Source organism: Phocoena phocoena, chromosome 2 (genome assembly GCF_963924675.1).
Source record: "Phocoena phocoena chromosome 2, mPhoPho1.1, whole genome shotgun sequence".
NCBI lineage: Eukaryota > Metazoa > Chordata > Mammalia > Artiodactyla > Phocoenidae > Phocoena > Phocoena phocoena.
The window spans coordinates 102529669-102601757 of record NC_089220.1 but is presented as its reverse complement, the minus strand read 5'-3'; the positions used below and the strand labels follow the sequence as shown (position 1 = coordinate 102601757).

Here is a 72089-nt window from a genome sequence, read left to right as displayed (position 1 = left end):
GCCTGGTCAATTGCAAATGTCATGGGATAGCCTGTTCTCCAAAAAAAAAAAAAAAAAAAAAAAATTATTGGCCATCTTGGGACAGATGGCAGGACCCTGTAGAATGACACAGGGAATTTCTTAGGTTGGCACTGAACCTCCTTTAGCCATCTCTGAGTGAAAGTGAATTCTCTCCATAGCTCTAACCCTAACCAGGTCTCTGCTCAGGCTGTAGGGCTCTCTCATAGCCCTCTGCCCTGGGGCTGCTTCTCTGCCCCTCTGTACTTTCAGCAGATACTCCTTCAGACACCCGGGCCCCTTTTCCCCCACATTTGCCAGCTAAGCCCCCAAACTATAAAGTCTCCACACCACATCCATGGAGAGAAAACCATGTCTGGTTTCTGGAGAAATACCCAACTCCTCTCCTGTTTGGTTGGCTTATTCCTTCCTAGGTTTGTTCTCTCCCACCTAGATGCAATGCTCAGGAAGGCGAGAAGACCCTTCCCGATCTCAATCTAGCGTTTGTGCCTTAAGTGACGGGGCTCTTAAATACACAGACTCTCCAGCACCCAGGCAGTGCGGCCATGGTCGACTGAACAGCCAGAAGGAGGCTCACTGACTGAGATGGACTTGTCTCCTGCTTTTAGTTCCTTCATCCAGAGCAGGGCTTTTCAAGTTGTGGTCTGTGGACTGAGTCAGACACACCTGAGGGATGGGGGATAAAACTCCACGACTACTAAAGCAGATTTTCTATGGGGTGGATCTTGAAAAAAACACATTTAGAATAAGCGCCTCAAGGATTCCTACCTACACTAAATGATGAAACCCAGACATCTAGAGGTGTTGTTATTAATGTATTGTTAATCGACATACATGTATTCACAGGGCTCCTTACAAATGTATATTTTTTATCCAAGGGCACACATCCTGTAATCAGTAGTGAGGATACAAACACAGACCTTCCAGCTCCGTGCCTTTTGCTCCTTCCCCAGTGTATCAGCTGCCTCGCTTTTGTCTGTGGAAGCCTCGGGGCCAAAGCCTGAAGCACAGCCACCTGCTTGACACCAGAGAGCCTTGTCACTTTCCTAGAAGACGAGGAGCCTCTGTATCTCACTCCATCTCTGTGTCTCTCCCTGTCCCTTCCAAGATATAGAATGTACACGAAGCAGCTGCAGGATAAATATCCACATAACCCAGATATTAGCTAATTTATGTCAACCTTCCTTCACCACCTCATCCCCTAGCAAGCAGAAGGGATTGCATGCAAGTTTAAATAACTATAGACCCAACTCAGCCTTTTGCACCAAATCATATTAGAAGTCACTAGCTCACCTCTGATTGGCTGTCTTTGATAGGGTGTCTACCTTGGTCCAATCAGCTGTGACCAGGGGCATAAGCCATCTGGGCAAAAGATTGTGTGCAGAACCATTTCATTTAAAGAGTTGTGGGCAGTCACCAAAACCGACATTTCTAGAATAATTTAGAAGGTGGCCAAGTCACAGAAGGACTCCTGAATGTAAAGTTTATGATAATGAGTGTTCCATACATTTAGTGTTATTTGGTGATGCTTCAAACAGAAACAACACCATCCACTCTTAAATTTCAATGCGTGTTCAGTAATAATCATTCATTCAACAATACTTATTAACTACCTATTAGCTACTGGTCTATTTTCTAGGCATTACAATAAATTTATATTTTAAGAGGGATTCAGGGCTGTAATGGGGAGGGGGATCACCATGTAAAGAAAGAACTTCTTACCACCAACAAGTATTTTCAATCTGAGAATAATGAACACCCACAAGGCTTTATTCAAAGGCCCAAGGCCAAGCTACCTACAACTACCTACAACTGGCAGTAGAAAACTACTATAAGGACGTGTTATGAAAACACCTGAGAAAGGTAGAAGGAGGAGTGAGAAAAGGGAAGAGGGATTTTTTCTTCAGGCTGAAACTAATGAGTTTTACACACTGATGCTATAATGGTAACTCTTTCTCATGCTCCTTTCTCCCCCTCTGCAGCTTTACAGGTCTGTGAGATGCAGGCCTAAGTGGATCTGTGCAAAGGAAGGCTCTGACATAGGAATTCCTTTCCAGAAGCTTGAGGGATCTAATAGGTGGTAGTAGGAAATGCATTAGACTTGGTGTCAAAGAATGTGGGTGCTCAGCCTTGCTTCGCTGGTTATATGACCTTGACCAAACTCCCCTGAGATTTAGTTTCCCTATTCGTAAGATTTAAAAGATAATTTCTTATTCATTGTGTTGTTGTCTAAATTAAATGAGATATACGATTTTAAAGTGTCTGGCACATAGTAGGTGTTCAATTAAAATCAGTAACTTTGGTTTCTTTATCTAAGAATGAGAATAATAATAGTAACGCAGGGGTGTTATGAGGGCTAAAGTGTTTTGTAAATTACAAAGTCCTATACGTGTATCAGGTCATCATTATTTAAGAAATTTGAAAGTTGGGGTGGTGGTGGTGGGGTGTCGGGGGTTTTTTTGTTGCTTCTTAAAAATCTACCTTATTGCTCCATCTAATGATAGACTTCATAGCTCTATAGTTTCTATAGTTGAAAAAGAGCCAAAATGAGGTTAAGCTGAAATGATTTCTTCTTCCTGAGTCTTAAAAAGCCAGAGAAATTTACCGTCTGGCTTTCAGAATGCCTGTTTAAGACAGGTCTGCCATAAAACTTATTTTTCACAGTGTCCAGAAATAACAGGTAAACGAGATAATGTGCAAAATGTCACTTTCCATAGAGCATGTGCTCAGTGAATGACTAGTGCAGTGGTCCCCAATGTTTTTACCTTCCTTTTGGAATTCTACCCCAAGCACAGACCCTTTAGAAAGATTTGTTTTTTAAACATGCATTAATTAAACAGTTAATTCATTTTACTTTTCATTCATCAAAGACCTTAGCCCATCTGGAACTATTTATTGGAATTTCTAACTAGTCTGGGGCAGGAAGCTGCCCTACAAGGAGCTGTGATAATGGGAGACAACATAAGGAAACCTGAAACAGTAGTTAATCCATACATCTTTTCATGGTTAGCATCTGCCTTCTCTTAGACATTTTGAGATATTTGGGGAAACGTGACCATGCCTTTAAGTAGATCACAGTCTAGGAGGTGGATATTCAGGTATATGTAATGGGATAATACTTTGAAATAAACTAATTGACTAATTGTGTCATTTGCATACCTCGCCTTCCACCTGTCCCCTATTCTATGGAAGTATCTGTTTGCTGAAGAGGCGACTGGGATGGTGACAGCAGGAATGCCAAGAGAAAGTCGTCCACATTCAGTTTTGAAACCCAGAATAGCTGTCTTCAACACCTAGACAGATCTCAAAAGCCAGGCTTTGTCACAAGAGAAAGAACCTTCTAAATTTCTTTTCCTAGTAGGAGCAACAGCTATGGACTTGGTCATAAACCAAACCTGCCTCCATGGTGCAGAAAGAACCCCCTTCTACCATCAGGGGCTTGGAATGAGGACAAGGCAGGATGGGAGGCCATTCCAGACAGGAAGCACAAATAGGACACCCAGCCTGCTCTTTCATCCAGTGGGGTATGAGGAGGAGAGAGGACAGCTGACAAACATGCCCTCCCTTTTCTCCCTCTTGGGGTGAAACCCAGAGGTGGAAAACTGGTCCAAATGTTCAGATGGGTTTGAGGATGCTGAGAACATGGTGCAGAGAGTGGACAAGCTGAGGTCTTACTTAAGAAACTCAGTGTGTGGCCCTGTCCATCCTGCTTTGGGCAGCAGCACAGCAGCTGTTGGACATATGAGTTCCAGGCCAGATTCTAGAGTGCGCGCCTGAGGGTCTGAGAGCTGCTGATAGACCAGCAGGGGCCTGGGGCAGGGGTAAAGGGGCTGCTCTGTCCAGACTTCTTGGCAGATACAGAGATCAGTGCCTAGCACAACGTGGGGCACACTCAAAAAATCTTAGCTAATAGAGGTGCTGTTGGCTTATCAGAAAGCACAAACCTGGAAATTCCAAATGTCGGTGCAAATAATCAATCAACAATCTATAATAGGAACAGAAGACAGCTGCGTTCAGCCAAACGGAGGATTATAGCCCGGGGGCGTAGCTTTCTTTCCAAGAAAGCAAGCCCTCTGGAGAAGCGTGATTTTCAGCACAGTTTTGTATCTTGTCAGAATCAAAGAACATCAAATATGACAGAGGTACATTCCATCAAGGTTTCAAACGAGGCAGATTACCACATACACAGCGAGTCAGCATGACCTCGGTATCGGGGAAGGGAAGCTTATCTTCGAAGGAGTACTAGCTGGGGACTATGGAGGGGTGGGGAGAGGCATTTATCCCTATCTTCACAGTGGACATACTTTACTTTGGGATAATGCATTCTTCTCTTAATGGTTAAAGCAGATGTACAATGCATGATAAACAGGCCATAAGACAGGCCATTCTCATTAACATGAATTCAAGCCAGATCACGTATAAGCCAGGATGACTTACCCATACCTCAATATGTGAACATTCCTTCCGTCACAAAGATCTACACGGCACTGGAGGAAAAGCACGTGTGTGATGGGGCAGAGCAAGTGATAATCCCGGATGCAGTTTACTCGTTATGTCAGCCGGGGTCCATTCGGAAAGACAGAAACCTCCGTAGGTATTTCACACAGGGAATTTACTACAGAGAATTGGTCATCCAGGGTATGGAAACTGAGAAGCCCAATAGGGGACAATGAGGCATCCAGAGATCATAAAAGCAGGGGGAGAAAAGCTGCTAACTGTTTAGCCAGAAGGACAACATATTAGCAGCTCCATGGATATGGAATGTCTGAATTATAAATAGGGTTATTTTATAAAAATAAGAAGATGTAGGTAAATCCTTCCCCCAGGTAGCTGCCTGGCTCCTCCCTTATCTCCATCAGGCCTTAACATCTCGGCAAGGCCTTCCCTGGCCATCCTCTTGCGACTGGCACTGCCCTTCCCCCAGCCCCTGCTTTATTTTCTTCCAAAGCACTTACCATCAACTGACAGGCTTGACATTTACTTGCCTGTTGATTTTCTCTCCCTACCCCCACCTCACACTAGACTTGAAACTCTATAAAGGCAGCCAGGGGCTTCCTTGGTGGCGCAGTGGATACGAATCCGCCTGCCAATGCAGGGGACACGGGTTCGAGCCCTGGTCCGGGAAGATCCCACATGCCGCGAAGCAACTAAGCCCACGTGCCACAACTACTGAAGCTCACACGTCTAGAGCCCGTGCTCTGCAACAAGAGAAGCCACCGCAATGAGACACCCACGCACGCAACGAAGAGTAGCCCCCGCTCACCACTATTAGAGAGAAGTCCGCGCTCAGCAACAAAGACCCAACGTAGCCAAAAATTATAAAGGCAGACATTTTGGTCTGTTTTGTTCATTGCCACGTCCCAGCCAGTGCAGAGTTGGTGGCGAGTCACTATTATGGTTACAGCTTGTCTATCATACTGTCACGCGTCCTCACCTGCAAAGCCCACTTTTAATTTCTCTGGTTTCCTGTTCTAGAAAATGAGAGTGGAGTTCAAGGATCTCCAAGGGCTCTTCCACAGAGGCATTCCTTCGTTCTGGGTTCTTCCTATTGAAACATATTCCCTATATGTGGAATCTAAAAAATAAAACAAATTAGTGAATATAACAAAGCAGAAACAGACTCACAGATTTAGAGAACAAACTAGTGGTTATGGGGGCAGGGGAGAGGGGCAGGATTCGGGTGGGGGATTAAGAAGTACAAACTATTATGTATAAAATAAATAAACTACAAGGATATATTGTACAGCATGGGGAATATAGCCAATATTTTATAACTATAAATGGAGTATAATCTTTAAAAATTGTGAATTACTATATTGTACACCTGAAACTACTATAATATTGTAAATCAACTGTACCACAATTTTTTAAAAAAGATTCCCTAGAAGTTTCTATTCCCTCCACATAGGGGCAGCAAAGGACAGTGAATCCCAAGGGCTGGCCAAGTGGCGCGGCAGAGCTCTCTCTATGATGACAGCAGCGAGTGACGAGACCATGCAAGCATTTTCACTCCTCTCCATCCCGCTCCCCTGCCATCCTCCTCTGAGTCTCAGAAAGGTCAGAGCTTTGTTTTCTTTGTGTCCCAACCTACCACCAAGAAACACTGGGTCACAAGTTTGAAAATTAAACAAAGCATGACAATTAGGGATAAAAACAGACCAGAAACCACCTAAAGCAATCAGACATGCCTGAGATAAGCTAATAACAATAATTGAGAACTGGATTTAGCTCCAAATTTCTAGATCTCTGGGCAGGACCGAGATTAGAATGAGGTGAGTGAGCTCTCATCTCAAATGCTAAGTATAAAGAGAAGAGCAGCCAAAACCCTCAGCCGTCAAAATAAATAGGTTTTTTTTTGCGGTACGCAAGCCTCTCACTGTTGTGGCCTCTCCCGTTGCGGAGCACAGGCTCCTGGCGCGCAGGCTCAGCGGCCATGGCTCACGGGCTCAGTCGCTCCACGGCATGCGGGATCCTCCCGGACCGGGGCACGAACCAGTGTCCCCTGCATCGGCAGGCGGACTCCCAACCACTGCGCCACCAGGGAAGCCCAATAAATAGTATTTTTGTGCAATATTTCTAAAAATCTAAATTAACAACCAAAAAAAATCTCATGATGCACAAATGTCAAAAATTTAAATAAAATTACATAAAACATGTATATAGGGCACACATTTTTCTTTTTGCCTCAGGTCCAGAATAGCTCCACACAGCATGGTTTGTGGAGGTTTGGTATTTTGTTCATTGTGCATTTTGTGGCATTCATTTTGATTTTTAAAAAGTACTGCATTGACATACTATTTATCTTAATTACAGAGTATTTGGTGTCCCTTTATATTTTCCACTTGGGCTCACTCTAATCCAGGCCTGCTGGATCCGTCTCCCTAGGCGGCATCAGAATCACTCAAGTCATACATACGCTACCAAACGTAAAATAGATAGCTAGTGGGAAGCAGCCGCACAGCACAGGGTGATCAGCTCGGTGCTTTGTGACTACCTAGAGGGGTGGGGTAGGGAGGGTGGGAGGGAGGGAGACACAAGAGGGAGGAGATATGGGAACATATGTATATGTATAACTGATTCACTTTGTTATAAAGCAGAAACTAACACACCATTGTAAAGCAATTATACTCCAATAAAGATGTTAAAAAAAAAAGAATCACTCAAGTCCCCTGGCTGGCAACCCCTTGCTGGGCATCCTCCACGCCTGGGATGTCCTGGTGAGAATCTGCAGCTGGCCCTTGGTTCACACACCTTGGCCCCTCCCCTTGGGCCTGGCACCAGCCTTCGGATCCTTCTCAACTCAGTCCAGGCAGCAATATCTACTGATCAGGACTGGCAGATGAGACAAAACCTTATAAGGACCTGGGAAATCATCTCTATTAGGGACAACTGACATAACATTGTAGGGGTGAGGCTGGAGGAAAGTTCCGGGTCCAAAGCTCGTTCTAGGCTGACCGACGAAGGTACAGAGTTGTGGACAGAGCTGTCAGTTGAAAAGGTGAGGAAATTATTGCTGTAGATCAGAGCTGTCTAACAGAACTTTCTGTGACAATAGAAATGTTCTACATCTGCACAGGACAATACTGTAGCCACTAACCACATGTGGCTGTTGGGCATGTGAAATATGGCTAGTGCAACTGAATTTTAAAATTTGTTTAATTTGGATTAATTTAAATTTAAACGGTCGACGTGACCAGTGGCCATTGTATTATAGTGCAGCTCTGGCTCAGCGATTCTCAAATTCCACTTGCACTGGAATCGTCTGCAGGACTTGTTAAAGTAGGTTGCTGAGCCCACCTCAGAGTTTCTGATCCAGTGGGTCTAGGGTGGGGCCCAAGAGTTTATATTTCTAACAACTTCCCAGGTGATGCCAATGTTGCTGGTCTGGGAACACGCTGAGACCACTGATCCAGAGAGGATTCTGATTCCCATCAGCTTTGGGATTATTAAACCAATCACGTTATGTCTTGGTGTTGGCTTATCTTGGAGCAAAATGTCAGCCTGGGCTTTAGAGAAGGATAGATATGGATTCACATCCCTGCTCCTCCACTGATTAGCTGTATGACCTTCCATAATCTGCTCCCTCACAAAATGGAAATAATAGTACATACCAAATAGGGTAATTACAAAGATTAAATGTGATAAGGTATATATGTCATTTGATACGTTTTTGAGGTCATTTCCTGCTCAGAAAGTGTATTAAACAGGATTATATATGTGGACACTCTAATGTAACATAACATCAGGCATTTCCACAAAAAAGTTCTGTCAAGATTCCCCAGTGCTGGTGTGTTAATTATTGTATATAACAAATTACCCCCCAATGTAGTGACTTCAAACAACACGCATTTTATTACCTCACAGTTTCTGTGGGTCAAAAATGTGCATGTGGCTTAGCTGGGTATTTCTGGCTCACTGTCTCTCATGAGATTGTAGTAAAACTGCCAGGGCTGCAGTCTCAACTAAAGTCTTGGCTCGGGTGGGTGCAACTCCAAATAAAAGAAATAAACGTATTCTCCTCTTTCACGTTAGTCACACTCTTTATATTAACAATACCAATTATAATAACAAACACCAACATTTACAAAAGCAACAAATACCCACCATATGTAAAAACCCCTATCTCATATGCTTTTTTTTTTTTTTTTTTTGCGGTACGCGGGCCTCTCACTGTTGTGGCCTCTCCCATTGCGGAGCACAGGCTCAGCGGCCATGGCTCACGGGCCCAGCCGCTCCGCGGCATGTGGGATCTTCCCGGACCGGGGCATGATCCCGTGTCCCCTGCATCGGCAGGCGGACTCTCAACCACTGCGCCACCAGGGAAGCCCTCATATGCTTTTGTTGCTAGCTTAATTCTAACAATAATATTCGTTCATACAGGCCAAGAAATAATGATCTCAAACTGACGATGAATTACCATCCAAACCCTTAAATTATCACTTAGCTTCAAAACAGACTATTTCTCAATAATATTTGTACCAGTAGCATTATTTATAAGATGGTTTATTATAGAATTTTCAATATGATATATACACTCAGATTCTAATGTTAACCGATTCTTTAAATATTTACTCCTCTTTCTTATCACAATATTAATTCTTGTCACTGTTAACAACTTTTTTTCAACTTTTTATTGGATGAGCAGATGCAAATACAGCTGCTCTCCAAGCAATTCTATGTAACCTTATCGGAGACATTGGATTTATTAGAGTAATAGCATGATTTCTATTCAACTCAAATGCATGAGATCTGCAACAAATCTTCATACTCGACGTGGGCCACTCAAACCTACCTCTAATAGGACTCGCGTTAGCTGAAACTGGAAAATCCGCCCAATTTGGTCTTCACCCACGACTTCCCTCAGCAACAGAGGGGAGGGCCCTACCCCCGTTTCAGCCTTACTCCACTCAAGCGCAACGGTTGTAGCAGGTATTTTCCTACTTATCCGCTTTTACCCTTTAACAGAAAATAATAAATTCATCCAAACAGTAGCATTATGCTTAGGGGCTATTACTACACTATTTGCAGCAATATGCGCCCTTACCCAAGATGATATTAAAAAAAAACTGTCGGGGCTTCCCTGGTGGCGAAGTGGTTGAGAGTCCGCCTTCTGATGCAGGGGACACGGGTTCGTGCCCCGGTCCGGGAGGATCCCACATGCCGCGGAGCGGCTGGGCCCGCGAGCCATGGCCGCTGAGCCTGCACGTCTGGAGCCTGTGCTCCGCAACGGGAGAGGCCACAACAGTGAGAGGCCCGGCGTACCGCAAAAAAACCCCAAAAACAAACAAAAAACTGTCGCTTTTTCTCCTTCAAGCCAGTTAGGCCTTATAATGGCAACAATCGGTATTAACCAGCGTTATCTAGCATTCCTCCACATCTGCACACATACCTTTTTTAAGGCCATATTGTTTAGGTGCTCTATTATTCACAGCCTAAATGATGAACAAGACACTTGAAAAACAGAAGGCCTATTTAAAGCAGTACCTTCTACTGTAACAGCCCTCATTATTGGAAGCCTAGCACTGACAGGGATACCATTCCTCACTGGATTTTATTCTAAAGACCAAATTCTCAAAACCACTAACTTATCTTATACCAACGCCTGAGGCCCGCAAATAATTCTTAATTGCCACGTCCCTCCCAGCTGTTTATAGTACTTGCATTATTTCCTTCGCACTGCTAGGACAACCCCGCTTTCCCACCTTAACTTTAATCAATGAAAATAACCCACTCCTAATTAAATCCACTTCTTTGGTTCTTTTTTTCTACATTATTATTGTGGTAAGCTATATTTTATATAAATATACTATTTTAACCACTTTTAAGTGCGCAGTTCTGTGGCATTCAGTACATTGCTGTGCAAACCGTCACCACCATCCATCTCCAGAACTTTTACACCTTCCCCACTTGAAACTCCCTGTGGGTTAGATATTAACTCCCTCTTCCCCACAGCACCCCTCAGCCCCTGGCAACTATCATGCCCTGTCCCTATGAATTTGACTTCTCTACGTACCTCGAACAAGTGGGATCATAGAATATTTGTCCTTTTGTGACTGGTTTATCGCACTTAGCATAATGTCCACGTAGTAGCATGTGTCAGAAGTGCCTTCCTCTTTATGGCTGAATAGCATTCCACTGTACGCATACACAATGTTTTGCGTATCTATTCAACCGTCAGTGGACACTCGGGCTGCTTCCACCTTTTGACTGTTGTAAACAATGCTGCTATGAACACAGGTATACAACTGTCCAAGTTCCTGCTTTCATTTCTTTGGGGTGAGGGGATTCACTTCAGTTCACTCACACGATGGCTGGAAAGTGTCGGTTCATTTCAGGCTATTGGACTGAAGGCCTCAGTTCCTGACTACACCACACGGCCCTGTCCACGAGGCTACTTACAACAGGACAGCTTGCCTCCACAGCACAAGGGGTAAGACGGGGGTCGGGGGGAATCCTTTTATAACCTAATCTCAGGAGTGACAAGCCACCACGTCTGCCATATTCTATTCACGAGAAGTGCGTTAACAAGTCCAGGCCATACTCCAGGGGAGGGGATCGCACAAGGGGTGAATGCCAGCAGGTAGGGATCATTGGGAGACATGTTCCATACTGCCTACCACAGCCAGTATTTTGACTCTAATAGGTGGATCTGCAGTGCAAGTACCTATATAAAAGGATACCTAGAAAAGTCCTTTAACTCTGGATTTATACGGATGACAAAAAATGTTTTTGACATTAACTGGACCCAAAACTCAGCATGAGAAACACAACCTTCTGCACATTATCCTACGTGTAATTCTACGGTACTGCCGCTATTCGAAGGGATACTGAATTCACCTGGCAGTTTTTCCTTAGCACAGCGCTGACGATTGTCTGCTTCTGATGCACACCTTTTGTCATCCAGCCCAGCCACACACCGAGTCTTCCAGTCTACATATAAAAAAGCCTCAAATGCAAGCCAGCCATTTGGGTTCAGCCCCCATGGTTCTGCATCTCAATTCCCAACTTGAGCTCCAGGCTCTGCATCCTCAACCTCCGTATCTATCTTTACCCTTCCTGATGTGGAGGCTGTCCTTCCCCAGCTCTGATCCCACCCATCACAACCCTCTCAATGCTCCTGGAGAAGCCACACCTGCTCCACAGATGAGACCAACTAGCTTGAGGATCTACCCAGCCCTTCCTCTCATTCAGGGATTATCTCCATGCTGGTCCCATCTGCTTATTTCTTCATACGGGCTCTACTGCTCTTCTCTGTCTCAGGCTGGGCTATCACTTTCTTCGGAGGTTAATCACTGCCCATACACAGTCCCCGCAGATACTGGGACACTTTGGACCGAAACATGGACACCCATATATTTTCTGCCCTCCCCAGGCCCCATTTTTCACCATCTGATACCTAATACGTATTGCATAAATTACTTCAGTATTTTGAAAACGATGAACCAGCTCCCTCTTTTAAATTATTTTAATCTCTATTCTGCAGATAAGAAAAATGAGACTCAGAGAGGTTAAGAACTACCCAAGGTCACACAGCAGTGACAGAAAAACTCCACAGAGTTACCATTGAGTTTCCAGGATGTCCTGAGTGGTTTGTGATTTTTTTTTTTTTTTCAGGCTGAAAGCCTAGTGGGATGACCACAATTCAGAGGGCGCTGTCTTTCTATTCTGCTCTGTACTCACCCAACACAACCCATCTCCCAATGCACAGAGCCACAGTCCACTACCTCGGACAGCCAAGGACAGGGGATGAAACGCCTATGATCCTACAGTCCTGTGGCATCAACTACCTCACCTACACTGATACAACCAGAGGAAGACATCTGACCCAAGCAAAGCTAATAAGATTGCCTCTCTTTGATATCTGGAATTGGGGCATTAAAATGCACAGCGACTCAGATGGCAGAACCGTAAGGTCCTGCAGAGATGGGGCTGGAGTCAGTGGCCTGGCAAGTCCGAGTTATGTGGGAAGCGAGGCTGGGGACTTCCCTGCTGGTCCAGTGGTTAGGACTCTGTGCTCCCAATGCAGGGGACTCGGGTTTGATCCCTGGTCGGGGAACTAAGATCCCGCATGCAGCATGGTGTGGCCAAAAAAAAAAAAAAGTTAGGCAAGGCTGTATCTTTAGAGGTAGGGTAGGGTAGGGTAGGTGCCCAGACTGTGGAAGTAAGCTGCCAGGTTTGGTCATGTCTCCCACTTACCCGCTGCAGGATTTGGGGCAAGCTGCTTCACCTTTACATGACTCAGTTTTCTCATCTGTAAAATGGGGAAACAAACAGTATTTAACTCAACTCGTTGTTGTTATAATGAAATGAGTGAACATCCACCAAGGTCGTAGCGTGGGCACACAGCACACGCTAGGAACTGCTAGCTGTGGTTATTCCAGAGCCGAGAAGACACCCGTAGCTGGAGACCCAAGGATGGAGCAGCTCCCCGTGACCTTCCACTTACCAGCAGGTCTGCCAGGACTCAGAGCACTTTATTTCAACCACCAAAAGGTTTCCCCAGAAAAGTAAGAGGAGATTTCCTATGGTATTTTACCTAATTAAATTTCACCTCACACTAAAAGTCTAAAAGTTTAAAAATCATACGCCACACTGATTTGGAAGTTTTATTCTTTTTATTGCAAATTTCTGATAAAGGAAACTACAGGGAAGCTGATTCTCATTTAAACTTTGGTGATAAGAGGACGTTGGAGCTCGGGGCTCACAACACGTGAGTCACCCAGGGGCCTCTGACGTGGGCGGCCGCCTGCATCCCCTCCCAGAGGTTCTGACTTAGTTGGTCTGGGGGTGCAGTCCGGGCGTTGGTAGCTTTTTGAACCGCCCAGGTGATTCCAACTTGCAGCCAGGGTGGAGAACCCCCGCCAGAACTCGTGACGCGGTGGTGGCAGCATTAGAAGCATCACCCACTCACGTCTCCCCTTGACCTGAGTCCAGCTGGTGTCCTCTGTCCCCCTCTTCCCAGGTGTGACACGTGCTGACTCTTCCTCCTCGGGGCCCGCAGAGGAGAGAGACGCTGGAGGGGCCATGGCTCTCGGTGCTGTGGTTTGTGCTGAAGCCAGGAGAATTGTACTAAACACGGCTACTCTATCACAAAAAGAAACTCACTTTCTGATTGTGGAAGAGCATTAACCTTTTTGTTGTTTCATTAAGTGGACATAGTCTTCCTATATAGAGATGCAAAGATTCGTGACAAAATAAGGAAATATATGTTGGAGGACATATTCCTTATGTGACTTCTCAGGTCCAAATTTAAAAAAAAATTTGTCAAGCCATTGAGGGTAAACTATTATGTACTTCAGCAGCATAATTTATATGGGTGAACAGTAACAGCCAGTTAGAGATTTCAGTTATGATTTCTTCTAAAATAGAAAATGCTTTAGTTTTCCTGAGTCCTAGGCAAACAAAAAAAAAGTTTTTCCATTTTTCAAAGGATCCCTGTTTTCTTTTTCCTGGCCACCCTCATAGTTTAGAACGGCGTGTGTCTCACTATTAGCTTTTACAGACATAGGTGAACGAATAGCACTGGCGCCCATTTTCAATGCCTAATCAAATATGGCGACCGAAAATAAAACACCCATCCTCTACGAAGTTGCTCAAAATGAACGTTTCTTAACATTGTTATAAATGCCATTATCAATTTGATTCTCTGGCCATACAAAAGTATGAATATCTGTTCCGTTACTGGTAGTGAATGATTAACATCTTAACAGTGATAAAATTCTTAAGAGCATTTAAAAAATACATAGGATCCCATTTTTACATCATAATTCTGACGTATTGTCGTGCCTTCTATTTTGTCCGCAAAACTTTTATAGGGTACAGTGCACTGACGTGATAAAACCAAGGCACAAGAATATAGTTACAATAAGTGTATATAAACCTTAGCACTTTGTGTCAATTTTGGAAAAATTTAGAGAGGAGATCAAAGAGCCTGAAAAATGTTCACATCCCATTACGATTAATGAACAACTAATTGTGTAATAAACAGGCTATTAACCGCCATTCCGTTATTGAATATATGGCTATCACTATACAGGCGGTGGATAATTGAAAAAAGTTTTCAATATTAAAACCTGGTATAACTAGGTGGTCGATGTAGATAATTGTGCCTTGCATTATCTAGATAATTGTCTTAAGTTTCCATTTTAATTTGTAATCTATATGGCAGTTATCAATTTTTAAACTATTTTCACTGCATAAATGGTAGGGTTTTTTCCAAATGTTAAATCCTCTCCCCCTACAAAAGACAGATTTACAAGAAAATACCAATATAAGAAATGCACAGACAACAATAATAAAATCCAAATATGGACTCAAGGGTTGAATTCTAATCTATCAGGACATTCTCTTAATTTAGGGTGAGGAACAACACATTCCTGTGATAATTCATTATCTTCTTAATTTAAAAAAAATCACCACGACATTTTTCAAGAGTAAAGTCTTGGCTAGAGCATCAAGCATCGAAGGAAAATTGTTAAGTCTTTTCTCATTCATAAAACGAAAGGGATAAAAGCCTTTCAAAATCCAGGGAGGGCAGGATATTCCATTGAATTTAGAGAAGTGGAATAAAGTGGTAAAAACTGTACGTAATACTTTTAAAGAGAGTGTTTTCAAGACTCCAGGTAAACATTTAGAACCATGAAAACACATTTCTCGGCCCATGCACACCATGAATAGAACAACTCTGAATGCAGGTACAGCCTGGCTACAGAGGTATCCAGTTCCCGGCCCCACTGGCAAAACCACCTTTGAGGTCCATGTCCCAAGTCCCTTCACATTGGAGCTTCCGGCTTCTGCATCTGTTGGATTTGCTTCTGTAGCTGGTCCTTGTCCAGCTTCATCTTGGCTTCGAGAACTTGCCTGAGGGATCCTATGCTTTCATAGATGGCTGTAAACCCTTTAAGAAGAGGTAAATTTCATAGGAGTCAATATTAAAAAACAAGCCTGTATCAAATCTACAGCAGATAGTAATAATTGATCTGGGCAAAAGATATCAATAGATACTAAAACTACTGGAATAATAGTTTGATGGGAAACAGAATAGTTACCTAGTTTCAGAGTATCTCCCTACAGATAGATACAAAGGGAAAAAGGAAATATTACAGTGGAGAAATCTGACAGACACCACTTTAACCAAGAGATCAAAGCTAACTTCACCAACACTGGGAGGAACCAACATCATGTATCCTCGATAAGAAAACCCTGGGAAGGACACATCACTTCTGTGGCATTTCTGTTCAAAATGTACACCCTGAATCTAATTAAAAGGAAGCAAACAGATCCAAACTGTGGGACACTCCACAAAATGCTGGCTTGTGCTCTTTAATGATGACAGCATTACTGTGGAACTGACCTAGATTAAAGGAGACTAAATAAAGAAACATGATAACTAAATATGATATGTGATTCTGGATTAGAACCTGGATTGGGGAAGGTCTGCTGTAAAGGAAACAATGGTGAAACTTGAAAATTGAGTATTGAAAAATGTTTCATCAGGGCTTCCCTGGTGGCGCAGTGGTTGAGAATCTGCCTGCCGATGCAGGGGACACGGGTTCGAGCCCTGCTCTGGGAAGATTCCACATGCCGCGGAGCAACTAGCCCCGTGAGCCACAACTACTGAGCCTGCGCGTCTGGAGCCTCTGCTCCGCAACAAGAGAGGCCGCGATAGTGAGAGGCCCGCGCACCGCAATGAGGAGTGGCCCCTGCTTGCCGCAACTAGAGAAAGCCCTCACACAGAAACAAAGACCCAACCCAGCAAAAATAAATAAATAAAATTTTTTTTAAAAAGGCAAAATTCCTTAAAAAAAAAAAAAAAGAAAAATGTTTCATCAATATTACACTGTACCATAGTTACTTAAGAGAATGTCCTTGTTCTTAGGGTATATACATTGAAATAATATAGGGGTAAAAAGGTACTCTGGCTTCTGCAACTTACTCCCAAAAGATTTAGGAAAAAAAATTATATTCATACACACACTCACACATTAAGCAAATTTCAAAAGTGTTAACAACTGGTGAATCTAAGTGAAAGATGTATAGGTTTTGGACTAGTCTTAATGGTTTTACTAAATTTGAAATTATTTCAGAATAAAAAGCTAAAAATAGAAAAAATTCCCAAGCAAAAGGTAATTTTGTATTATTCTATATTCGTATTGCTTTTTTAAAAATTAATTAATTAATTTATTTTTGGCTTCTTTGGGTCTTCGTTGCTGCGCATGGGCTTTCGCTAGTTGCGGTGAGCAGGGGCTACTGTTCGTTGCGGTGCACAGGCTTCTCATTGCAATGGCTTCTCTTGTTGCAGAGCATTGGCTCTAGGTGCACGGGCTTCAGTTGTTGTGGCTCACGGGCTCAGTAGTTGTGGCTCACGGGCTCTAGAGTGCAGGCTCAGTAGTTGTGGCGCACGGGCTTAGTTGCTCCACGGCATGTGGGATCTTCCTGGACCAGGGATCGAACCCATCCATGTCCCCTGCATTGGCAGGTGGATTCTTAACCACTGCTCCACCAGGGAAGTCCCCTATTGGTTTTTAAAGTAAGTGTCAAAAACATCTTGTCTTCATTAGCATATTTGGAGTTTTCTCTCAGAAAATTTTCTTTATGTAACAATTCATGAAAAAGAAGTATAAAAACTCCATATTAAAAATAATTTTGTTGGAAATTCCCTGGTGGTCCAGTGGTTAGGACTCAGTACTTTCGCTGCCGAGGGCCTGGGTTCAATCCTGGTCAGGGAACTAAAGATCCCGCAAGCCACATGGTGCAGCCAAAATAATATTAATAATAAAAAATGAGTGAGTTTTAAAAAAAATAATGTCCTTACTGAATGAAAAGATACAACATATTACTAAATAAAAGAGTAGGTTACAATTCAGCATGTATTGCATGAGCCTGTATTTGGAAAAGCATATATATATATCCTGTATGTATAGAAAGATAATATATGTATAAAAGAACTCTGGGTAATAGGAGGGTTTTTTTTTTTTGTGCTTTATGATTTTCCACTAAGAAGTTTGTTTTCGTAACAAGAAAAAGTCAATATTTTTAATTTTTAAAAGGCTCATATGCATTTCTTATTAGGTACTAACTATTCACAACCTCAGTGATATGTTGGATAGCTGATAATAAATCCACTCAGCAAATGATGCAAAGTTAACCATCAATAAAATATTCATATACCATATTCTACCCAAAAGACCAAAAGACCAAGGAGGAAAATTCATTTTTCTCTTCACAAGTTCTAAAAGTCATAAATTGAATGGCAGCTTCTCCTTAAATAAAATAGTAACCTTGTGGTGGTTACAACAAAATTATCCTTGGGATAACTAGCTACTTTTATTTCCATGTGGCCAAAATAGAACAATTCCATGAAGAAAATTCACAGAACCAGAAAACTGGAAGGAATCAGGAGATAATATAGTTCCCCTTCCCACACTACCCAACTGTCTTCTCTTTCCTGACCATGGTCAACAAGTCTTCACTTAAATACTTTCAGTAAAGAGCTCTGAGGCTCACAAAGCACCCGTGTCTCTCTAGGACCGTTAACTGTAGACACTTCTGCTTCATACTGAGTTAAAGTCTGTCTTCAGGTAACTTCCAGTTATTGGTCCCAGTTCTGTATTCCTGAGTTCAGAGGATAAATCGAATCCCTCCTTTACCTGGCAGCACTTCAGAACTTAAAATCATCTCTAACACTGTCTTCTAAACAAGTGTGGAGGAATGGGCCCTGTGGACTTTTGAGCAGAGGAAAATCATTCATCGCCATGGTGGGATATTGCCAGCAGTATAAAATAAGCCTTCAAAGGCCCCTCAAAGATATATGCTTTATACATATACATATAAAATTGCTTTTAACAGAGAAGAAAACAATGCATTTTAGTTTTAATAGTATTTAATCTTAAAGAATAAAAATATCCTCTTTAATTTCGTTAAGATTTCATTTTGTCTTACTCCCTATATATTCTCTAGTTCTTTGTTGCTAGATTATATAATGGATCAAATAAGCATGGGAGACACATTTAGTAAATATAGAATAAAGAAAGTATTTAAGCCTAAAAAAAAAGATATATGCTTATTTCTGAGGCATATTGACCTTGGCTTTGATCAGAAAAGAATCTGCAGATGGCACTAAAGAAAATGTACATCAGTTGCAAGCTAAGCGATTTTAGGTCTGTTTGCCTGTCTCTCGAGGTCTATCTTCACGTCCTTGGCTATGAAGCAACATTTTCGTTTAATATACCACAGCTACTTAGAAAATCACCTAAGGACACTTCATCAGCCAGGTTGGTGGTAGTTGTAGGGTAATATTAATTCATTGGCTTTTAGATCAAATAGAAAATGACCCAGAGAACTGTTTTCTTTCTGGCCTACCCGCATCAACTTCTGCTTTCATTTCCTTCATGTCCTCGGTCATCTGTAACTCAAGCTTGCTGATTCGCCCATGCACCTTCTCCTCTTCTTGTTTTGTCCTCTGCACCTCCAGATTCTTCTTTTGACTCTCTTCTATTCTGTCCAGTCTGGCTGACATCTGGCTGAGCTTCCTCTCCATGTCCCTTTCACTGGCTCCCTGAGATCCACGATAAGAATGGCACTTGATTACTCCAAAGAGTCCGATGCATTTGCATCAGTCATAATACCATTTAAGAACAATCTGCAGGGAACAGAATTGCAAAGGTTGCTTGGTGCTCACCCCAGTATCCATTCTCCCCCTCTTCCATAACAGAGCCCTGATTTTCAGCTGGCTATAAGGTCACCCAGAGTAAAGACTACCTCTTCTATTGTCTCCTGAGTTTGCTGTGGCCCTATGACTGAGTTCTGGCTAATGAGATATAAGTACAAACGTATGTGGCAACTTCCAGGAAAAGTTAAAAAATAGCTGAGGCATATCCTTGCCTCTTCTTTCTTTCTTCTGTTCTTGGAACTAAGAGGTGATGGCTGGAGCTCTAGCAGCCATCTTGAACTATGAGTACAAGGGTCACTCTCTAGGACTGGCAGAGAGGTAAACCAGAAAGATCATGGGTCACTGAGGACTGACAAGCTACCACATTAGCCCTGTGATTCCTACACCCAGACTTCTTTTACGTGAAAGATAGATAAGCTTCTATCATATTAAAGTCACCATTATCCTGGAGTTTATTGTTAGTTATTAAGCCTATCTAGATGTAAAAATAGTGCTCCAAAGACCTAGAAGCCTACAAATGTATTATTATGAATCTAAGTAAATCAGGAGATCTGATAAAAATATGGAGACATGTAAAGAAATATTTGAAACAGAATATTTTCTTTCCTTTCCTCTCCACTATGCTTGGTTCTTATGAGAATCTGGGTCTGCAGGCAAGCCTTAGAGGCCAAGACTACAAACATCAAGCTGTAAGGGGGCTACAGCATAACAAAACTCTCTTGACGTGTTCAGTGCACAGTCTGCAGTTCAACACCTCAGCATCGAGAGACAGCAGAGCCAGAGATGCAATCTACACCAGTCACTTATGCTCCATCAAAGTCCAAGGGGAGGAAGCAGTGAAAGAAAAGAGAAGGGAGAGGGAGATGGTCAGGCTAGATAACCAAACCAAAAAACAACTGCTTGCCAAGTACTGATATTGAATACTATATATGCAAGGCTTCCTTGATATGATTTTTGAGTAGTTCTGCAAACCTTAGTTCTGCAGAAGAGTGGGGTAAAATGAGAAGGAACATGGAAAAGAAAACTGGATTCTGTGTAGATCTTGCACTGTGACACCTCATACTGGGTTTATAGTTTGATGGAGGGGCCTGGAGGGAGAAATCTAGTCAACACTGTTTCTACCAGATCGCAGAATTAAAACAAACTAAATGAAGTATGTAATTGTAAATGCAGCTGGACAATTTGGTTCATTAAGGTCTGGATTTGGCTTCATCTTAGCTGAAAGCACTGAAAATTTCTACTTAGTCTTTGTTAACCAAAACAAGTCAAAGTGCTCTGTCTCTCTATAACAAACACAAAGAGTCAATATGAACCATGGAAAGAGACTCTAAGGCAAGAAACAACTGTAACAGCTTAATGTGGTGCTAAATAAGTCAATGATAAGTTACGAGGTATTATTCAAACATTGCAGGTCCCACCGAATAACTTTACTATGTTTATGGCTGAACATCAACACCTACACTGTTTTCCTTAACAACAAAGGAAAGCTGATCGATTTTCTGTAAAAGTTCTTTTTCCATCCGTTCTTGTTCCTGTTGCAACCAATTCCGTGCAGATAAAATCTGGTTACTGAGTTCCTCAATTGTACCTTTAAATCTAAAATAAGGAAGTTAGCAAGTTAGTCATAAAACCATTTTAATATGACATCAAACAGTCTCAGTCTCTGACTATCAAATCTCTCAGAAATATATCAGCTTTAAATTCAGCTCACTCAGAATTACATGCTTACCTTTTTCTTAGAATTGCACTTAGCGCTACATTGGGAAGGGAGGAGAGAAGGAGGATATAACAGAAAAGCACCTAATAATACTCCCACCCGTGCAGAGCTGACAGTGTGGACACCAAGGTGTCACACAGTGACAGAGAGCCATGCTACGTACTAATCTTTGCAGTTCAGAGGGTCCAGGGTGCTCTTGGCTCAAAGGACACGGTAGCCTGGCTCCCCTCCAGGCTCCCCTCTTGCTCTGGACTCTTCCTGCTTCTCCCTCTTATCTCCCAGGACTGGAGCCTGGCTCCCTATCTCTCTAATGTCCTCCAAATTGCTCTTGCCCCATACAGATATATTTCTTAATTTAAACCAAACAGAAGATTAAAAAAAAACAACCCCTAACTTCTATTCCTATATAACTCTCCCTTTCCACATACCTTAAAATAACACCCCACACTTGCTGCCTCCCCTTTTATTTTTATTATGAAAGTAATAAAAGTACACAAGGATATATGTGACTTACTAATAATAATAAAATGAACACCCACTGTGGTAGAAGCCCCCAATTCTCTGCAGTATCTGTTCTCCTCTTCTTCCCTATTAAGAAACCCTCAAATGTGAACTGGATCCACAGCTACCTAGTCAAAACTACACTTCTCAGCCTCCCTGGCAGCTATGTGTGGCCCTATGGCTAAGCCAGGCAATGGGACACATGAGGAAGTGATAAGTAAACTTCCTGGTCATATCATCAAAAACAAAGCTTCTCAGCCTTACCTGGGCAGGAAGCCAAGCCAGCAGTCCTGCCCAACTATGGAGCCCCACCTAAACTGGGAGACTGACCATGGAGCACAGCAGCTTTACTGAATTCATTTATTCTAATAGTTCTTTGATGGAGTCCTTAGAGTTTTCTCTATAAGATGATATCATCTGCAAGCAGGGATAATTTTGCTTCTTCTTTTCTGATTTGAATGCCTTTCATTTCTTTTTCTTGCCTAATTGCTCTGGCCAAGAGTTCCAGCACTATGGTGAACAGAACTGGTGAGAGTGGGCATCCTTGTCTTGTTTCTGATCTTAGAGAAAAAGCTTTCAAAATTTCATCGTTGAGTATTAGATTAGCTGTGGGCTTGTCATGTGTGGACTTTATTATGTTGAGATACATTCTATCTGTACCCAAATTGTTGAGAGTCTTTATTATGATGTTGAATTTTGTCAAATGCTTTTTCCACATCTATTGAGATGCTCGAATGATTTTTATCCTTCATTCTGTTAATGTGATGTATCACACTGATTGATTTGTGTGCATTGAAACATCCTTGCATCCCAGGGGTAAATCCCAGTTGATCATGGTGTATGATTCTTTTAATGTGCTGTTGAATTGGTTTCTTAGCATTTTGAGATTTTTTGCATCTATGTTCATCAGGGATATTGGCCAGTAATTTTCTTTTCTTGTAATGTCTACCTGGTTTTGGTATCAGAGTACTGCTGGTCTCATAAAATGAGTTTGGAAGGGTTCTCTCCAACTTTTTGGAAGAGTTTGAGGATGACTGGCATTAATTCTTCTTTAAATGTTTGTTAGAATTCACTCACGAAGCTATCTGGTCCTGGAGTTTTCTTTGTCGAGAGGCTTTTGATTACTGATTTAATCTCCTTTCTCATCATTGGTCTGTTCAGATTTTCTGTTTCTTCATGATTCCGGCTTAGTAGGTTGTTTCAGGAATTTATTCATGTCTTCTAAGTTATCCAATTTGTTGGCATACGACCGTGCATAGTAGTCTCTTATGATCCTCTGTATTTCTGTGTTACCAGTTAGAGTATCTCCTCTTTCGTTTATAATGTTATTTATTTGAGTCCTCTTTCTTTCTGTCTGGGTTAGTCTAGCTAAAGTTTTGTCTATTTGGCTTAACAATTAGTTTTATTGATTTTTCCCCCAGTTGTTTTTCTGTTATTTCCTACTCTCTATTTCATTTATTTCGGGCCTAATCTTTATCATTTCCTTCCTTCTGCTATCTTTGGGCTTAGTTTATTCTTCTTTTTCTAATTCCTTGAGGTATAAAGGTAGGTTGTTTATTCAAGGTCTTTCTTTTTTCTTCATAGAACTGCCTTTGTGGCATCCCATAAGTTTTGGTATGTTGTGTTTCCATTTTCATTTGTTTCAAGATTTTTCGAATTTCCCTTTTGATCTTCTTTGACCCACTGGTTGTTCAGGGGTGTGTTCTTTAATTTTCACATATGTGTGAATTTTCCGAATTTACTCTTGTCATTTATTTTTAGTTTCATACCATTTTGGTTTGAAAAGGTACTTAACATGATTTCACTCTTCTTTAGTTTGTTAAGACTTGTTTTGTCACCTAACATATGATTTATCCTGAGAATGTTCTGTGTGCACTTAAGAAGAATGTATATTCTGCAGCTGTTGGATGGAGTGCTCTATATATGTCTGTTAGGTCTCTAGTTGGGCAGGGCTGAGGTGTGAGTGGTGGGGGACTGCTGGCTGGGCTCTACGGTCAGGTGATCCTACTGGCTGGGCTCCCAGGGAAGGCAGGGCTGCTAGCTGGGTCGCACAGCTGGACTCTGCAGTTCCCTCTGGTCCGGTGGGGTCATTGTGTCCCCTAGCATAGTGCTGGTGCTGGTTGATGACTCCATGATGGGGCCTGAGGCTCCACAACTGGGCAGGCTGCTGGTTGTGCACCCCTGATGAGTAAGGTCACTGGCCGGGATCCCTGGTCAGGCAGGGCCACCAGCTGTACCCTGCAGTCAGGTGGAGCTGCAGGCTGTGCTCTGTGGTTGAGTGGGGTTGCTCTCTGGGCTCCCTAGTCAGGTAAGGTCACTGGGTATGTTCTGCTTTTAGGAGGGGTTGTTGGTTGGGTTCCTTGCTTGGGCAAAGCCAAAGGCTCTGCTCGGCAATCAAGTGGGGCCATGGGCTGGGCTCCACTTCTAGGGTTATAAGCTGGACTCCAAGGCCATCTGGGTCACTGTTCAGGCTCCCTGGTCAGGTGAGGCAAGAAGTTACATTTTATTTTCAATGATTATATTTTCTAGAAGCTCAATTTGGCTGTTGGTCAATTCTGTTGGGTTTTTTTCTGGCCACACCATGTCACTTGTGGGATTTTAGTTCCCCGACCAGGGCTTGAACCCAGGCCCTCAGCAGTGAGAGCACAGAGCCCTAACCACTGGACAGCCAGGGAATTCCCCTGACTGTTCATTTTTGGTTAAGCTTTTATTCCTTGGTTGTACCTTCAAAATGTGTATGTGTGTGAATACCCACACATACACATACATACATATATACACACACTCACTTTATCTAAGAATTCCTATATATGCAGTATTTAGAAGTCTGATTCTGCTTATTGTTGTTTCTTCTCACTCTATGACTTATGTGATTTTTTTTTCCTTGTGTTGGCCTACAATTTCTGATGTGGGCCATTTTTAAAGTCTTTACCGAATTTGGCAATATTGCTTCTGTTTTACGTTTTGGTTTTTTGGCCGCGAGACATGTGGGATCTTAGCTCCCCTGGCCTACAATTTCTGACTGTACATTCATGTTCCTTAGAATTTCATGTCTGTGGGAAGACTGAGTATTTGCATTTGTTTCTGCCAGGCATCTCGGGCCACTACCAAATCAAGATCATTCTAAGATAAATTACTTATTCTGGTTTCTTCAAGGTGCCTGGGTAACGTGAATTCTAACTCTAAATCCGCGTAAAAGTTGTACTGTGGTCCTGAATTTTCAAGGAATGCCTTTTACCCTTCTACCCAGAATCAAGATTTCGACAGGAAAGTTTCCTTATGATGTCTCTGTGGAATATTTTTTTTTTTCTCCTAGTTCATCCAACCAGGGTTTTACCTTTTGGGTCTCTAATCTGTCCTTCTACCTTACACAGGCCCCAGGCTTGGTCCCCTTACCTCTGTGAACAGCCTTTGTGTCTAGACTTCTGGACTTTAAATTGTAGGAAGAAAAAGAAAGATGTTCATGACTGCTAATAATATCTACTAAGGAAGAAAAAATACTTAAGATGTTTATTTTCTTCCTGTGCGATGGAAGGAAGGGGATGGGAGATCTTTCTGTACTTGGCAAGACTGCAGAATCTATGAGAAAGAGTGACATGACTCAGTAATGATATAAATACAGATAATTAGAGGAAAGGAAACATGGTTTTCATAAGAGAATTCCTGTTAAATCAGCCATAACCCTAAAATGGCATTAAGCATGGAGAGAATGAGATACAAGAACCAGGAGAATAATAAATTTAAAACTTCCACAAGCCTCTAACAAAGTTCCATACTGAAGTCATCTTTAAAAAAATATGATAAGTCAAATACACAAACAAACACACACATACACATCTATGGTCACTACTGGCTCTGCTTTGGCAGGAAAATGCCAAGCTCATGAAGAATCAAGACAGGGAAAAGTGTGTGGTTCTGTGATTGAGCAGAAGAGCAGGAGATGAGTTTCAGTGGGGGCAAGTCCAGTTTAAAGTGTCACTAAAACACAATGCAAGGTACAACACATTAGACGGTTCTTAACTAGACAGCTCAGCAGCCCCTAGGTGCAGACCTCTCTCACCTAGACGCCTGCAACACTGCCCCCCGCAGCCGACGTCCCCATCTCTGCTTCAGCCCCTGTGATCCATCTTCCAACTGCAATCAAGGCCATTTAAAAAAAATAACATATACATCTGACTATAATCACCCTATCTGCTTAAAATCCTCCAACGGCTCCTTATTGCTCCAGGGAAAGAAAGAAGATGTCCTGAACACGGTCGACAGGGCCCTGCATGCTGGCCCACCTCCTCTCCAGCCTCATTCCCCACCAGCACGCTCTGTTCAGCCCCCTCTGCACCCTGCAGTTTCCCTCATGTCACATTCCTCCCGCGACGGGCTATTCCATTTCCTGTGTCTTCACCTCACTCTTTTCCTCGTGAATGCCATTCGTGCTTCAGCTCTCACTCCCAACATCGCCTCCTCCGGAAGGTCCCACAACCAGGCTTCTGTTACTCATTCTCACAGCACCAGCCTGTTAGCTTCCCACGGCTACTGTGACACGTCACCACACACTTGGTGGCTTAAAACAACACAGTCATTCCTTTTTGGTTCTGAAGGCCAGAAGTCTGAAATCAGTTTTCACTGGAGCAGAGGTGGTCCCTTCTGGAGGCTCTGAGGGGAGAACAGTTTCCTCGCCTTTTTAAGCCCCTAGTGGCCGCCTGTCTTCCATGGCTCACGGTCCCCTCCCCCACCTTCATAGCACATCACGCTCCAATCTCCGCTTCTGTTGTCACATGGCCTTCTCTCCTGATTCTAACCCTCCTGCCTCCCTCTTATAGAGACTCTAGGGACTATTACATCGGGTTTACATAGATAACACTGTATCATCTACTCATCTTAAGATCTTTAATCTAATCACATTTGCAAAGTCCCTGTTTGCCATATAATAGTCACACGGATTAGGACGTGGCGATATTTGGAGGAACCATTATTCAGCGTACCACAACCACGTATCTTTCCTTCAAAGCGCTTATCACCATTAGTGACAATATAGCATGCACCATATTTAGTGTGCTATATTTAGGTCATTATTCGATTAATACTCATCAGCTCCCTAGACTATCAACTCTGCAAGGATAAGAACAGAGCCCGTTTTTCTTCATTACTGGATCCTCAGCACCTAGGCCATATTCAAGAAATATATGTTGGATAAACAGATAGGTTGTTATCCAATCACTAAAAACAATAATTAGGAAGGTAAAGTGGCAACAGGCTACAAGGAAATTTTCCCATGAACTTCCATTATGGTTTTCACTTTGCTTGTGCAATAAATAAAAACCAAAAGGGAAAAAATTATAGCATTGAGTAAGCTCATGAAGAACTTCAACCAAAACAGATGTTTCTAAGTTGATTACTCACTTATTATCCAAAAGCTGAAGCTGGTGGTTACTGTCTCTGTGGGACATCTTCAGTTTGGTGCTTTGCTCGGATATCGACAAGTCCACTCTGTTCAAAAGCTGAGAAATCTGGAAAAGAAACTTCGCTTGTAAATGTCCTATCAAACCTTTTCAGAGGTAATTAGTGAGCTGTATTCTCGTCAATGGCATTAAATTCAATCTAATTTCATAAATTCATTTAGGAGATCACCTCATCTCTCCACTTCCATTTTCTTTTATACACACCCATCAGAAATCAACACCAGGGGCTTCCCTGGTGGCGCAGCGGTTGAGAGTCCGCCTGCCGATGCAGGGCATACGGGTTCGTGCCCCGGTCCGGGAAGATCCCACATGCCACAGAGCGGCTGGGCCCGTGAGCCATGGCCGCTGAGTCTGCGTGTCCGGAGCCTGTGCTCCGCAGCGGGAGAGGCCACAACAGTGAGAGGTCCACATACCGAAAATAAATAAATAAATAAATCAAGACCAAAGGAGTTCCCTGGTGGTCTAGTGGTTAGGATTCTGGGCTTTCACTGCCGTGGCCCAGTTTCATTCTATGGTCAGGGAACTGAAATCCCACAAGCTGCGTGGCACAGCCAAAAAAAAAAAAAAAAAAAAAAAAATCAGACCAGTAGCACTGCCAAAATATCATGCACTGAGCACTTAACTACAGGTCTCTGATGAGCAAGCCCAGCTTCTGCCCGGGAGCACTACTTCCCCCTGCTGGCATAAAATGTAAGTCATTTTTACCTTGGAATTTCTACCATTAGTGTGGTTGCTAATCACAGAATGGAATTCTTATCACTTACAAATTCCATCAAGGTCCCAGATTTACCTCCATATCAAGTTAAGTTACCAGAATATATACTTTTTAAACTATAACCCCTCTCACTCCTTTGTCCCACTACCTATCCATTTCCCTTGTCTTTTTATTAAAATGTATTGAATGATATAAAACTAGCCCTTTACGAAATGCCTTTATTTTCTGCAAAAATTCTGATGTTCAATGTTCCTTAATTCGAGATTCACAGAATAAGTGTTCATCAGATCCGAAACAAAGAAAAATTATGTCTCTTTTTATGGATTTCTATATGTTTTTTACTCGGTTTGGCTACTAGAAAGCTTAGTACTTCCTTAGCATCTATTTTCTGATCTAATAATTCTGTCCTCACATTTCTTTAGAGAAAATCATTGGACTTATTTCATTTTATTCTTTTTTTCAAGGTTTTATAATAACTATTTTTTACATAAGTAGCTTTAGATCCTTATCAGAGGTAGCTAGCACACAAGTATGTTTAACCCAGTAAATTGACTAGATACCCCATTTTACTGAACAGTCTCTCTTTACATGAAGAACAGCAAGTAAGGCCGACACTGTAGGGAAAGTCCTAGAAGATAGGCCCCATTATGGCAAAGGGGAGAAGCCAAAAAACAAACTGAAATGCCAAGAGCTTTGCTTTGAGAAATCAATCTGTGAATTGCAAGGTGGAATACTCTGAAATTTATTAGCCAGCCTACTCTCTAGCTTTGTTTTAATCTTTTCCCACATACAAACTATGTGATGCGGTAGTCCATAAGTGTCATGAATAAAGTATCTATTTCCTGAGCCCCAACTGGGACGAGTGCCCTGTAAAACAATGCTTTGATCACTTACCTGTGTAAGAGGTAGTTTTGGAGATATAATTTAGAAGTTTGGGAACATGTTAATTGTTTGAAGGAGGGGAAAGAATCTTTAAAATTAGGACTGTACTGAAAAATCTTGGCATTTTGGTCACATACTCACAAAGGGCCACTCCAGTGAAACAGGAGGAGGAAGAAGAAAAGGGATGCTTAGGCTGGGTGCCCTACCTAGTTTCTCAGGCAGGAAATAATCAACACCATGTTATTCTTGGATAAGAACAAATACTCACTTTCAAAAAGGTACCTGAAACAGGTCATACCTGTCCCTCTGCATCTTTGATTTTCGTTTCCAAGATCAGCTTGGCAGCCTGCTGCTCTTTGTTCAAGTGCTGGAGCCCCTCGTAGGTCGTTTTGTGCTCAGCAGAGAGCCTGGCTATGCTGGCGTCACATCTATCCGGGCGAACGACAAAGATAATTCTTATCAAAGTCTTCAAACACGCGCTAAAGCATCCTTACACGCTATAAAGTGCGCGACCGCACTCAAAGAAACTGCACTATGAATCATGCCTTGTAAGAGTTCTGAATGAATTCGGAGAGCTGCTCTCACTACGGTTTTTAAGTTAAACCACAGGGATGTTGCTTAATAAGACTAGAGATGTAACCATCAAAGCAACAAAGTCTTTACAAGGCTCACGAGTACAAAACTGAATATGCCGTGAGAGCCCAATTACAAAAAGCTTACACAGTGAGCCAGATGTGGTCTGTCGCTCTGTAGTACCACTCCCGCCCTCTCAGGTTCGGGGCCTCTTTGGATTTTGGAGGCAACTTCTACCACATTTGAAAGTACTATTCCTAACCTTTTACAAACCACCTGTAAGGCTATATGCTTTAAGTGTGGTCCAGGGCAGAAGGCTCTACAGCTGGTCCCAGATGCTCTGCCCTTGAGCCTTACAACTTGGCAGTTCCAAAGGTGCCCAAAGTATTTGAGGCAGATAAGCTGGGTTATGAAGCCTCTGTCAAACACTAACGGCAGAGTCACAGAATGACCCCCTAGGAATCGAGAGCAAAGTCAGGCCCTGTTCCAACACAATCATTCCTGCTTCGAGAAGGAGCAGCCAGCTTGCTACTGGGCTCCAGTAGAGACTGCATGCCTAAGCAGGGGTCACTGAGTGACCATGCAATCTGGGCAGCCCATCATGAACACCAAGCCATAGAAGTGGGCATACGGGCAGCACTCCGTCTTGGAGGGAAAGGGATATACAGACGTCAGGCTTAACAGTCCTAAAGGCGTAAGTAAATTACAGGAGCCCAGACTCCTGTGGCCTCTACTCTTCCTACTGCCAGTGTCCTTCAACTCACATGTATGGCCTGGGATCAGATGAGCTTAAAATACAAATGTTTAAAGTACTCAACAATCAAAGACAGATTCACATCCATCAAGAGAACTCTAAACTATTTTTAAAAAGCAGAGATGAAAAACGAATAAGGGGTTAAGAGAAAAAAATGAGAAATCCTAGAAATAAGCTAAACAGTTTTCTTAATAGAGCTGACAAACATGACTGGACATGATTGAAGATAAAATCAGTGAATTAGAAGATAGTAGCAAGGAGCTCACTCAGAATGCAGCAAAGACAGACAGAGATTCAAAACATGAAAAAATAGTTAAGAAAGATGGAGAACAAATAAAGAGATGCCAACATAAGTCAAAGAGAGGTTGAGAAGTCCCAAAAGAAAAAATGGAGAGAATGGCAAAAAAGCAATATTTGAGGTGTGAGTGCTGACAACTTTCTAAAACTGAAAAAAGACATGTGTTTTAAAGTATTCAATGAATACAAAGTGGCATAAGTAAAAATAAACAGAGCATGGTGAAATTCAGATAACCCATGATAAAGATAAAGATTTTAAAAGCTACCAGAGACTAAAGACAAAATGACTTTTTTGACTGACTGTAAGATTGACAGCACACAATTGATATCAGAAGACAGTAGATATCAGAAGACAATGAATATCATAAGATGTTGGAGAAACAGCTTCTAAGGATTGAGCGGAAACAACCTGTCATGCAAAAATAAGTACAAAATAAAGACAGTTTTAGACATACAAAGATTAAGAAACGTATCACCCACACAGCCATACTGAAAAAGTCATTAAATAATAGACTTCAGTAAGAGGAAAAGAACACCCAGAGAGAAGGAGTAGGATGTAAGAAACAACAGTGAGCAAACCAAGAAAATTTTTGGAAAATTTACTGTTTTGTAGACTCTGAAGAAAGTAAGCTACCAGTTCAATTATTCCAAACTTCTTGAGTCCTTACTTGGTACTGAATCACATTTTCTGTAAGTTGAACAACTTGTTTAGCTTAATCATTTGGCTAAAATGCTATAGTCCTTTTTGGAAGTAACAGAAAGAAAAAGTATTAGGATAAAAAAATGTTTAATATTGACTAAAATATTTTTTAATATTTTAAAACACAATCTGACAAAACTGCATATATGCACTTTCTAAATTTCAATGTTCATAATAAAATAGACACAAAGCAACAATTATGTCACTATCCTTCTATACTGGAAATCTTTTTTAACGTTTAAAGCTCAATGCTGGCATTTGTACAATCATGCTATTATCGCACACTGTAGGTGGAAAAGTATATTTTATAATCTTTCTTGAGGGCAACTTGGCAGTATATACCCCAAATCTTGAAACATGAATATATTTCTATGTACCTTTCAATCTAGGAATTAACCCCAAAGAAACAAAAGTGTGAGCAAAGAAAAATCAAACTAATTAAATTCTGTATAAATTCCTTGAACAATTTCCTGTTTTAGGATAAAACGAAAATCCTTTAAAACGCTCAGAAAGAGTTGGTCCCAACCCACTTACCTCCCTGCATCATCTCCTATATTCTGTCCCCTTTTTTTCCTCTGCCCTCAGCCACACTGATTACACTTCAGGGCTTTGAACTTATGTCACTCCTTCCCACTTCAAGGCCTTGATGCAGGCTGTTCTCTCCGTCTGCAGTGTTCTTCCCTGACCTTTTCACCTGCTTAGTTACTATTCATCCCTCAAGCTAAGCACACAAGTCACTTCCTTATGGAAGCCTTCCTGGAGCCACAAGAGTAGATCAGGTACAGCAAGTACACACTTTCAGGATGCCCCATATTTCTCTTTTACTGAACTTCTTATAATAAACACTTATTATTATTACTATTGATTATCATTAATCTCTTAATCCTTGTTTCATGACACGTTCTCATCATTAGTCCATGCATGGCTCACTTCATTCAGTTAATTATTATAATTATTATTATTATTTTTTGCTGTATGCGGGCCTCTCACCGTTGTGGCCTCTCCCGTCGCGGAGCACAGGCTCCGGACGCACAGGCCCAGCGGCCATGGCTCACGGGCCCAGCCACTCCGCGGCACGTGGGATCTTCCCGGACCGGGGCACGAACCCGTGTCCCCTGCATCGGCAGGCGGACTCTCAACCACTGCGCCACCAGGGAAGCCCCAGTTAATTACTTTTTAATAACTGCTCCTATTCTGAATCCTGTCATCATTCCCTTGTTCTCCCTTTAAGACTATATTACACACATACACACACATATGCATGTGTGTGTACATATACATATATACATACATATATATATTTCTTGAAAGTATGTTATGTGTGGCTTAGTTGAATTCAACTTTTAAAAAGCCATTATATCATATGTAATATTTTGATACTTACTGTTTTCACTTATTGCTAAGATTCAACTATATTGTTACACGCCACCGTAGTTCTTCATTTTAACTACAGAATAACATTCTGTTTGTTACAATTTATTTGTCCACAGTCCCACTGCTGGGCACGTTGGGTTATTTTGGGATTTTGCTCTTGTGAACAATGCTGCTATGAACATGCTCTCCTGTGGTACAAGCACAACCATGTATCTCAGGCAGAATTTGATGGATCACAGACTATGTGTATGTTCAACATGGGGAGGTAATATCAGACCCCACTAATTTATACTCCTACTAGCAATGGGTAAGAGATCTTAGGCACCTACACCCTCTCTAATGCTTGGCATTGTCAGATATTTCAGATGCCAATCAGCTGGGTGTAAAAAAGCATATATTGTTATGTTTTTAAATTTTCATTTCAACATTAACCAGTGTTGTTGAATCTCTTCACAGGTTTATCGGCCATATCTGTTTCTTCTTTGGTAAGATATCAGTTCATGTCTCTTACTCACTGTTATACTGGGTTGTTTGCATTATTCTTATTAACTTGTATGAGGTCTTTATACATTCTTGACACTAACCTTTTACCATCCAATATCTTCCTCAATTTGTAACTTCTTACCTTCTTCTTTAAGAATGATGAGCAACGTTTTAAATTTTAAAATAATCAAATCCATCAATGCCTTTTATATCAAGAGGAAATCCTCCGCTACCTAAAGGTCTAAAACAGGGGTCCCCCAACCCCCGGGCCACAGACCAGTACTGGTCCATGGCCTGTTAGGAACCGGGCCGCACAGCAGGAGGTGAGCGGTGGGGCTGAGCGAGTGAAGCTTCATCTGTATTTACAGCCGCTCCGCATTGCTCGCATTACCGCCTGAGCTCCGCCTCCTGTCAGATCAGCGGTGGCATTAGATTCTCATAGGAGCGCGAACCCTACTGTGAACTGCGCATGTGAGGGATCTAGGCTTCGCGCTCCTTATGAGAATCTAATGCCGCTGCTGATCTGACAGGAGGCGGAGCTGAGGCGGTGATGCTAGCGCGGGGGAGTGGCTGCAAATACAGATTATCATTAGCAGACAGGTTTGACTGCGCAGAGACCATAATAAATCAACTGCTTGTAGACTCATATCAAAACCCTATTACTTGAGGTGGATAGACCTAGAGTCTGTCATACAGAGTGAAGTAAGTCAGAAAGACAGAGACAAATACCGTATGCTAACACATATATATGGAATTTAAGAAAAAAAAAATGTCACGAAGAACCTAGGGGTAAGACAGGAATAAAGACACAGACCTACTAGAGAATGGACTTGAGGATATGGGGAGGGGGAAGGGTGAGCTGTGACAAAGCAAGAGAGAAGCATGGACATATATACACTACTAAACGTAAGGTAGATAGCTAGTGGGAAGCAGCCGCATAGCACTGGGAGATCAGCTCGGTGCTTTGTGACCGCCTGGAGGGGTGGGATAGGCAGGGTGGGAGGGAGGGAGACGCAAGAGGGAAGAGATATGGAAACATATGTATATATATAACTGATTCATTTTGTTGTAAAGCAGAAACTAACACATCATTGTAAAGCAATTATACTCCTATAAAGATGTTTTTAAAAAAAACCCTATTACTGGCTTCCCTGGTGGCACAGCAGTTAGGAGTCCACCTGCCAATGCAGGTGACACGGGTTCGAGCCGTGGTCCGGGGAGATCCTACATGCCCCAGAGTAACTAAGCCCGTGTGGAGCAACTAAGCCCGTGGGCCACAACTACTGAGCCCGCGGGCCTAGAGCCTGTGCTCCGCAACATGAGAAGCCACAGCAATGAGAAGCCCACGCACCCCAAATAAAGAGTAGCCCCCACTCGCTGCAACTAGAGAGAGCCTTTGTGCATCAACGAAGACCCAACCCAGCCAAAAATAAATAAATAAATATATTTATGAAAAAAATAAAAACCCTATTACTGAATGGTAAGTGACAATTAAGCTGCATCTGGTGGCAGGCTTTAAGTCAGAATCCAACACTTATTTTAGTCCACGCGTGGCCCGCCCATTATTTTATTTACCACTTCCATCCACGCCTCTTTCCCACACTGTGCACTTATCTCAGTCACAGTTTTGGTAAGCCCACAAGCTAACCCTAGCCAAAACGAGTAATAAACAAACGCTGCTGGAGAGCTTCTCTGAAAAGACCCAATGATGAGACAGCAGAAGCCTCTAAGACTGCCAACAAAAAGAAAGCTGCATTTAAAAGAAAATACCAAGAGTCCTACTTAAATTATGGGTTCATCACAACAGGTGATTCACATTCTCCAAGCCCGCTTTGTATAATATGTGGCAACCGGCTACCCAACAAAGGCACGAAACCTTCAAAACTGCTTCTCCACGCGGAGACCAAGCACCCTGCATTAAAAGACAAGGCTTTAGAGTTTTTCAAAAGAAAAAAACATGAACACGAAGAACAGAAGCAAGTATTGAAGGCCACCACTTCATCAAATGTGTCTGCACTGAGAGCATGAAATGTGTCTGCATTGCTAAAGCTAAGAAGCCCTTTACTGTTGGTGAACAGTTGATCCTGTCTGCTGCTAAGGACGTTTGTCGTGAACTTTTAGGAGAGGCTGCAGTTCAAAAGGTGGCATGTGTTCCTCTTTCGGCTAGCACCATAACTAGATGAATTGATGAAACAGCAGAAGATACTAAGGCACAACTGTTAGAGAGGATTAATGAGTCACCATGGTATGCAATCCAGGTTGACGAGTCTACCAAAGTTGACAACAAGGCAACAATGCTTGTTTTTGTGCGATACATCTTTCAGGAGGATGTGCATGAGGATATGTCATGTGCACTTTTGTTGCCAACCAACACCACAGCTGCAGAACTATTAGGGTCTTTGAATGATTACATATCAGGAAAACTGAATTGGTCATTTTGTGTCAGTATATACACAGACAGAGCGGCTGCCATGACTGGACAGCTTTCTGGTTTCACTACTCAGGTCAAAGAGGTCACTTCTGAATGTGAGTCTACACACTGTGTCACCCATAGAGAAATGATGGCTACCCGAAAAATGTCACCTGAACTTAACAACGTTTTGCAGGACGTGATTAACATTATCAGCCACATTAAAGTACATGCCCTTAACTCACGTCTGTTCGCGCAGCTCCGTGAGGAGATGGACGTAGAGCACAGACGTCTTCTCTTATACACAGAAGTGAGATGGCTTTCTAAAGGTAGGTCACTGGCCAGAGTTTCTGAGTTACGAGAGCCGCTCCAGAGATTTTAGAAAAACAGTCACCAGTGGCAGCACATTTCAGTGACACAGAATGGGTCACAAAACTCGCTTACTTGTGGGCTTCCCTGGTGGCGCAGTGGTTGAGAGTCCGCCTGCCGATGCAGGAGACACGGGTTCATGCCCCGGTCCGGGAAGATCCCACATGCCGCGGAGCGGCTGGTCCCGTGAGCCATGGCCGCTGAGCCTGCGCGTCCGGAGCCTGTGCTCCGCAACGGGAGAGGCCACAGCAGTGAGGCCTGCGTACCGCAAAAAAAAAAACCCACAAAAAACAAAAAAAACTTGCTTACTTGCGAGAAATATTCAACCTGCTCAGCGAACTCAATCTGTCACTTCAGGAGAGAACCACAACTGTGTTCAAGTTGGCAGATAAGGTGGCTGCATTCAAAGCCAAACTGGAATTATGGGGGCGATGAGTAAACGTTAGGATTTTTGACATGTTTCAAACATTAGCAGAGATTTTGAAAGAGACTGAGCCAGAGCCTTCTTTCTCCCAGCTGGTGCATGATCACCTATCTCAGCTTTCAGAAGAGTTTGAGCATTACCTCTCAAGCACAAAAGACCCCCAAACAGGGAAGGAATGGATCCGCGACCCATTTGTGAATAAGCCAGGTGAAGCGACTTTGTCCATGCTAGAAGAGGATCAACTTCTTGAGACTGCAAGTGACGGTGGCCTTAAAAGTATGTCTGAGACAACTTCATATGATCTGGATTAAGGTGAAAGCGGAACAGCCTGAGATTGCCACAAAAGTACTGAAAAGCCTGCTTCCATTTCCAACATCCTGCAGTTTTCTGCAGTGACAGCAACCGAAACAAGATTACGGAGGAGACTAGACATAAGCAACACACTTCGGGTGTCACTGTCTCCCGTCATCCCCAGATGGGACCATCTAGTTGCCGGAAAACAAACTCAGGGCTCCCACTGATTCCGCATTACGGTGAGTTGTATAATTATTTCATTATACATTACAATGTAATAATCATAGAAATGAAGCACAATAAATGTAATGTGCTTGAATCATCCCCAAACCGCATCCCCTCTGCCCCGGTCCGTGGAAAAACTGTCTTCCACAAAACTGGTTCCTGGTGCCAGAAAGGCTGGGGACTGCTGGCCTAAAATATATCCATCTATATATTTCTATTAAAAGTTTTAATTCTTATGTTTAGCATTTAAGTCCTTTACTCATCTGGAGTGGATTTTGTATCTGGTGTGAGGCAGGAAACAAAGGATCTTTTTTGATAAGGATAATAAAATTTCTAGCTCCACTTACAGAACAATCCCTCCTTTCTCCACTGATCTGCTGTGCCATCTATCACATATACCAAAGTCCCAGACATGTGTGGTTCAATTTCTGGACTTTCTATCCTATTCCATTGTTCAGTTTCTCTATCCCTAAGCCAACAACATACCATCTTAATTACTGTAGTTTCATAACAAGTCTTGCTATCATCTGGTAGGGCAATTCTCCCCTCCTTGGTCATCTTCAGAAGTGTCCCGGATATTTTTTACTCTTAACCCTGACATATAAACATTAGGATCATCTTATCAAGTTTCTCTGTAAAACTCTGAATTCTAATTGGAATTCCATTGATTCTAAAGATGAATTTGTGAAAACTGATACTTTTAAAGATATTAAGATTTCCTACCCTTGAATATAATACCCATTTCTATTTACTAATGTTTTCTTATTATTTCTTTTTCTTTAATAAATTTATTTATATTTTTGGCTGCGTTGGGTCTTCGTTGCTGCACACAGGCTTTCTCTAGCTGCGGCGCGCAGGGGCTACTCTTCATTGCGGTGTGCGGGCTTCTCACTGTGGTGGCTTCTCTTGTTGCGGAGCACGGGCTCTAGGCGCGTGGGCTTCAGTAGTTATGCCACGCAGGTTCAGTAGCTGTGGCGCACGGGTTTAGTTGCTCCACAGCATGTGGGATCTTCCCAGACCAGGGATCGAACCTGTGTCCCCTGCATTGTCAGGCAGATTCTCAACCACTGTGCCACCAGGGAAGCCCCTCTTATTATTTCTTAATCAAATTTTAAAAAATTTTCAAGAAGTCTTGAATAATTTTTGTTAGATCTATGCCTAGTTATTACGCATTCTCTGATTTTATTTTAAATGGTATCTTCATTTTAAGCATGTTTTCTAGTTGTTTGCTATTGGTTTACAGTAAAGAAACTGACCTTTGTACATTAATATATATAGCCACCTTGCTAAATTTACATTAACAGATTAAGAGAGAAAAATTATCTGATGATTTGAACAGATGCAAAAAACATTTGAGAAAACTCAATGCAAATTATAAAGATTCTTAGTAAATTTGGAATGTAAGAAAACATACTGAATCTGATAAATCCATGTTTGATTATCATCCAAAAATGGAAAACCTCTGGAGGTATTCTCATTAAAGCTGAAAACCAGAGAAAGATGCCCACTACCACAATTTCTACTTAACTGTATTGAACATTTTAGCCTGTACAAGATGACAAGAAGAAGAGACTAAGGATATGAGGATCAGAAAAGAAGAAATTAAATTGTCATTACTTGTAGATGATATCATTTCTACAGAACCCCCCCCAAATCTACAAATCAGAATCATAAGTGAAATAAAATAATTATTTTGCAATAATTCATTTAATGTCTCTCTCTCCTGCTAGAAAGAATATAAGCTGCATTTAAGGAAGAAGGACAACTGCTTTTCTCATCACTAAAACCCTAGTGCCTAGCACAGTGCCTTGCATGTAGTAGGGGCTCAATAAATATTTGCAAATGAATGACTTTAAGGAATAGTACTACATACCATGCACTGTACAAGATACATGACCTATATTAGTTCATTTACTCCTCACAAATCATCCCCACTCCACAAATGCTGGTTAAAAACACCACCAGGGCTTCCCTGGTGGCGCAGTGGTTGAGGGTCCGCCTGCCGGTGCAGGGGACGCGGGTTCGTGCCCCGGTCTGGGAGGATCCCGCGTGCCGCGGAGCGGCTGGGCCCGTGGGCCGTGGCCGCTGGGCCTGCGCGTCCAGAGCCTGTGCTCCGCGATGGGAGAGGCCACGGCAGTGAGAAGCCCGCGTACTGCAAAAAAAAAAAAAAAAAAAAAACACCACCAAATACCCTTCTTTTAAATTTTGAGTTCACAATTTTTAAGCAAAACATTATTTAAATCGTATTTGGGGAAATCTGAGGTTTTAACATACTATAGAAAGGCATTATTTTCCAATCCAAATAGAAGATTATTGGCTAGAAACTGTCAGGTATCACTCCATCAGACCAGTTCACCATCTTTACACAGCTGTTCAAGGGACTATGTTTGAAGAAGTTACTTGAAAAGTCTCAGAATGATCCCGAAGCTCATGGCTCACACGTTTGCACTAGCTATAGCTTGGCTTTTATATTTTGTCTCACTTGGAAACACAAATACTACTACATAAATTTCCATTAATACAGGAGTGGCTAAATACGTTCAAACATGGTACATACATATAGCAGAATACTCTCTATCCAATTAAAAAGTACGTCACATTTGTGTGCACACAAGAAGGAGGCCCACAGTATATTGTTACGTCGAAACAAGTGGCAGAATAGCATGTAGAATACCTTGTAAAATTAAAATCCCACTGTTAGGTAATTATTACACTGCAAATCATTACATTACCGTAGTGATAAATTATCTTATAATTATGTATGAGAAGAGTCTAAAAGGACAGATACCAAACTGTTAACATTAATTACCTCTAAGAAGTAAAACAGAGCTAGGAGCTGGTGAGCCTCCATTCTTCTACTTCATGTATTTCATAGTATTTCTGACTGTTTATCACAAGCATATACCATTTCTGTTCCTTCATAAGTACAAGGGCAGGGTAGGCAGGGGATGCAGGGAGGGACACGGGGTGTGATACCAAAGCCTCCCGTCAGGAAATATACACAGTGAAATCAACTGTGGTTTTCTTAGGTTAATAACAATGTATTCTCAAATGTTTCAGGAAAAAATTTCGTTTAAAAAGAATAATAGAGTAAGTTACTTGTAATAATGATAGAGTAAGTAAAATGCTAACACTTGGTAAATCTTGCAAGTTTTCTATGAGTTTAAAATTATTTCAAATATATATATAAGAAAAAAGGATAAGCAATATTACTCTCTCAGCTAGTAGTGAATCAAAGACATCATTCTTCTCTTTTCTAGAAACACACTCATAAAAGGCAGACTTGGGGCTCGAATATAGCTGCGTATGTGACTCAGGCGCTTTAGTTAGACAAGAATTTGCAATGAATCTGACCAGTTGTCCTGTTTCATCCTGAAGTTATATTATAGATGAACCAATAATGCACTCATTGCAAATTTTCCCTTTTCGGATCTTTGGGCAGCTGTTATCTCCCAGGTACAGTTCTTGGTTGTGGCCGTCGGGTGGCAGAATGACTCTATCACTTGGCTATCTGATCAATGATGGCAGGGAGGTGGTCAGAAGTCCAGAACAGAGACCCGAAGGTCTAGCAACAGACATGATTTGGGCACCATGCTTAGGCAGATCTTCTCTTACAGCTCATGAGATGGTGGCGTATGGCATAGAAAAGGCAATGACACTTACATAATGCCTTACTTTATCTCTTCACCTCGGCATTTTATAATCTTGCAACCTTATATAGGTGAATACAGTACAATAAGACATTTTGACAGAGAGACCACATTCACATAACATTCGTTATAGTAAATTGCTATAATTTTCTATTTTATTATTAATTATTGTTAATCTCTTACTTACTTTATAAATTAAACTTTACCATAGGGATGTACGTATAGGAAAAATCATAGTATATATAGGGTTCAGTGCTATCCTTGGTTTCAGGCATCCACTGGGAGTCTTGGAATGTATTCCCTTGGGACTACTGTATCATAATCTAAGCCTCCAACATGGGTGTTATCCATGGCCTAACAAAATATTGGCATTATCAAGAAGTTCCATGATATAGAAGCACATCTTACAACTATATCAACTTAAATTCCTAGGTGCCCGTCCCTGCATAACCACTGACAGAGTGCTTTGGGTTTTGGGGGTTTCTTTGTTTTGCTTTCTGCTAGTTATTAAATTGTAGTGAATGACATTCGTAGGAAATATCTCTAGTTCCAGCTTGATCTCTTTCAATCAACAGCAATAAAGCTAATGTAAATTGAAAAAAAAATGGCAATGACACTTAAAACATTAAGTTGCTCATCTTCCATATAATAATAATAATTATATATATAATTATTGTATGTATACATCATTAAGCCCTTAAGTGCTGGCAATAATTTAATTGAATCAGACTACATAGAAATTTACATCCCAGGACATTGTCAAAAACAGCAGAACATGACATATACACACTACTATATATAAAAGAGATAACCAACAAGGACCTACTATATAGCACAGGGAATTATACTGAATATTTTGTAATAACCTATAAGGAAAAAGAATCTGAAAAAGAATATATATATATATATATATATATATATATCTCACTGTACTGTACACCTAAAAGTAGCATGATATTGTAAATCAACTATTTGTCAATTTTTAAAAAAAGAATTATATCGGGGATACACAGACCTACTAGAGAACTCCATTCTCTAGTAGAATGGCGCAGTGATTGAGAGTCCACCTGCCGATGCAGGGGACATGGGTTCGTGCCCCGGGTCCGGGAAGATCCCACATGCCGCGGAGCGGCTGGGCCCGTGAGCCATGGCCACTGAGCCTGCGCCTCCGGAGTCTGTGCTCCGCGACGGGAAAGGCCACAGCAGTGAGAGGCCCGTATACCACACACACAAAAAAAAAAGTAAAGGAAGAGATACTGCCAATGTCTCATCAAGCAGAGAATACCAATAAAGAGACAGAATTTTTTTTTTAAAGAACCAAGCAGACCCAATCAAGAACATAAAAAGAAAACCCTTAGAATGGGGGAATTTTTTTTCAAATCAGCTATCTGACAAGAGAATTGTATCTAGACTATATAAAGAACTACTACAACTCAATAATTAAAAAAAAAAAAAACCCTCAATTTGAGAAGGGGCAAAGGATCTGAATAAACAGTTCTCCAAAGAAAATATACAGATGACCAATAAGTACATTAAATGATGTTCACCACCTTTAGTTATTAGGGAAATGCAAATCAAAACCACAGTAAGATGCCACTTCACACTCACTAGCTTGGCTATAATCAAAAAGACATATAACACGTGTGGAAGAGGAGGTGTAGAAACCAGAGCCTCATACGCTGCTGCTGGCAACATAAAATGGTGCAGCCACTTTGGAAAACAGTCTGGCTGTTCTGTTCCTCAAAGGGTAAAATACAGAGTTACCATATTACTCAACAACTATACTCCTAGGTATACACATCCAAGAGAAATGAAAACATATGACCATACAAACTTGTACGTGAATGTTCAAAACAGCATTATTTATAATGGCCAAAAACCTTTAACTTGATGATATCCAATTTATCTATTTTTTTCTTTACACCGGGACTTGCTTACCCTGAGGGAACTTGCACACCTGCCTCAGTACACAGGTATTTCTCCTCTAAGGCTCTGACACCATCCAAACAGACCTCATAGAGGAAAGCGGATGAAGCCACTGAGTCTTGGACAAATGAAGATGATAAGCCAAAAAATGGACCAAATGTCTCGTTAGGAACAGGAAAGCTGAACTCTGAGCTCTGCGTTAGGGAGGGGTAGGAAACTCTCCGAGACAGTCCTGTTTAGGGTGTGTTCTGCTTAGTGGGGTAGCGATGTCTGTCACCTCCATAGATAATTTGCCTTTGCCCTTTCCAGCTGGATCTCCACGGAGGAATCAGGACCTGTTTCCTATCAATTACTTCACCAATGGATCCATGAACACTATAAGATAAAACCTGAAATAATGTTGCAGCCTAGTCATTAAGACTATCACTGTAAAAGTTCATAGCCTTTCAACACCATCATATAATTAATGCAAGAAAACCGAAACTTTGCCAAGGAATTTTTATTTCCCATGAGTTTGTTTCAACAAAGTCTCATTAGCGTTCCAGGAAAAAGATGAATATAGCCACAAAACAAAGCAAAAATATGTGGTGCTTCCAACATGTTTTGTTTTTAATTGTTTCGGAGTAAAAAGGCATTTGTTTACAGAGAAAGAACAAGCTGGGTAGAGAAGTTAGTAAGAAACTGCAGAAGAAAAATGTAAAATGCCTGAAAGTATTTCAAAATTTTGTAATTAGAACCAGTATTACGAGGATAATTTCACTGCAGCTGCTCCTGAGACAATAATAGGTCCCATTTGCTCTATATTCACTCCATCCCATGCACACACTAAGCCTCTTACATATATCGCCTCACTTAATCTTCATCTGCAACTCAAGTGACGACGAAAATTTCCAAAGTTCTCCTGAAGTTCTTACTCTGCCTTGTAGCTCTGAAGCTCCTCAACTCCTCATAGTTCTGAGAGGTGTAACAGAGCTGGGGTTTCGTTTCAGCTGATCTCCACAGAAAAGATTCAAGTTTTCTCAGTCCAATTACAGTGATTTTTCCAAATCATTAATTCATCCAAACAAACATTTATTGAGTACCTACTGTTTTCCAGAGACTGTTCTATGCACTGAAGGTACAAAAATAAAAGATGCGGTACTCCACCCCAAGACAACAGAGAGACTCAATAGAACAGAGAGTGGGGTACCTGAGAAGACTTCCTGGAGGAGGCTGAATTTTCAAGGCTGACTAGAAGTTAGAAAAGAAAGGGAAAAGGCATGCTAGGTACAAGAACAGCATGTGCAAAGGCACAGATATAGGAGAGCATGGCCCATTCAGGGAACAGCAAGCAGTGGATTACTGCTGAAAGGTACAGTGCGAGGGTAGAGAGAGGTAAGGGGGTCAACGGGGTATCTCTCACCAAGGGCCATACTGAGACTGGAGTTCACCCAGCTGAGGACAGAAAATCACACAAGAGTAGAACCAGGAGCCCTCTGCTGTGAGACAGATGTTCATCCAGTGGACCCAAATACACAGGCCAAATATTCAGGGCTCTTCGTGTGTTGTCTGCACAAATACCCCCTAACATCCCAAAGAGGCCTTGGATCCTGTGGGTCCCCTTTTCCCCCTCCCACCCTTTGCAGGCCACTTTCATTCTCGCCTCAAGATGATTTGAATCCCGTATTATCTCCACAGCTCCTGTGTACACTCCTGCTTGACCCTTGACAGCAAGAGAGAGCAGAAGAGGCCTGCAAACTCTTTAGAGATTCTGCACCTCCAGCAAGCTCCCAGGTGACAGGGACGTTACTGGTCCATGGGGCACCCTTTCAGTACTGAGTGCCTAGAACAGCACTCTTCCTCCTACCTGAGGGGAAGGATCTCTTTTTCAAATGTACAATCTACCATGGACCAATACTTTCAGAAAATAAAATAAAAATGAATGACAAGAAAAGTGAAATTTTAAAAAGACACACAAACTATAAGTCCCAACTGTGTATTATTGGGCTCAGTAAACATAACATTAACCTAGCAAATTACTGAGGTCAACTGAGCCCTCCCCTCATCGACTCCTGCACACACAGCTCCAACTACAGAAGCACAAGAAATCAGGGCTGCTCAAAACAAGGTCTAACTGCCACTGCTACATTTTATGGGCAAAGGAGAGGATGTACTAGAAGAAGCAAAGGATTTGCTTTGGGGCTCCACGAATATATTCCCCACTAAAATGGAGTTGATGAAAACTCGCTCCTGATACATAGAGGTGCAAACATCTGACCACCTACCTGGCCACTCGTCCCCGGAGATCTCCCAGGCCGGAGAGTTGCCGCATCTCCAGAGTCTTTAAGGCAGAATTTGTTCCATAGCTAATGTTGTCCCGGGCGCGGATCTGCTCCTGGAGTACCTGAGCAACACACAAAAACACTAACGGAGTCATCCGGGAATTCACATGCTGCCACAGAAGCATTTTACGCTTTTGGTAAAAACAAGAATGTTCAACTCCTTTCAGAAGAGGCTCCTTTGTAATAGTCACCTGATATACATGGAGAACCAGGGGCTTATAAGAGAGACCTCAGAGATGACACTTGGACCAAGGCCCTGCATTTACCAGTAAAAACACTGAGACTCAGATGTCAGGTGACTTGATGGAGGTCCCGCTGCAGGAAGAGGCAAAGCTGAGACTAGAAGCCTGGACTCGTGGAGCACAGTTCAGAGGTCTTACCCCGCGCCAGGGTGCTTTTTAATAGTCATTGTTTTAGGCGAACGATCCCTAAATCTGGGAAATAATAAATCAAGAAAAAGGCGGGGAAGAGGGCATCAGACAAAGAGGCCCAAATTCCAGTCCCTCCAGCTGTGTGATCCTGGGAAAGTGTCTCAAGTTTTCTGAGCTTCCTTCTCCTCATCTGTTGATAGTAATGGTGATTATACTCTTAAGGCCACTTTATGGGAACATTACATAAGATAATGCGTACAAAGCACTTAGCACAATGCCTAGTACATGGTAAATACAGCAAATGCTAATGATTCTTTCTAGTACCTATTCGTAACAACATTTATACAGTACTGGAATGGTAGAATGTGTCTCAGAGAAAAGACATTAAATGAAAGCAGAACTACTGGAAGATGGTATGACCCAACACAAAAGCATGAACTTGTGGAGCATCCATCCTGGGAAATCTGCAAAGGAATGATGGAGATGAAGGGGGCATCTGTGGTATTTATTGAGCATGTCCTGGGAGGAGCCCAGGGCTGCGATCCACGCTGACATGCACAAATCCACACAGCGCCCTGTGAGGGAGGTACTCTCAGGAGACCTGTGCTATAGACCAGGAAGTGAGGCACCAACAACTGAACTGATAAACCCAACATCACCTGGGGAGCAAGTGGCTAGCTGGGACTGACCCAGGCAGCCTGGCTCGAGAATCCAAGCTCATAACCACGCTGCAATGGTGCCTGCCAAACCAGCAAAGAATCTGAGACAGAAGCACTAAGGACACACAGACAGATATGAAAACCCAAGTCCTAGGTTACAGGAGACCCCTCAAAAGCAAAAGTTCGCATCAGACGTTTCTTTGAACATTTCCTTATCCTTTTGCTCAGCGCCTCCTTTCCCCCTCCCTCCTCCTCTCCCTGTATTCTGTCCTCCACATTCCCGCCACCCCATTACCACACTCTCTCCTTCTTTTTTTTCTAAATAAATGTATTTAATTATTTATCTGGCCGCATTGGGTCTTCATTGCTGCTCACAGGCTTTCTCTAGTTGCAGCGAGCAGGGGCTACTCTTCGTTGTAGTACGCTGGCCACTGTGTGGTTGCTTCTCACCAACAGTGTGGTGGCTTCTCTTGTTGTGGAGCACGGGCTCTAGGTGTGCGGGCTTCAGTAGTTGTGGCACACAGGCTCAGTAGTTGTGGTGCACAGGCTTAGTTACTCCACGGCATGTGGGATCTTCCCATACCAGGGCTTGAACCCATGTCCCCTGCACTGGCAGGTGGGTTTTTAACCACTGCGCCACCGGGGAAGTCTCTCCTTCTTTTCAAAGAGAAAGCTTTTGATTTCTCGTATGGTTTCCCTTTCAGCCATTTTTTTAAAAATTTCCGATTTGCCTGATGTCAACTTGAGTATCTATTCTCTTTTGCTTTCGTTTTGTTTTTTGTTGTTGTTATTTTAAAAGATGAGTACCAAGTTCCTTTACTTTAACTATTTCTTCCTTAATAATGAAGACATTTCCTCTTTTTTTTTTTTTTTTTTTTTTTTGCGGTACGCGGGCCTCTCACTGTTGTGGCCTCTCCCGTTGCGGAGCACAGGCTCTGGACGCGCAGGCTCAGCGGCCATGGCTCACAGGCCCAGCCACTCGGCGGCATGTGAGATCTTCCCGGACCGGGGCACGAACCCGTGTCCCCTGCATCGGCAGGCGGACTCTCAACCACTGCGCCACCAGGGAAGCCCTGACATTTTCATTTTAGTACAGTATTTTCTGTGTCCACGGGTTGTGTGCGAAGTGTTTTCTTTTTTATTGTTTTAATTTCAGTTTTGAATTCCTCTTTGGTCTAAGGATATCTAGGTATCTAAAGATTACTTAGAATTGTATTTCTTCATTTTCAAGGAGATTTTTTTCTATCATTTTTACTATTTATTTCTAACTGTACTGGCTTATGATCAAAAATATGATCTGTAATATATTTAATTTTTTGAATGTATTGTGGTTTGCTTTGTGGCACATGACTGATTTTTCAAAAGTTTCATGAAAAAACTATTCAAGGAACAAAAGGTTCAATGTTGCGTATTAGATTGAGTTTGCTGACTTATTTATTTATTTTTGTCTACTAGATCACTCCAACGATGAAGAGGTGTTATGAATTCTTACACTGTAAGATACTTTCATCAAGGTCTGCTTACATTTTTAATGCTGTTTACTTTACATATTTATCTGCCATTTTATTTGGACATACAGATTTATGATCAAAGTGGCCACAGCCATTATATAATAACTTTTTCATCTGATTTAGTGCTTGTAACATTCAGTTTCATCTTACCTACTATTAACATTGCTACTATACTTTATAAATAATAAAGCAAATATCTGCTTGGTCTAACTATACACCAGACACTGTTCTAAGTGCTATAGGTATGATAACTGGTTTAATTCTCACAAAACGCTATGAAGGAGAGATTATTATTATCCCCATTTCACAGGTGGTGAAATCTCTATGTGATCAAGTAACTTGCCCAAAGCCACAGGCAATGCCTGAGGGAGCTGGGATTTGCACCAGGAGCTTGGCTCCACGGACTGTGCTCTCAATCATGACAGTATGCTACCTTATATTTTCATTCGTCCTTCCATCTCACTTTCTTTTTTTTCAATTTTACTGAAGTATTGTTGATTTACGATGTTGTGTTAATTTCTTCTGTGCGGCAAAGTGACTCAGCTATACATTATATATATCTATATATGTATCTACAGAGATATATATATTCTTTATATAGAGAAATATATATTCTTTTTCATATTCTTTCCCATTATGGTTTGTCACAGAATATTGAATATAGTTCCCTGTGCTACACAGTAGGACGCTGTTGTTACATCTCACTTTAGAGTTACAATTTACGGTGTTTTTGTTGTTGTTTCCCTTCTCCTTTTCCCTATTTTGACTGGTTTAATCAGGTTACCGTTCATTGCCTTTTCTCCCCTTGTTAACTGGGGAATGTTCTGGCCATTGCTAGTCCATGAACGGCTACCTCCCCTTTCCCAACATTTATAACCATGTACGCACCTACTCCAGGCTCTATCCCTGCACAGCACCCCTCTCCTCCACGCGAGACACTTATTTAGCACATTCACACCCACCCTCCTTCATCCTTCAACCCCAGATGATTTATGTGGAAGGATTTTTACTTTTCTCCCCGTCTTGCTTTTCCCCACGCCAACTAGGCGTTGCTAAAATAACTCAATACTTCTAGTTGGGATACAATTAGAATTTTGCTTGTAGAAGGGCCCTTCTTTTTCAATTATCTTTTTCTTCTTCTTCTTTTTTTAGCACTCTGTTACCCAGTCCCAGGCATTTATCTATATCCATTTACATGAAATGACAAGTCTTTTTCTAAGGATCACCAATTACCTTTGTGCTTCTCCTTTTCATTTTCCCCTATCTTAGGGTCTCTGTGCATAGTCTCTGTGTGTTGGTTAGAGTCCTTCCTCTAGCATTTTCCTCAGACTAGGCACCTGGATGAAAGACTCTCTGGATACCTGCCATGTCTAATATCGTCCTCCCTCGCTCTGAAGGATGGGTGATAAACTGAAAGGGTATGAAATTCTTGACCTAAAGGCCATCTCTCCCAGTGAACTTTGAAGCTGACAGGAAGTCTGATGCTTTTTCCTCTGAAAGCACCTTGGCTCCTTATGCCTAGATGCTTGTTTTCCATCTTTAGAGTTCAGGATTTTTATCAGAATGTACCTAATTGTGGATTCTTTTTTAAAAAATTCGATTCTACCTAGAACTCATTGAACACTTCAAACTGTAGTCTCAGATTTATTTTCAACTTGGGTAAATTTTCTTCTTCTATGTAATTATTGGTTTTTCTTTTCCCTTTGTTTCTTTGTCTCCTTCTGGAATTCCTATTATTCACACGCTGGGTGTCCTGGATCTGTCCTCTAAGTCTTGTATCTTTTCCCCCATGGTTTCCGTCTCTTTGTATCTGGCACTGATGTTTCAGCACTTCTTCTACTTTGTCTTGTGGGTAACTAATTCAATTCATAAAAGTAACCATCCTTGCCTCTAGATCATCTACTGACTTTTAAAAATTTAAGTTCAAGGAAGAAATTTTACGTTGTACCTGGATCTCCTTAAGCACTCTGTCTTATTACTCAGTTGGAGCTATTGTAACAAAACACCACAGACTGAGTGACTCATAAACAAAAAACGTTTCTTTCTTGCAGTTCTGAAGGCTAGGAACTCTAAGATCCAGGTGCCAGCATGGTCGTGTCCTATGAGGGCTCTCTTCCTAGCTTGCAGACTGTTGCCTTCTCACCATGTCCTCACGTGCCAGAAAGAGGAAGCTCTGGTCTCTCTTTCTCTTCTTATAAGAGCACTAATCCCATCATAAGGGCCCACCCCCATGACCTCATCCTAAACCTAGTCACCACCCAAAGGCCCCACCGCTAAATACCATCACATTGGGGGTCAGAGCTTCAAACATGAATTTGGGGGAGGGGACACAAACATTCAGGCCATAACATACCCTAATTATTTTTCATGCAAGGGCCACCTGTTTCCTATTTCATTTGGGTCTGTTCTAAGGGCTATGCTTATTCTTCCTCCCTCTGGCTGCTGGGCCCACTTAAGTGTGATGTTTCTTTTTGTTCTCCACTCATTGGAGTGAGATTAAGTAGGTAGTCCTAGGTGTAATGGAAGGAGCTTATGAGCTGGAGGTGCAGCCGATGAGAGCACAGAGCCAGGGTCCAGGTGAGGTGCCGGGAGGAAGCATCTCTGTGTCCTTCTCTCTGCAGCCCTCCCAGCCTGGAGCCAACGGGGACACAGCCCATCTCTACAGCCCCTCCTCGCCTGCCTCCACCTCGTTAAGGACAGGAGACCAGCTCAGACACATGGTGAACAAGGCCAGTGAGACCGGCCTTCTCTCTCCTACTCCTAAACCATGGCGTCAAGGACCTGTCTCCCAGGCTCTCCCCAGCCAGGTCTCTGCTGGCTCCACCAGGCCTTCCTGCCTGCCCATCCCAGCTGTTCAGGAAGCTGGCACTGGAACTGGGAATAGGGAAGAAGGCACACTAAGCCACTACCTTCCTATCACCTCCTGCACCAATCTAGAGGTTTAAAGATACATTCACGTGTAGCTACTCGTTACCATTTCTAGAAGTTAGATGATTTCCGGTATACTGTCAATTTGCAGTCCAATTTGCAATTGAATGGGGAAGCCCTATTAGACGATAGATTTATGCTTGCATAAATCGTTTTTGTGCTCCCTTCTATCAACTATACTTTTAATTTTTATTTATTTATTTATCGGCCATGCTGTGCAGCATGCAGGACCTTAGTTCCCCAACCAGGGATCAAACCCGTGCCCCCTACAGTGGAAGCATGGAGTCTTAACCACTGGATGGCCAGGGAAGTTCCACTATCAACTATTTTTTAAGTATAACATATATGCAGAATAGTACACTTATATACAGTTTTTTAGGATTTTCAAACTTCCTTGTAAAAAGCAGAAATGAGGAATGTGAGGATTCTGTGTTTTCCTTACTGGAAACCTGGCTGGAGTCACCATTGACGGAGTGATACTGACAGTGACAGTAAAAAAATTTCACTGGAAGGAATTTGGAACTGCTAGACCTATCTGTTATTTGCTGTAGTTTCCAGCGTTTTCTGAATGAACCTGCTCAACAGAATAGAAGAATGCAAACCAGTTACAATCACCTGTGAGTGATAAAACGTTAGTCATTGGAACACACTCTTGCAAGAAAACTTGAGATCTGACTAATCTGGTTCTGACACTCCCACTGATGAGAAGGCAAAGGGGAGCTCTTTCTCTTTTAATAGGAAATAACGCTTATTTGTCAGTTAATAGAAAGTAATACTTATTTTTTTGTACATAATGCTTCAAATCTTTGTTTATAATAAGGCTCAAGACCATGGGTTCTCAACCACCTTTGGGGTGTGTAAGGATCCCCAAGTGGCTTGTTAAACACACAGGTTCCTGGGCCCTACTCCCAGGGAATCAAAGCGAGGGAATGGGCCCAGAAATGCAGATGGTCATGGTCCGCAGACCACTCCTGGAGAAACACTGCATTAGACACTGGAGAAATGACAAAGGCTCCAACCAATCATTTCATCCGAGTTGTTTCTCAGTCAAAAAAATCACTAAGCAAAGACCATGAAGAGCAATTCACCAAACAGGTGCTAAAAATAATTAAACAACACATTTTTTAAAAGGTTCAACCTTTCTGGGAATTCCCTGGTGGTTCAGTGGTTAAGACTTCGCCTTCTAATGCAGGGGTTGTGGGTTCGATCACCTGGTCAGGTTTGGCTAATATCCCACATGCCTCATGGCCAAAAAACCAAAACATAAAACAGAAGCAATAGGACTTCCCTGGTGGCACAGTGGTTAAGAACCCGCCTGCCAATGCAGGGGACACAGGTTCGAGCCCTGGCCCGGGAAGATCCCACATGCCGCAGAGCAATTAAGCCCGTGCGCCACAACTACTGAGCCTGCGCTCTAGAACCCTTGAGCCACAAGTATTGAAGCCCGTGTGCCTAGAGCCTGTGCTCCGCAACAAAAGAAGCCACCACAATGAGAAGCCTGTGTACTGCAACAAAGAGTAGCTCCGCTCACCGCAACTAGAGAAAGCCTGCACGCAGCAACAAAGACCCAGTGCAGACAAAAAAAAAAAAAGACATTAAAAAACAGAAGCAATATTGTAACAAATTCAATAAAGACTTTAAAAATGGTCCACATCAGGGGCTTCCCTGGTGGCACAGTGGTTGAGAGTCCGCCTGCCGATGCAGGGGACACGGGCTCGTGCCCCAGTCTGGGAAGATCCCACATGCCGCAGAGCGGCTAGGCCCGTGAGCCATGGCCGCTAAGCCTGTGCGTCCGGAGCCTATGCTCCGCAACGGGAAAGGCCACAATAGTGAGAGGCCCGCGTACCGCAAAAAAAAAAAAAAAGGTCCACATCAAAAAATACATAAATTAAAAAAATAAAACGATAAGTGGAAAATAACCATTGAAAAAAGATAAAATTTTAAAAAAAGTTCAACCTTTCTACAAGCAAAGAAACAGGAAATAAAAACCATATCATTATAATGCACCACTGTGCCGCAGATAAGGATAGTGGGGAAGGCTGTACCTTTGTGGGGACTGGGAGTATGTATATGGGAACCCTGCTCTTTCTGCTCAGTTTTGCTGTGAACCTAAAGAGGCTCTAAACAAATAAAGTCTATTATTAAAACTTTTAGTCCTTGCTGGCGGCGCAGTGGTTAAGAACCCGCCCGCCAACACAGGAGACACGGGTTCGAGCCCTGGTCCGGGAAGATCCCACATGCCACGGAGCAACTAAGCCCGTGCACAACTAATGAGCCTGCACTCTAGAGCCCGCAAGCCACAACTACTGAGCCCGTGTGCCACAACTACTGAAGCCCGCACGCCTAGAGCCTGTGCTCCGCGACGAGAAGCCACCGCAATGAGAAGCCTGCGCATCACAATGAAGAGTAGCCCCCGCTCGCCGCAACTAGAGAAAGCCTGCACGCAGTAATGAAGACCCAACACAGCCAAAAATAAATAAATAAAATTAATTAATTAAAAAAAAAATTTAGACGAAAAAACTTTTAAAATCATACCATTTCCATGTATTAAAGAAGGAAACACTTTAAATTTATAATATTAAAATGCATATCAAAAATTGAAAATGCACAGTTGGCCCTTCACAATACAACTTTTCCAGAGTATGATCCTTCAAAATATATTCATAATGTTTATAACCTTTGACCCTGTAACTCTAGTTCTTGAAATTAATCATAAAGCAAATAATAAGATGAATGACAAAAATGAATGCACAAAGATGCCTTCACAGTGTGATGCATATACCAAGTATTTTACAAGGTATCTGCATGGTACATTATTACGCACCAGTAAGAGGTTCATGGCGAGCTTTTATAAACAAGAGAAAATATGTACAATTTAATAGTAAGCAAAAAGAAAGGGTGCAAAATAAATACACAGTGTGATTCCAGCTCTGTATAAGGTACATAAAAAATCATACTAGAATATTAATGACTTGCTTATCTCTAGGGTTAGATTACGGTTGATTCCTCTTTTTTGTATTTTCCACAATGGGCTTACACTACTTTTAAAGCCAGAAAAAAAAGTATGCATATGTATGTGTGTTTTACTGCTTAGAAATAAGAAAAGCCCATTTATCTTTCAGAATTCTTATGGAGATGAATAAGATATTAAATTAGAAGTGCTTTCTTTGAGTAATACAGAAAAGAATTGTGTCTGAACTTAACATAATATTCACATTACTGAAAAGTTATGTGAAAGGAGAAGGCATTAGAGAGGTTACTATTTTTTTTTTAATCTGAAGGATGTCACTTTATTTTATTTACTTATTTTTTAACATCTTTATTGGAGTACAATTGCTTTACAATTGTGTGTTAATTTCTGCTTTATAACAAAGTGAATCAGCTATACATATACATATAGCACAGAGAGATCAGAGTGGTTACTATTTAAAGGAATTCTATGATGAAGCCTTAGAAATACAATCCCTCTGTAAAGCCAGAAACATTTCCTAATTTGTCATTTTGGGACGATTAATCATCATGATATGTTTACTTTAAAAAGGTTACAACCCAAAGTATATCATCAACTCTCCATTATTGCCAATTCAATTCAAGAAACTCTTTTCTGTAGGCCTACTATGTGCTGTGCACCAGGCCTGCCTTCAGGAAGCTCAGCTGCAGCAGTTGAGACTACAGGGTGGAAAGTGCGTGGCCTAAACCCACATGAGCACAGAGAAGAGGCCGGCCCCCTTGAAAAAGTGATGTCCCGGGTCTTCATTTATTTTTTCTAATATAGGGCCTATCTTTAAGGAAGATTCCTTCCCAGAGGCAGTAGGAAATGGCACCACTGTGTGAGCCTCATAGCATTCTATCATGCCATTTATGCAAAGGTGATGAGGACCCACACCCAGGGACCTCACCACCCAGACAGGCTAGGGTTGCCTAGGGATGACCAAGAAGAAACAGCCCTCCATGCTTCTCCTTCTTCAACTCTTCCTGGATTTGTGAGGATTTGAAAATGAAAGTGTGACTCCAATATCACATGGAGAAGGGCCCAATTACAGTAGGACAGGGGGCCTTATAAGACAGCATCTTCTTACATAGATTTTTAATCTTCACACTAGCACTTCAAACGCCCCAGAGTTCCAGCCTCATATATCAACTGCCTTCTTGGCATTTCCACCTGGATATTCAAGGGGTCCCTAACACTTGCCAAGTCCTAAACAGAAGTCTCTCTAACGCCAACATGCAGGAAGTCCTATCAGCTTGACCTCCAAGACAGATCCTGAATCCATCCACCTCTCCCCATCTCCACCCTGACTCCCTAATCCAAGCCGTTCTGGACACCCCCAGCCTGTCTCCCTGCCTCTGTTCTTGCTTCCCTACATTCCCTTCTCCAGGCAGCAGCCAGAGTGATCTTTCTGAAACACAAATCAGTCCATAAGCAACACGAGGACAAGGGTTTTTAATCTGTTTTATTCACTAGTGTATCGGCAGCACCAAGCATATGAATGAATTCTCTAAATTCTTTTGCTTAAAATTAAATAATGGCTTCCCATCACCCCACCACCACCACCAATGACACTACAGTTCCATTGGTCCTCTTTCTGCTCCTCCAACATGCCAAGCTTCTTCCGCCTTATGGCCTTGGAAGCTGCCGAGCCTTTTCTCTGGTATGTTCTCTTCTCTGTGTGTCTCCTGCCCCAACACCACCACCTCGGCTTGGCTGGTCCTTCTGTCACCCCAGTCTCAGTTCACATGTCACCTTAGACCCCCATCACCCTTCCTAAAATAGCCCCACAATCACTCTCCATCATACTATCTCATCAGAGCCCTGGACTTAGGCTGAAATTACCTCGGCTACTTAGGGTTTACTCCTATAAGCCCTGCAGAATGTACAGCAGGCCTGAAAGAGGGGCCTTGCATGCCTGGGTCGCTACTTTAGCCCCAGTGCCTCTAAATAAGGCCTGGCTCCCAGCAGGCAGCTGAGTAATTTGTCAATTATTTTAGCTCCACGTTCCAGGATTTGATCATCTACACTGAAGGCTCAGAGACTCTTATCTAGCTGGTGGCTGGAGCTGCTCAGGCCCTCAAAGATGGAGTCAGACAAGCTGAAATGTATTAGAGACAGGGCAGACACCTAAACACCAACTTGTTAATTTACTTCGGAAAAACTTCTATCAAATATTCAGAACTCAACAAATATTCAAACTCCATTCACTACCTTCTCCCCCTAGAGTCAAGCCACATGACAAGCCAAGTCTAGCAGGTAGAGTTAAAAGAAAAAAAAAAAAAAAATTGGATCATTATCCATAGTTAATGATATGTCAGCTTAACTGGGCCATGGGGTCCCCAGACAGCTGGATAAACATTATTCCTGGGTGTGTCTGTGAGGGTGTTTCCAGAAGAGATTAGCATTTGAATCGGTGAACTTAGTAAAAGCAGAAGGCCCTCCCCAATGTGAGGAGGCATCATCCAATACACTGAGTGTCATAATAGAAAAAAAAAAAAGGGGGAAGGAAGGTGGAATTCGCTTTCTGCCTGACTAAGCTGGGACACTGATGTTCTCCAGCCCTCAGCGCTCCTGGGTCTCGGGTCTTCAGACCTGGAGTGGAATCTACACTATTGGTTCTCTGGCTCTCAGGCCTTGGAATTACACCACCGGCTTTCCTGTTCTCCAGATGGCAGATGGCAGATGGTGGAACTCCTCAGTCTCCATAATCATGTGAGCCAATACCTTATAGTAAATATATCCTATTTATTGGTTCTATTTCTTTGGCGGTCTCGGACTAATACACACGATAATCATCAAAGTCCCTCTGCTAATATACCTGTTCCAATGGGACAAGATCATGTAGCTGCAGGCTGAAATTCCTTTTTTAGGTAACTATATGAGGTCCAATAGCTAAGATTCTCTCCTCGTTGACAGTGCTAGATTCACACTGAACCAAGTTCCCGTCTGTCCGTCCAACTATACGTTAACATTATGGTCCACACCTCTGCTGTGACTTGCCAATAAGGCCCGACTCTGCACATATCACTTGAGTTCAGCAAACTCTTCAACAGCCCATTGGCAAATTATTAAGCTAGAAAATTATGTGTAATCTAGTCAATTAGATGAGGGTTTGATACATTTTTCCCATTTCCCACCTAAGACAAAGCCAACACCCCAAGCCAGCCGGACATCATGAAGCCTGAGCACATGGAAACCAAGAGTAGGTCTGCAGATTCTAATCAGCTGGGTAGCAGACCCTGGCCAAAGACAGGTTGAAAGCCCCAAGGGGACATGGGGGTCCCAACCACTTCCCTAAGCCATCAAACTGGCACGAAAGGGAAAGCTTACCCCACAAAAGAGCCATGGACTGCTTACCAGGATTCGGCTCCCAGGGGCTGATATGAGCTTAAATCAAAGGCAGTATGGATAATCCAGACGTGTATAATTCATAGTTGACTACATTACCTCTTTTGAATTTATAATGATAATGATAATTTGTGGAAAGTTTCTGAGGAATAAATAATTGATAACATACTCCACATAGCAAGGCAAACTGCCAATGGAGACAATGAGTCGGGATGTATTAAAACAATAGATTCTTTCATTCAACATTTATCAAGCACCTACTAGACACTAGCCCACAGAGTCATCTGTTTTGACACTGGAATCTGCTGACAGAATACGGGCAATAACTACAGGATTCTCGAAGAACCAAGGACCCCAGAGCCTTTGATTATGAAAGACTTCTTGAGCTCCTACAATGTGCTAGACACTGTACTGTGTAGATGCTAAAAATGGAAAAATTAAGACTCAGCTCTAGTTCTTGAGGATCACATAGGCTAGTGGTTTGACAATGTATTTTACTTGTCTTCCTGTATATAACCGTGTACAGAGCCACGTGATAACCGTAAAGACTTACTGAGGCAAATTTACCAAGATATAGTATTAACGTATCTCAATTCGACTAGCTCTATCAGGAGCCTCGACTGAGCTGTACATGTCAAGAATGGTCTCAGCTTTAGTTTTATAATACAAAATCACCTGCAGGGACAGATTTTTACAAAACAAACACCCAGTAAAATTTTACTGAGTGAACTGAAAAACCAGTGTAAACCAGTCATGAAAATAACCTAAAAACCAGGCAATTTACAGAAGAAATTCATTAAGAATCTATAGACAAAAAATACACCTTTCATATCATTTAAATACAATTTGAGTATCTTCACATCTCTTTGCTTTAAATATGCATATTGCCTTTGCATAACATCCACCCTCCTCATTTTATATTGCTTATATATAAAGACTTCCTTTTAGTACTTTTAATCTACACCATGATTTCATTTCAACAGTTTGGCTACAATGTGACAATTCTGATGTCTCATTAAGCATCCTCATTTTGGTTATGTTTGGGTAAACATGCTTAGGCTCACAATACATATAAAACTATGTAATTAGTGTTTCATAAAAAAGTCTATTAAATTTCCAAACTTTCTTCTGTTACTTTATAATGATATATAATTATTACCAGTTACAAAAAAGTAAATGCTCATATATGCAAAGTAAATTTTTTTCCAGAATTAGATTTTACTCAGACTTCCCTCTCTACAACGGAAATCATCTACTCATTTGCAAATTGCACACTCCAAAAATATATGTAAATGCAAGAGTGCTGTCTGGTTAAGGGAAGAATAATCATGACATAAAATGTGTTTCAGATGGAAAAACTCACTGCATTTTAAATTATTTAAAAATCGTCTTAAATACACATGACAGAAAAATCGCGTTAAAAACACATCTTAAAGAAAAATAATTAGCAAAAGCCTAAATGACTAATGACTTTGGATTCCTAGGTATGTTTGCTATTAACTGTAATTATCTAAGCAGTTCAATGAACTCACACCAAAGGAATGAGGGGGCAGGGGAGAACTCAGTGAGAACTAAAGCTTTAATTACCTAGTTTCATGAAGAAATTCTTCCTGAGGGAGTAGAAATACTCAGAAAGCAAAGAATGACTGAATAGCACTGCCTGTCACATTTGAGAGTTGGTTACCTAAGATCGGGGTTCTAGAGGAGCTTCCAAGAGGCAAAGTAGAAAAGTGAAAGGAGCTTATCTTTGGAGTTTAACAGTCTGGGTTTCGTCTCAGCACTGCCACTTACTGGCCTTGAGATCTCAGAGAAGTCTCTTCACTTCCCTGGGCCTAGGATACCTCATCTGAAAAGGATGCAGTTTGCACAAATGACCTCAGAGTCTCTTCTAGTTCTTTTTGCTACCATAAGATCTGCAATGGGCTTCAGTCTGAAATAGGCATTTATTCACTTAACAAGCATTCATGGCATTTTGCTCTAAACATTGTGCTGGACAATGTGAAGATGAGTAAGACAAAGCTCCTTTCTTTTTTTTTTAAACATCTTTATTAGAGTATAATTGCTTTACAATGTTGTGTTAGTTTCTGCTGTATAACAAAGTGTATCAGCTTATACGTATACCTATATCCCCATATCCCCTCCCTCTTGCGTCTCCCTCCCACCCTCCCTATCCCACCCTTTTCTTTTTTGAAGGGCTCCCATTCTATCAGGGGATACAGACTTGCAAAGAAACAATGTCAGTCCTATTCAGTAAATACTACGGTAACAGCATCAAGTGCTGGGTGCCCAGGATACATTAAGGGAAAAAGAACTGGGGCCAGGGAGGGAACTGGTAGCGAGGGCTTCCTAGAATGAAGGAACTTTTCAACAGCTCTGAGGGCTCAGCTGAGGTTGTAAATTATATATTTTAAATGGTTCTGATGATTGGATTAGTACAAAGGGAAAGTTATTCCCCAGATCCCACAGCTGCAGCTAAAGCACTATCCCGTCTTACGGGGACAGAAAAAATTCAGTCCAGAGCTTTCTAAGGGTAGAGTTACACTCTCTGCTTTGACCTGAGGACAGCAATGTGGAATAGACTGTCTCCAGTCTCTGGTCTGTCCACCACCCACATAAACAAAGAGAACCCAGCAGAGTACCCATAGAGAAATGGGGAGGTCACACTACCTTCTAACATGAAACATAGGGGTGTTTGCATTTTTTTGTGACACATTTCTTGCCACTGGTGGAGGGAACAGGAATCTGAGAATCATTATTTATCCCCAATCACTTTGATTTTATCTATCACCCTCTCTAGATTTGAGTGCAGCAGGGCTATCAGCCCCCTAATATATCTCTCTTTTCAAAACTGAAATGTTTAAGTTGGGGTTTTTTAATTTTGTGAAGGTGTCAACTTGGGGTTGCCAAGTTATTCAGCCTCTGGGATAAAATTGCTTTAGCACTCAAATATAAAACTGGAAAGATCATTCCAAATATAGACACCACCTTCCAAAAACAAGTAAATTATCTACAGCAATCTCTTAAGCGTTCTATGCCCCCTGGATACCATTAGAGTTCTTTGGCTGCCGGCAATTGAACCTGACTCCGGCTAACTTAATGGGAAAATCTGGAATTTATTGGAAGGATATAGGGGAGAAGTTCACACAATCAACAGGGTAGCTGGGGATCCAGACTGAGAAAAAGACACGAAAGGTAGTTCTGGGACTTCCCTGGCGGTCCAGTAGTTAAGACTTTGCCTTCCAATGCAGCGGGTATGGGTTTGATCCCTGGTTGGGGAGCTAAGATCCCACATGCCTCATGGCCAAAAAAAACCAAAACATAAAATATTGTAACAAATTCAATAAAGACTTTGAAATTGGTCCACATCAAAAAAAAAAAAAAAAAGAGAGAAAAGAAATTTCCTAGGGTCCAGGCAGCAGGAACCACTGCCCAGCATCCTACAGGTACAGCTGCAGGGATGGCACGCCTCTCATTGGAACACTCTTCACAGATTTCAAGCTCCAAAGGGAAATAAAATTGCTATGACCCAAAGAAATTGGAATAGATGCCATCAGTCACCAAAGCAACAAAGATCCATGACATCCCCTTATAACAAACATATGGTCCTTTTCTTTAAACATCAAAAGAAGGATAGACCAGAAATTTTAGAACCCTGAAGACAAATGTACTTCAATTAGAGTACAAATCTGAGTAAATCTCTGTCCTTAGTAAAGTGTATGCGGTAATCTGAAAGGACAGTGAAAATTGTTAATCATGTGGTACACTAGGACCTCACTTAGGTATAAGCTGAGTGAGAATCATCAAAAAAGGAAATCAACTATGCAAACAGCAGCCACAAAAGAGCCAGAATAGCTATATTATTATCAGACAAAATAGACTTTAAGACAAGAAATATTACTAGAGATAAAGAGACACATCTTATAATGACAGAAGAATCACTACCTCAGGAAAATATACACGTTATAAATGTATACACACGTAACAACAAAGCCCCAAAATACATGAAGTGAAACTGACAGAACTGAAAGGAGCAATAGACAATTCAACAATAAAAACTGGATATTTCAATCACTGAAGAAGAGTCTCGATAAATTTAAAGAGATTAAAAATATACAAAGTATGTTCTCTGCCCACGTGAAATTAAATTAGAGATTCACAACAGAAATAAGTTTGGGGAAACCCCAACATCTGGAAATTAAATAACACACTTCTAAGTAACACATGCACCAAAAAAAGAAACCACAAGGGAAACTTTAATATTTTGAACTGAATGAAAACAAAAACACAACATACCAAAACTCATGGAAGCAGCCAAAGCAGTGCTTAGAGGACACATTATGGCTTTAAACACCACTATCAGAAAAGAAGAAAGATCTCAAACCAATTCCCTAAGTTTCCACGTTAAGAAACCAGAAAAAGAAAAACAAACTAAAGCAAGCAGAGAAAAAGGAAACAATATAGAATTGAAAGCAATGAAATATAAAACAAAAAAGCAAATAGGAAAAGATAATAAAACCAAGAATTGATTCTTTGAAACAATCAAAGACTCAATATTAAGATAGAAATTCTCCCCAAATTGATCTCATTCAAAGCAGTCTCTGTCAAAATCTCAGCAGGCTTTTTATAGAAACTGATGAGCTAATCCTAAAATCTATATGAAAATGCAAAGGACCTAGGAGAGCTGAAACAATGTTGAAAAAAAGAGCAAAGTTGGAGGACTTACACTACATGATTTCAAAATGATATGAAATCATGATTTCTCTAAAGCTAGAAATTAAGGCAATGTGGTATTACCATAGGAAAGCCATAAAGATCAAAGGAATTTAGAAATTAACCCTTAAATTTTATGATCCATTCTTTTTTAACAAAGGGACAAATGGGAAAATGATAAATGTTTTTCATATGATATTCAAGGAAAATCTAACTTAGATCTTTAATCTCACTTCATACATGAAAAATAACTCAAAATGGATCATAAACCTAAAGGCAAAAACTAAAATTAACTTTTTAAGTAAACAGAGCAGAAAAGCCTTGTGACCTTGGGTTAAGCAAACAGTTCTTAAGACATAACACCAAAAATAGAAACCATAAAAGAACCTGATAAGCTGGACTTCATTAAAATTTGTGCTTCAAAAGACACCATTGGAAGAATGAAAATACAAGCCAAAGAATGGGAGAAAATATTTTGCAAATCACATATCTGATAAGGGACCTGTATTTAGACTATATAAAGAAAATTTACAACTCAATAACAAGACAAATAACCTAATATAAAAATGGACTCTGGGACTCCCCTGGTGGCACAGTGGTTAAGAATCCACCTGCTAATTCAGGGAACACGGGTTCGAGCCCTGGTCCGGGAAGAGCCCACATGCCGCGGAGCAACTAAGCCCGTGCGCCACAACTACTGAGCCTGCGCTGTAGAGCCCATGAACCACAACTACTGAGCCCATGTGCCACAACTACTGAAGCCCGCGCACCTAGAGCCCGTGCTCCGCAACAAGAGAAGCCACTGCAATGAGAAGCCCGCGCACCGCAACGAAGAGTAGCCCCCGCTCGCCGCAACTAGAGAAAACCCGCGTGCAGCAATGAAGACCCAACGCAGCCAAAACTAAATAAATAAATTTATAAAAAATAAATAAATTACTAAATTAAAAAAAAATGGATTCTGACACATGCTACCACACGGATAAATCTTGAAAACAGTACGCTAAGTGAAATGACCCAGACACAAAAGGGCAAATGTTGTGTGATTGCACTTATGTGATAAACCTAGAATAGGGAAATTCATAGAGACAGAAAGTAGAACAGAGGTCACCTGGGGCTTGAGGTGAGAGTGGAATGGAGAATTACTGTTTAGTGGGAACAGCGTTTCTGTTTGGGACAGTCGAAAAGTTTCGAAAACCGATAGTGGTGATGGTCGCATACAACACTGTGAATGTCATTAATGTCAATGAACTGTACATTTTAAAATGGTTAAAGTGATAAATATCTTACACACAATAAAAAAATAATGTTTAAAAATGGGCAGAAGACTCGAGTAGACACTTTACCAAAGAAGACACACAAAGGACTGATAAGGACATGAAAAAGTGCTCAACATCATTAGTCATTAGGGAAATGCAAATTAATAGTGCAACGAAATACCACTACACATCCACTCTAATGACTATAATCAAAAAGACATAATAGCAAGTGTTGGTGAGGATGTGGAGAAACTGGAACCCTCACACACTGCTGGTAGGATTGTAAAATGGTACGGCCACTTTGGAAAATTGTTTGGCTATGTTTTAAAAAGTTAAACACAAGCTTACTGCAAGACTCAGCAAGGCCACGCCTAGCAATTTACCCAAGAGAAATGAAAATATATCTCCACACAAAGACGTGTACACATGGTCACAGCAGCTTTATTCACAATAGCTAAAAACTGGAAACAACCCAAATGTCCGTCAACTAATGAGTGGATAAAAGGAATGCTGCATCTCCATACAATAGGATACTACTGGGACATAAATATAAATGAAATATTGATACATGCCAGAACATGGCTGAACCTCAAAAAGATTATGCTAAGTGCAAGAAGCCGGATGCAAAAGACTTCAGATTGTAAGATTCCATTTATACAAAATGTTCAGAAAAGACAAATTACTTACAGAGACAGAAAGCAGATTAGTGGTTGCCTGGGTCTGGGGTGGAAGGAGGGATTATCGGCAAACAGGCTTATATAAATTTGCAGAGTGATTGAAAGGTTTTACAACTGAACTGTGTTGATGGTTGCACAAACTGTACGCTTACAATGGGTGGATTTTTGTGGCTTTTAAGTTATACCTCAATAAAGCTATTAATATAAATAAATACAAATCTGACATTGGAAATAAATGAGTCTTGATTTCAGGAAGCATAACTAAAGTACAATATCCAGGGAATTCCCTGGTGGTCCAGTGGTTAGGACTCCACGCTTTCACTGCTGAGGGAGCGGGTTCAATCCCTGGATGGGGAACTAACATGCCACAAGCTGCGTGGCCCAGCCAAAAAAAATAAAAAATAAAATAAACAATCTCCATGATGTGAAATAAAGATTTTCCTTAATCTAGTCATATATCTCTTATTCATACATTTTCAAACTACACATGTAGGATACTGACATTATTCAGTGACGTTAGCCCAGGCCCTAAATGATCTTAAGCTTTCTGAATTAAATTCTGTGGTCCCTGCAACTGCTCAATAAAAAGCAGTATATTTACAAACTCTAAAAATAGACAATATTGGCTTTTTATTGGGTTCATTTTAGAGAAAAATAAAGCAATAAAAGGGAGTCCAAGAAGCGATTCACATCCCTAGATTGTCTGAGTAATAAACTGTATTACATATAATCACTATGACCTAGAAACATTTAATCGGAAGCAGCAAAGGCTGACCTAGTAATTGATTTAATAGCTGTCTTCAGCTACATGAAGGGTATTACAGGGAAACCATTTGACTGGTTCTCCTCTCTTTCCCTTGAGAGCCGAACAAAACAAAAGTGATTTAGTAATCAGCAAGGTACATTGAGATTAAACACAAATAACACTGACAGTAACTGCTATCAAAAACTGGAATACATTTAATATATTTGTTCAAGCTGTTTCCTTGGCAATCCTTAAGACTAGACAAGACAGACAGCTTTGGTCTGAACACAGTACTGCTTGGGAGGGAGGCATTAGACATGGAACAGGTCTGCGGAAAGGAACGCAGCCCACCTGACTTCCACACGCCTTACCTCGATATCCCGATTCAGTTGCTTCACTATGGCAGTTATGTTTCTGATGTGCTCCTCCAAGAAAAGCCTGGCCAAGCGGTCGCCTCCCCCTTTGTTTTGCATTTTCTGCAAGCTGTTGACGATGTCGTCTTTGATCCGGAAGGCATGCTCCACGAGGGCGGCCGTGGTTTTCTCGTGGCAGAGGATCCTGTCTTCCAGTTGCTCCACTAGGCTTACGGATGAGTAGGGTGCCATGGTCAGGGACTGGCTGTGTCGGGGCATCGTTCTAACTCGCCTACGGAAGGGAGCCCCACATTGTTAGGGTTGTCAATTGGGAAACAGTCATTTTTAAAGCCAGATTCAAGACTTCCCAGAAAAGGAGAGGCAAATTATCTATCCCTACAAGCTAAAGGGGATTTGAGGTAGGGTTTCTACCCGCAAAGAGTTTTCTTGGTGAGCCAGGCAGCAACTTTAAACAATGGTCCCCAGAGAGTTAAGTGTGCTGGTAGCGGGCTCCATGACCTCCCAAAGCAGGAGGCTGAAAGATCAAAGCTTATTAACAAAATTGCTGGACCTGCCCTTCTCCTCCCTCCCTCTAAAGCAGTGGCTACAAACTCAAATGCTTACAAGGGTCAGGCAGGGGACATAAATGAGTGAAGCATACCACAGAGAATACACTAGGGAATGGTGGGGACTTTGGAGAACTGACAGGGCATTCCTCAACTAAAGGGGGCCACAATTCTGCTCCACCCATGAGTGACCATCTGGGAATGCACATCCATATTTCCAGGTCATGTGATATTTCAACAAGAGGCAGGAAATGTAGGCTTGTATGTGAAGTCGCCTGATTTCTTAAAATGTTAACAATTCATTAAAGAAGTATTTAAGATGATCCAGGCCAAACAATGTACTTCTATGAGCCAATTCTGGCCTATGGATACGCCACTTCTGATTTAAAAGGGTTAGCAGGGACTTTCCTGGTGGCACAGTGGTTAAGATTCCACCTGCCAATGCAGGGGACACAGGTGTGAGCCTTGGTCCAGGAAGATCCCACCTGCCATGGAGCAACCAAGCCTGTGCCACACAACTACTGAGCCTGCGCTCTAAAGCCCACGAGCCACAACTACTGAGCCTGCGTGCCACAGCTACTGAAGCTCGCGCGCCTAGAGCCTGTGCTCCACAACAAGAGAAGCCACCACAATGAGAAGCCCATGCGCTGCAACAAAGAGCAGCCCCCGCTCGCCGCAACTAGAGAAAGCCCATGAGCAGAACAAAGACGCAACACAGCCATAAATAAATAAAGAAATAAGTTTATTTTAAAAAATAAAAATAAATAAAAGGGTTAGCAGGGGGACTTCCCTGGTGGTGCAGTGGTTAAGACTCTGTGCTCCCAATGCAGGGGGCCCAAGTTCAATCCCTGGTCAGGGAACTCAATCCCACATGCATGCTGCAACTAAGTTCGTGTGCCTCAACTAACGAGCCCACCTGCCGCAACTAAGACCCAGTGCAACCAAACAAATAAATTTTTTTTAATAAATAAATAAAAGGGTGAGCAGGGGTATCAGCCCCCAAACCTCCAGAGGTGCATTTCACTGTTGACCAGAAGTGCAACTGTACTGAAGGGCTACTGTGAAATCTCCACCTGTCAGGGTCACTGAATAGTCCACAGTATCCAACAACTTAGAAGCCAGAGATGGGACACAACAGTACTACTCTTGCCCTCGAAAAAAGTCATTGTTGGATAATGTAACAGCCACAAGGCTTCTTTTATAATGATCACACCCACTAACAGCCCTCATGGAATTGGTGGAAAGAAAAAGTATACCTTAGATGCATATTTTCCATATATTATACCTTTCCTCGGTGACAAGAGAAGGAAATACAGTGCTCCGTTGGGCCATTTTCTTTTTAATAGTTCACATCTGTTGAAAAAATAAGCATTAAATTATTTAACGGTTTATATCTACAACTTAAATGACCTCTAAAGCTTATTATTAATTTACTGAGGGGATCAAAAGTTATGCTGCCATGCTGATCAATTACATTATTAATACCTTATATCTTATATACAATAGAAACAGAAGATGTCTCCAAATAAGGAGAAAAGAATCAAACATCAATGTATTCTGTTGTATCTTGTTGTATCAATGTATCTTGTTGTATCAATGTATCAATGTATCATCAATGTATCTTGTTGATGTATTCTGCTAGATACATCAACAAGGACTGTCAAATGGAGTTTCCTTAAGTTTTCTCACCCCAGATCTGCATCTCAAGCTTGAGAAACCACTTTTAAAGAAACAACATAGTTTCTTCAATAGGCTTAGTCAGTCCTGTACTTCTCCACAGGAATGTACAGGAAACTACGTTAGGAAATTTGATCTCAGCAAATTTAGTAAATTCCGTAGCAAATTAAGAGCGTTATTTAAACATGAATCTTAACAAAACAATGCACGATCAATGGGATCTGATTTGGGGGAACTTGGCTATCCACTAAGAGAATGAGAATGATACTCTTCATTAAAAGCTTCAAAGTGAAAGCAATTATACTCCAATAAAGATATTAAAAAATAAATAAATAAATAAAACCTTGAAACTGTATTATAAGATATAATCATTCATATTACATCAGGCATATATAAGGAAGAGTTGATCATCACAACGCATTAGAAATCTGAACAAAACCGGATGGTTTTAAAAATTTCTCATTACTGGAGATTGGTTCAAGATGGCGGAGTAGAAGGACGTGCGCTCACTCCCTCTTGCAAGAGCACCGGAATCACAACCAACTGCTGAACAATCATCGACAGGAAGACACTGGAACTCACCAAAAAAGATACCCCACATCCAAAGACAAAGGAGAAGCCGCAGTGAGACAGTAGGAGAGGCGCAATCACAATAAAATCAAATCCCATAACCGCTGGGTGGGTGACTCACAAACTGGAGAACACTTATACCGCAGAAGTCCACCAACTGGATTGAAGGTTCTGAGCCCCACGTCGGGCTTCCCAAACTGGGGGTCCAGCAACAGGAGGAGGAATTACCAGACAATCAGACTTTGAAGGCTACTGGGATTTGATTGCAGGGCTTTGACAGGACAGGGGGAAACAGACTCCACTCTTGAAGGTCACACACAAAGTAGTGTGCGCAACAGGACCCAGGGGGAAGGAGCAGTGACCCCACAGGAGACTGAACCAGACCTACCTGCTAGTGTTGGAGGGTCTCCTGCAGAGGCGGGGGGCGGCTGTGGCTCACGGCGGGGACAAGGACACTGGCAGCAGAAGTTCTGGGAAGTACTCCTTGGCATGAGCCCTCCTGGAGTCCGCCATTAGCCCCACCAAAGAGCCTGCAGGCTCCAGTGCTGGGTCGCCTCAGGCCAAACAACCAACAGGGAGGGAACTCAGCCCCACCCATCAGCAGACAAGTGGATTAAAGTTTTACTGAGCTCTGCCCACCAGAGCAACACCCAGCTCTACCCACTACCAGTCCCTCCCATCAGGAAGCTTGCACAGGCCTCTTAGATAGCCTCACCCACCAGAGGGCAGACAGCAGAAGCAAGAAGAACTACAGTCCTGCAGCCTGTGGAAAGAAAACCACATTCACAGAACAACAGACAAAATGAAAAGGCAGAGGACTATGTATCAGATGAAGGAGCAAGATAAAACCCCAGAAAAACAGCTAAATGAAGTGGAGATAGGCGACCTTCCAGAAAAAGAATTCAGAATAATGACAGTGAAGATGATCCAGGACCTCGGAAAAAGAATGGAGGCAAAGATCAAGAAGATGCAAGAAATGTTTAACAAAGACCAAGAAGAATTAAAGAACAAACAAACAGAGATGAACAATACAATAACTGAAATGAAAAACACAGTAGAAGGAATCAACAGCAGAATAACTGAGGCAGAAAAACAGATAAGTGACCTGGAAGACAGAATGACAGAATTCACTGCCGCAGAACAGAATAAGAAAAAATAATGAAAAGAAATGCAGACACCAACATTCACATTATAGGGGTGCCAGAAGGAGAAGAGACAGAGAAAGGACACGAGAAAATATTTGAAGAGATTATAGTTGAAAACTTGCCTAACATGGGAAAGGAAACAGCCACCCAAGTCCAGGAAGCACAGAGTCCCAGGCAGGATAAACCCAAGGAGAAACATGTCAAGACACATAGTAATCAAATTGACAAAAACTAAAGACAAAGAAAAATTATTAAAAGCAACAAAGGAAAAATGACAAATAACATACAAGGGAACTCCAATAAGGTTAACAGCTGATTTCTCAGCAGAAACTCTATAAGCCAGAAGGGAGTGGCACGATATACTTAAAGTGATGAAAGGGAAGAACCTACAACAAGAGTACTCTACCCGGCAAGGATCTCATTCAGATTCGACGGAGAAATCAAAAGCTTTACAGACAAGCAAAAGCTAAGATAATTCAGCACCACCAAACCAGCTCTACAACAAATGCTAAAGGAACTTCTCTAAGTGGGAAAGACAAGAGAAGAAAAGAACCTATAAAATCCAACCCAAAACAATTAAGAAAATGGTCATAGGAACATACATATCAATAATTACCTTAAACGTGAATGGATAAAAGGCTCCAACCAAAAGACACAGGCTTGCTTAATCGATACAAAAACAAGAACCATATATATGCTGTGTACAAGAGACCCACTTCAGACCTAGGGACACATACAGACTGAAAGTGAAGGGATAGAAAAAGATATTCCATGCAAATGGAAATCAAAAGAAAGCTGGAGTAGCAATACTCATACCAGATAAAATAGACTTTAAAATAAAGCATGTTACAAGAAACAAGGAAGGACACTACATAATGATCAAGGGATCAATCCAAGAAGAAAATATAACAATTATAAATACATATGCACCCAATATAGGAGCACCTCAACACATAAGGCAAATGCTAACAGCTATAAAAGAATAAATTGACAGCAACACAATAACAGTGGGGGACGTTAACACCACACTGGCACCAATGGACAGATCATCCAAACAGAAAATTAATAAGGAAACACAAGCTTTAAATGACACAATAGACCAGATACATTTAATTGACATTTATAGGACATTCCACCCAAAAACAGCAGATTACACTTTCTTCTCAAGTGCACACAGAACATTCTCCAGAACAGATCACATCTTGGGTCACAAATCAAGCCTTGGTAAATTTAAGAAAACTGAAATCATATTAATGATTTCCTTGATTTGATTGAAATCGTATCAATCATATCTTTTCCAACCACAATGCAATGAGATTAGAAATAAATTACAGGGAAAAAATGTAAAAAACACAAACACATGGAGGCTACACAATACGTTACTAAATAGCCAAGAGATCACTGAAGAAATCAAAGAGGAAATCAAAAAATACCTAAAGGCAAATGACAATGAAAACACTACGATCTAAAACTGATGGGATTCAGCGAAAGCAGTTCTAAGAGGGGAGTTTGTAGCAACACAATCCTATCTCAAGAAACAAGAAAAATCTCAAATAAAAAATCTAAACTTACACCTAAAGGAACCAGAGAAAGAAGAACAAACAAAACCCACAGTTAGCAGAAGAAAAGAAATCATAAAGATCAGAGCAGAAATAAATGAAATAGAAACAAAGAAAACAATAGCAAATATCAATAAGACTAAAAGCTGGTTCTTTGAGAAGATAAACAAAATTGATAAACCTTTAGTCAGACTCATCAAGAAAAAGAGGGAGAGGACTCAAATCAATAAAATTAGAAATGAAAAAGGAGAAGTTACAACAGACACCGCAGAAATACAAAGCATCAAGAGGGACTACTACAAGCAATTCGATGCCAATAAAATGGACAACCTGGAAGAAATGGACAAATTCGTAGAAAGGTATAACCTTCCAAGACTGAACCAGGAAGAAACAGAAAATATAAACAGACCAATCACAAACAATGAAATTGAAATTGTGATTAAAAATCGTCCAACAGGGCTTCCCTGGTGGTGCAGTGGTTGACAGTCCGCCTGCTGATGCAGGGGACATGGGTTCGTGCCCCGGTCTGGGAAGATCCCACATGCCACGGAGCGGCTGGGCCCGTGAGCCATGGCCGCTGAGCCTGTGCGTCTGGAGCCTATACTCCGCAACTGTAGAGGCCACAACAGTGAGAGGCCCGCGTACTACAAAAAACAAAACAAAACAAAACACACACAAAAAAATCGTCCAACAAACAGAAGTCCAGGACCAGATAGCTTCACAGGGGAATTCTATCAAACATTTAGAGAAGCGCTAACACCCATCCTTCTCAAACTCTTCCCAAAAACTGCACAGGAAGGAACACTCCCAAACTCATTCTACCAGGCCACAATCACCCTGATACCAAAACCAGACAAAGGTACTACAAAAAAGGAAAATTACAGACCAATATCACTGATGAATACAGATGCAAAAATCCTCAACAAAATACTAGCAAACAGAATCCAACAACACATTAAAAGGATCATACACCATGATCAAGCGGGATTTATCCCAGGGATGCAAGGATCCTTCAATATATGCAAATCAATCAATGTGATACACCATTTAACAAACTGAAGGATAAAAACCATATGGTCATCTCAATAGATGCAGAAAAAACTTTTGACAAAATTCAACACCCATTTATGATAAAAACTCTCCAGAAAGTGGGCATAGAGGGAACCTACCTCAACATAACAAAGGCCACAGATGATAAACCCACAGGAAACATCATTGTCAATGGTGAAAAGCTGAAACTATTTCCTCTAAGATCAGAAACAAGACAAGGATGTCCACTCTCGCCACTCTTACTCAACATAGTTTTGGAAGTCCTAGCCACAGCAATCAGAGAAGAAAAAGAAATAAAAAGAATACAAATTGGAAAAGAAGAAGTAAAACTGTCACTGTTTGCACACGACATGATACTATACATAGAGAATCCTAAAGATGCCACCAGAAAACTGCTAGAGTTAATCAATGAATTTGGTAAAGTTGTGGGATACAAAATTAATGCACAGAAATCTCTTGTACACTAACAATGAAAGATCAGAAAGAGAAATTAAGGAAACAATCCTATTCACCACTGCAACAAAAAGAATAAAATACCTAGGAATAAACATAATTAAGGAGGTAAAAGAGCTGTACTCAGAAAACCATAAGACACTGATGAAAGAAATCAAAGATGACACAAAACAGATGGAGAGAAATACCATGTTCTTGGATTGCAAGAATCAATATTGTGAAAATGACTATACTACCCAAAGCAATCTACAGATTCAGTGCAACCCCTATCAAATTACCAATGGCATATTTTACAGAGCTAGAACAAAAAATCATAAAATTTGTATGGAGACACAAAAGACCCCGAATAGCCAAATCAATCTTGAGAGAAAACAACAGAGCTGGAGGAATCAGACTCCCTGACTTCAGACTATACTACAAAGCTACAGTAATCAAGACAATATGGTACTGGCACAAAAACAGAAATATAGATCAATGGAACAGGATAGAAAGCCCAGAGACAAACCCATGCACCTATGGTGAACTAATCTATGACAAAGGAGGCAAGGATATACAATGGAGAAAAGACAGTCTCTTCAATAAGTGGTGTTGGGAAAACTGGACAGCTACATGTAAAAGAATGAAATTAGAACACTCCCTAACACCATACACAAAAATAAACTCAAAATGGATTAAAGATCTAAATGTAAGATGCGACACTATAAAACTCTCAGAGGAAAACATAGGAAGGACAATCTTTGACATAAATCACAGCAAGATCTTTTTTGACCTACCTGCTTGAATAATGGAAATAAAAACAAAAATAAACAAATGGGACCTAATGAAACTTAAAAGCTTTTGCACAGCAATGGAAACCATAAACAAAACGAAAAGACAACCCTCAAAATGGGAGAAAATATTTGCAAACGAATCAACGGACAAAGGATTAATCTCCAAAATATATAAACAGCTCATACAGCTCAATATTAAAAAAAACAAACAACCCAATCAAAAGATGGGCAGAAGACCTAAGTAGACAATTCTCCAAAGAAGACATACAGATGTCCAAGAGACACATGAAAAGACGCTGAACATCACTAGTTATTAGAGAAGTGCAAATCAAAACTACAATGAGATATCACCTCACACCAGTTAGAATGGGCATCATCAGAAAATTTACAGACAACAAACAAATGCTGGAGAGGGTGTGGAGAAAAGGGAACCCTCTTGCACTGTTGGTGGGAATGTAAATTGATACAGCCATTACGGAGAGCAGTATG

General features: G+C 41.5%; 1 protein-coding gene across 1 annotated transcript; it reads right to left on the bottom strand.

Moving 5' to 3' along the window:
• Positions 1-15290: 15290 nt before the first annotated feature.
• On the bottom strand, positions 15291-65652 carry FAM81A (family with sequence similarity 81 member A). The gene is made up of 8 exons (XM_065872742.1): positions 65633-65652; positions 63829-64102; positions 44204-44322; positions 28759-28888; positions 26805-26911; positions 20650-20785; positions 18880-19075; positions 15291-15415 (listed from the first exon to the last, which is right to left on the bottom strand). The coding sequence occupies exons 1-8, from the start codon at positions 65650-65652 to the stop codon at positions 15291-15293; spliced, it is 1107 nt and encodes a 368-aa protein (XP_065728814.1).
• Positions 65653-72089: the final 6437 nt, after the last annotated feature.

Coding starts and splice junctions, on each gene's coding strand:
- FAM81A (XM_065872742.1), bottom strand. CDS start 65,652: ATGGAAAATATGCATCTAAG. Junction 28,889..44,203: donor CTCCGGGGACGAGTGGCCAG/GTAGGTGGTCAG, acceptor TCGCCCGGATAG/ATGTGACGCCAGCATAGCCA. Junction 19,076..20,649: donor TTGTTGTTAAGGAAAACAGT/GTAGGTGTTGAT, acceptor CGTGGATCTCAG/GGAGCCAGTGAAAGGGACAT.